General features: G+C 38.6%; 1 protein-coding gene across 2 annotated transcripts; it reads left to right on the top strand.

The window, feature by feature from the left end:
* Nucleotides 1-33,842: 33,842 nt before the first annotated feature.
* EDNRB (endothelin receptor type B) lies at nucleotides 33,843-57,425 on the top strand. 2 transcript variants are annotated; one of them, XM_036831732.1, is made up of 8 exons: nucleotides 33,843-34,128; nucleotides 34,908-35,443; nucleotides 49,917-50,029; nucleotides 50,165-50,369; nucleotides 52,065-52,214; nucleotides 52,617-52,750; nucleotides 53,950-54,058; nucleotides 56,914-57,425. In XM_036831732.1, the coding sequence occupies exons 2-8, from the start codon at nucleotides 34,958-34,960 to the stop codon at nucleotides 57,046-57,048; spliced, it is 1,332 nt and encodes a 443-aa protein (XP_036687627.1). In that variant the 5' UTR covers nucleotides 33,843-34,128; nucleotides 34,908-34,957; the 3' UTR covers nucleotides 57,049-57,425. The 2 variants fall into 2 exon arrangements, with proteins under 2 accessions (XP_036687627.1, XP_036687628.1); XM_036831733.1 differs by lacking the exon at nucleotides 33,843-34,128 and adding an exon at nucleotides 34,139-34,275.
* The last annotated feature ends 14,664 nt before the right edge of the window (nucleotides 57,426-72,089 follow it).

The following is a 72,089-nucleotide window of genomic DNA, read 5'->3' as shown; positions in this document are numbered from 1 at the left end:
TGCATTTGGGGCTTATTATAATATTTTATCTATTTTTGTATAGGTGTGAAATTCTCCACAATATGAAGTTTAAAAAATACTACACATTAGAAAGGGTTACCATATATTTTTTACTTAATGCCGATTTAAAAGAAAGTCAGAAACAGTTTTTTTTCTTTGAATTGATTCTTAAATTTGTCCTCTCCTCTTCATTTTCCTTGTCCCAGCTGCCCTAGTTCAGACATTCATTACCTGGTCCCTGGATTCCTGCAATCAACTCCTACCTAATACCTCTTACCTCGACATCTCCCCAAATTCATCCCTCTTACCATCGTCATGCTATTCTTTATGCCATTCCAACATCCATAAACTATTCAAAGCCATTCTGCATGTAAATTCCTCTGTCCTATTTTTAAATGTTTCCTACCCTTTGGCTCAAACTCTTTATTTCACTTCTGTCTAATCTACTAGATTCTAGCAAGTCCAGTCTCTTCATTCATCTAAAGATGCCATGTTCATTCTTGTTGTATATGGACAATACTTCTCTTTTCCACGTAGTCCGATTCTACAAATCTTTTTAAGATTGATTCATTTCCCTAAATAATTGGTTTATTTTGGGACCTTGAAATAAATAGATTTGGAAAGATATATAACTTGCATAATCTTAAAAAATACACATGTATCTTAAAATACATCTGATCTTTAAAAACACATATATAATATACATGTTTTTCATCTTAATAAGCCTATGGTGTTTACTTAATTGGACCAACTTGATAGTGTCAATTACAAAGGCGGTGATCGTTTGGATATTCACAATGAAAGTATCGAATAGAATTCTTTGCTTCCTCCAGTCTAGTTTTTGGCTTTAAATCTAAACCAAATTTGAGAAATTCTATCATTTTAAGGTATTGCTTAGAGGTAATGTTTTACCTTTTGGTTGGTTCAAAGTATCGCTAAAGATAAACAACCAAATGATAAAGATGAAGAAAAATATACGATGGATGTTCTTCCTTGTTTTTCTTACAGTTTGGAATCCAGTGCCCTTTTGAGATGCCTTTGCCTGCTGTGGACTAAGGCTGACTAGAAACTGGTGAGCCAGCTGACTCCCTAAGCATTTCCTCTGGGGCCATTGTCCCCCATACAATGATTTCCATAAAGCCCTGTTTGGGTTAACCTCAAAGGAATGCTGTTTGCCTGGGGCCAAGACCTCTACAGAACATCCTTGAAAATCAGCAGTGCAGCAGGGGGTACAATATCAATCTACAGAGCAATACAAGGGCCTCTTGATGGGATAAAAACATCTTAGGTCCAAGGCATCATGAGATTAGGGGTAAAATTGGATTTCTACTTTTAAAAAATGCAATCATGTTATCTAATAGAGGGTCTCTGTTCTCATTTAAACATTTTACTTTGCCCAGAATATTTCTACTCTAAAACACTGAATATTATAGTACTTTAATTTCTATCAGGTTAAATTAGATTTTTGCAGACGGACCTTACCACTCTTTTTGGTTTTCTTGAGGTCCTAGCTACTCAAATAAACAAATATCTAGCAAAATTTGTGGACAGTCTTCCCACTGATGTGTGAGTAGTCCACTTTGAAAACCTCTATGTAGTCCTGGAGTGACTTCTACATGCAATTTAATGACCCCACCGTTCTTAGCCCCCCTTTTGTTTGTAAACTCTTCCTTTAGCGTCCTTGACACTACTCTCCTGGTTCTCCTACCTCTTCGACTTCACAGTCATTTCTCAGTCCACCTATTCATGTTGATTTTTTAAAAATATAGTCGACACATGCACAACAAACTCTCTCGCTCTGTTCACTTTTAATTGCTTTTCTACATCTTCCAGTCACCAGCCTCATTTTCTCACAACAAGCTCTCTCCTGGTTTCATTCCCTGCAGTGTTCTGTCTGGTCACGTCTGAGATACTCTCTTAGCCTCAACTCCTTTCTCAAAAAAACAACTCTTTCTGGCAAGGATGTGGGGCATCAGGAACTCTCCTCACTGACTGCTGGTGAAAATGCAAAATGATACAGCCTCTTCAAAGACAGTTTGGCATGAAAATCAACAGGTCAGATCTTGTCAACTTCCTTTCTCACTACCTATAACCGTATTGGCATCTGTTCCCACCCCACCCCCTTATTCCTTCCATCTACATGAAAGAGGGGCCCCTCCTTCTGTCCAAGGTCAGCCTCTCTATCGTACTTTAGGTCCCATCCTCTTTGTCTCCAGTGGCCCTACCCCATCACTCATACTTATTCTTCTAGTATGTCCTTAGTCTCTCCCTCTCTCAACTGGTTTCCCCTCTTAGCATAAACATGTTCAAATTGTTTCCCATATTAAAGGAAAAAATCTCGTCTTTGACCCCATCACTCTTCCAGTGATTGGCAAGCTATAAGCATCATTTGGCTGTAGTGGTCAGGACATTCTAATTGCAAGTGAAAGAAAACTCAAACTGAACTGGCTTAGACAAAAAGGGGAATTTACTTACTCCCATAACACAAGAAAGTGGTGAAACACCAAAGTATGAGAAGAGCAGAGATTCGGCCAAGACTCAGGAACAATCAGACACTCATTTGTTGCCTGGCTTCTGTACCTTGGCTCTACATCTCTCTGCATTTGGCTTCATTTTCTCTTAATACAGTTGCACTTTCTTCACATTTTAGGACCTCAGGTCCCTGAATTTTACCACACACAGCTTCTATCATCAGGGAGGGTCTAACCTCTATTGTCTGAATCTCACATTAAAATCCCTAGAAAAGGCACCAGTTGACTTAGTTGGGCCGCAGGACTCAACATGGACAAATCACCGTGGCAAGGGTAATGTCCAGGCAGTCAAGAGCCTGCCTCTAGGTCAATCAGCTGAGGTCAGGAAGAGGTCATATGCTACCGTGGCAGCCCTGTGGTAGCCATGTGAAAGGTGGCAATTCCAAGTAGGATAAGAGAAATGCCAGCAGACAGTATCACAGATATCTGCCAGAGGAACCTGCCCTGAAATATAACCTTCCTTCCCACTCAACTGAAACACTTCTGATGAAACAACATTACCTCTACATTACTGGTTACAATGGAAAACTTTTCTTCCCTTAGCATATAGCAGCTATCATTTACCATTTATCACTGTTGACAGCCCCTCCCCCTTCCCGAAAGTCACTCATCCCTGATTTATGTGAAACCCTCTGGTCCCAGGAACCTCAACTCTGGCAATTCCTCCACTCTGTATATTATAGACTTCCTTTCCTCTGCTTGTTCCTCTTTCCCCAATAGTCCCTGGGACATATAAGCCCTTTGGTTTATTGTAATAGCTTCATATGATTTGCTCTGGTTGGATACTTATCTCCCTTAATTTATCTTAATCACTGCTAATAGGGTGAATATTATGGAAATTGGGTCCAAATCTGTGTACTCAGAGAGTTGTTCTCTATAGTTTTTCACATAATACTCAAATTTCTGAGTTCAGCACACTTCATGGTCTGGACCCCGCTTACTGTCTCTTTCCCCCTTTTATTCCTGCCCTTTTTATCATCACTTACTGCAGTTTTTACACCTCTCTCTTCTCTGGGAACAGAACCTCTCTGCTTCTGCTTCTTTTTTAAAGATTTTCTTCTAACTCCCAGTTTTCCTTCAAAATTTAGTTCAACAGGAATGTATTATTCAACATATGATTTTGGGGGGGAAGACTATATTTAAGGCTGAAAATTAAGTTACATCTTTACCTTTTAAAAACCACAATCAATCCCAGATGCACCTAGAAAGATTTTAAAATTTTGAAAACAAAGGAAAATGAGAAAATTAAGAGTTTGTTAGTGAATAGTTACATTTATAAATGTAAAGATATATAAAGATTAATTATGTATAAAATTGATTTTTAAAATTTAAAAAGACAATATTTAAAGATTTAATCGAGTAATAGTTTAGATTTTTGTTAGTTCAAACAAAAAATATTAAAAGGCAAATGACAAACTAGAGAAATATATAAAACAGATCTTCTCTCATTATTCACAATATATAAATAGATTTTGAAAATTAAGGCACTATGACCTAGGAGAAAAAAACTTTCAAAAGACATAAATGAACATAGATATTTTTATTTTGAAAATGAAAATAAATAGACCAAAAATTTAATATCAGTTACCACTAAGTGGCTAAGGTAGAGGTAATTTTTAGTTGTTATTTTATTCTGTTCTGTACTCATTTTTCCATAATTAAATTATATTTTACTGATAAAAATATAAATGTAAACTATGCATAAAATTGTTCTGACTGCAGTATTAAAAAATGGTGAAAAATTGGAAAAAACCAATGCCCAAGAAGAGTCAAGGACTAAGTCTTCTCAAAAAGGTTTCCATCACATGCTGGAGTAGGTTCTAACTTCTCAGTGTGGCTAAAAATGTACTTCCACTTGCATTAATTTTATCTCACCAACTATTTAGCTGTGGTTTTCTTTGTAGTAAAATGTAGAGATGTGACTGCTACAAGTCCTAAGTTTGAATGAAAAAACCAGAGTATCAATATCCTTATAGCGAAGATATCAAGTTCATGTAGACCGGGGCACAACAGCTACTCTAAAACTTCATTTCAGTCTGCGTCATTAGACAGTCTTGATAAACTCCCACTTTAGTGAGAAAATAGAAGCCATCAGGTGTGAACTCCATCAGATTAACTCATTATTTATCATCCATTTGATAATCTCCTTAAAAACCACTATATGAAGGCATGGAGAACTGCAGAAGCAGGTTTTGAGCACCTTACCATGTACAAAGCACTGCCCTCTGCAATGATCCCCAAGCTCCAATAAGAACATGGACTTCAGGGAGCTATCTGGGTGTGCAAAGCCAAGTTAAATCCTATTTTTAGAGCAGAGACTTGAAGCCAAATTTCTTTGACTCCCAAAACCCAAGTATGTTATTCCCACAACACCGTTGACTCTAGCTTTAAAAATTCTATTTGAAACCAAAAGAAATCTAGTTCAATCAAAGGCAAATCTCTCTTCTGCTTTTCTCAAAGATTTTTGTCTAGCACATCAGAGACTTTTGGGAGAATTAGACTAGTTGATCACTGAAAGCAAAACTGAGTGTGTCTTGCAAGACACTATTAAGTAGTCTTGTTAAGGTTTAGATATTTTTAGGACAAAAGCATTTATGTATTCTCTCACAACCAGTACCCATTCCTTTCTAATGGCTATTAAAAAAGTTAGAAATTCACCAGATGTATTTGATACAGAGATATGTTTTAAAAGTTTTCTGGAGCTGAAAATGAATTTAATTGACCTTAAAATTTTTGAGGTGGTCATCCAATAGGAAATACAATAATTAAATTAAATTAAATCCATCCCTATTCTTAGATGAATGCAAAGACTGTATAAAATCTATGAAGTTATCATCAGTGTTATTATTACTATACATTTGGTTATTATAATAAAAGCCTCAAATAAATCCCCAGTTTAAATACACATTCTTTACACACATTACACCTATTTGTTACACTCAGAGTTGTAAGCGATGTTGAAACTTTAATAAATTTTTTTTTTTAATTTAGAAAAGCTTATTTAGTTATGTTAAGGCTTTTAAAGAATGGTCTTAGATTGTATTCTCCATCCTATAACCACATAGGACTTGTTTAAACATTTGCTCAAGTAAATGCTCGGTTTAAAGAACCATTTCTCACCCTTGCAAATGTGGAAACAAATCATTTGTATAAACTTGAAACTGCCTAGTGTGATTTTTATGGAAATAACAATGGCAGTTCAACAATGGAGCTGAGGGTGGAGGTGCCGGCAGTTATAAATACATCACTAATAACGTCAGTGTGTTTCCCTTGTCTTCCCCACAGCTATCTCTGGGGAAATAAAAACTCTGCTCCATGCTCACTTGAATTCCTGTCATTGTACTCTACACATTGGTCTCTCTGGTCTCAGGCTTATGACCTGTGGCTGAGGTTATCACTTTGTGTGTCACACACAGCCCCTGACATAGAATTGAAATCAGTGGAGAAGGGATTTTTTTTCTTCTTCTTCTATAGGAGAGGCAAATGATTCATGAGCTCAGCAATAAATCAGAGTAAACCAAAACAACTGAACAGTAGGACAAATCTTAGCTGGAAAAACTGGAGGTTTCCAGAGGAAACGATATTAAATATAAACCCTTTCCTATGTGTTGATAACTATATTTGCTTCAAGTTCCTAAACCATTGAAAGTGATGACACATCTAGCTTTACACCATGCCAAGTGGATCATTTCCTTCCTTCTCCCCTCTGCACCACACCCTCCCTCTGCCTAACATTTAAGAAAAAAGCTGAGGACAGCAAACTCTTCAAGATGATACCCTTGAACTTTAGTCTGACTTATCCTGGGAGATTTTTGCCCTTTTCTTTAGATAACACCTGTTCTAGAGAGAAGCAGGTGTGCAGTTTCTCTGCAGGGCTTCTGAATTTGGTTTCTCTGATGTTTCTACATGGATATAATAGCTCAGATACTTGTGGCTTTTAAGAGAGTCTTATTTTGTAATTATTAGTGCTTCAGACCTGAGTCAGGATTTGTGGCACGGTAAATCTCAGGAGATGACTAATGGTATAAATCGTGGTAAAGCATGACTCTCTTTCTCAGATCGTTCCAACAGCTGTGTCATATCTGAGTCTGTTTCTGATGCCTGCTTTGTCTCCTCAGATTGTGTTTTTTCTTGGCTTTTTGCATGACTCGTAGTAGTTTGTTGAAAGCTAGACATAATGTACCAGCTAATAGGAACTGAGTGAAAAAGGCCTTTAATGTGAGGTTTTCTATTGATCTGCTTTAGAAGTTGGGCTGTGTTTAATATTTGCTGTAGCTGTGGGTTCCAGAGACTTCAAATTCCTGTAGCATCCTTGATTTTTGTCTCCTCTATTGACTTGGTATTTCCTAAGTACTCTTCTTTAGAGAGTCTGAGCTTTGCAGCTTTCAGCTATAAGCCACTGTTGTCATATGAGAGCCCAGTTTATGTGGCTTCTGTTCCAGGAGAACAGGCATTGGCTGCTTCCTCTCTGGATTTGCCTGTCTCTCCAGATTTTGGTGTGATAGTTTGCTCTGTGATTTCAGTTCTCTTATGGGTCCAAGAAAAGGTGTTGGTTTTCAATTTGTTAGGCTTTTTCTTGTTTTAAGGAAGGCAGTAATGACTTCTAAGCTCTTTATAAATGTTCGAGCTGAAAACAGGAGTCCACATTTCTGTCTTAGGAATCAGCAAGTAGGTGTATTTGTTTAATTTGTTTAATCAAAAAGAGCCCAAATGATTGTCCCAAGATCTTCCTGGGGTTTTTCCGTTTTTCTTTTGTTTTTAGCAACATCAGGAAGGATCTATATATTTTTAAAGCTAAAAATTAAGTCAGTTATACAAAACACAAAACACACACACACATCAATGAAGCCATCAATCCCTGAGATCCAAGATATCAACACAAGACAGTACTACCACAGCCCCCAGCTCTAATGCAGCAGGCTTCTAAGACAAAGAGCATTGAGTTCACAGTAACCCTAAGGTATTCACTCAGTCATTCAATAGCTGCAACTTCTCCAAGATCTCACACTTGGAAATTTTCCTACCAAATCTCAACCTTCAGTTTACCAACTCCAGTTATTTACCCAAGGCAGCTATAGCAAAAGTGGTTTATTCCTGGCTTTTTAAATCCAATCCCACAGCCTAGTAGTTCGGCCAAATTCATCCTAGCTTCTGAGATTGGCTCCCACCCAACTTGCAAGCACCAATCCTCTAAGATCTAGCTTAAGTGGATGACTTGCTGTTCACTAAAATATGCTTTGGCACCTTTATTCATACTGCTTCCACTGCCTGGGAATACTACTCCTTCCACTCTACCTTTTGAAATTCCGTTCATCTTTTAATTAATGAAAGCAACTTCATTAATCTATCAACTGTATGTGAGTTTCTGTCTTTGAAGAACGCAGCCCTTTATTTATACCTCTATTATGCACTTACCATACTCTCTGCCTTTTATCTAAATTTAGGTTCACCTTCTTTATCTCCTCTGGTAAGTGAGCTCTAATTTCTTTTAAAATGTAATTTATACGTGGTGCCTTGTACGTTGTAAAAAATTGTCCATCTAATGCATGAAGGGAGGAGATTAAGTTTGTGCTGGGAGCAGTGAGTTCTTAAAGCCCACTGAATGATATGATCTCAGAGTTGATGGGAATCTCACATGTCCGAGGCAGCATATTAGATGGATGCATTCAGAGAATGAATCCTACTGATAACCAGGCCCCTACTTTAGATTGACTCAATATCCAGGGCCAAGAATTCTCTAACACTTTTTGAATAACGCTCCCTTTGGAGCATCACGGCTTATGCTGGGGCTCATTGGACATCTTTCTGCCCACTCATACAACCTGGTAAATATTCCAAAAGTTTACTCCCATAAGACTGGTATTTTAGCCTCCAAAAGACCTGGGAGTTTGAAATTTTACAGATGTCACTTTGCACTGTGTCCTCCTGACTGTTTAAGTGTGAAATGAGACAGATCGTTCCATGAGCTTCACTATTTAGATTCTAAGTGGCCATTTAGCCAGAGTTTGACCATCTCCAATGTTAGGGCTTCACTTTCTCAGGTTTTCTGAAATTTCCTGTGTCTCTCCCAAACTTGTTTCGATGTCAAAGGACTGTATTACAGAAATTTAACAAAGTGCTGGTGGCTGTCTCTTTAGAAAACAATTTTCTTAAAATTTTCTAGAGACTTTCTAGAAAAATCTATTCACTTATTCAAAACTCTAGCATCCTAACTCAGGATAGTGGATATATTTCTGATCACTGAAGTCAAGAAATAAATAAATAATGAAACGTAAAACTCCATGGAGGAGAAACTAAGATAATGAAGGGGAAATTGAAGCTTCCATAAGGAAATGTCAAAAATAATTAGAGCTCATAAAATCAGGAATGATAAAGCCTGAGAGGAGGATGAGATTAAAATGTATAAAACCATTAAGTTACTGAATAGAGAAAAAAAAAAAACATGGCTGAGTGACTAAATTTTAGAACAATAAAACTAGGGAACATCCTTTAAAGTTTGATTAAAATCAAAAGCAGTACTATTTATGAAATACTTAAACTGGTAAAACTACATCAATACACCTCCATGAAAAATTAAATAGGCTAAAGAAAAGGAATAGATGAGTTCCATGGATTATAAAGAGAAAAATGAAATCCTTGAGTATGTAAGAAACTTCCATTGTCATGGAAATTACCCGAACAGTAAGACTTCTTTAATGCCATGAGTTTTAACAATAGTCAAGCCTCTACAGAAGATTTAATATGATGAGATATGTATAATCTAATATGTTCAAGTTTGTCTGTATATTAGAGATAATTTAGATAAATCTCTGTTTCTCAATTATCATATCTACACAGCAAAATATTGCTCTACAGGACAGGGTTTTGTACATTTTCAGGCAGTTAAATCAAAGAATAGCTTTTGTAAAAGAAAGAGGAATATTTAACTAGAGTGTAAAACTACAATATGTAGCAGTTGCAGAAGTCAGGAATTGATTTCTATTTTAGACTGACTGATGTTGCCTTAAATGGCAGGCAAACCATTTCCAGCAAAAAAAGAACTTTTACCCTAGCAATAACTATTTAAGCAGATTTTTGCAAAAGCGTAATACTCCCTGAACTAATATTATTCATATAATTAGTGTAAAATAATTTAAGAATAATCAAGTCTGTTAGGAAAAAAATTTGTATAATTAGGAGAACAAATAATGTTTCCTTAAATAACAATGTTTCTGAAAACACCTTGATTCTCAATTTCCTTTTTCCACTGATTTCAATTAATAGAAAAAAAACCTTACTGATATTTTTGTTTTTACCTGCATGTTAGATGTGGGTAAACATAGTCATTACTAAGACTGGGTGCATTATTAATTCTTTGTATAGTGATGTCAGTTGGCCTTTATCTGCTGTAAACATTACTGAAAAATTATTCAGATTTTCACCCTTATTAATCAGTGCAATATGATCTAATCAAAGAAAAGGAGAAATATTATGAAAAGCCTGTTTGACTCATCTGAAACATATGTATAACCTAGTGGCTAACAAGTAGGCACTGGACTCAGGTTTCTTGGGGTTTTTTTGTTTGTTTGTTTGTTTAATTTTTATTGGGGTATAGTTGCTTTGCAATACTGTGTTAGTTTATACTGCACAGCAGAGTGAATCAGCTATATGTATACATATATCCCCTCTTTTTTGGATTTCTTTCTCATTTAGGTCACCACAGAGCATTGAGTAGAGTTCCCTGTGCTATACAGTAGGTTCTCATTAGTTATCTACTTTATGCATAGTATCAATAGTGTATATATGTTAATCCCAATCTCCCACTTCATCCCACCCCACCCCACCCTTGGTATCCGTACGTTTGTTCTCTACATCTGTGTCTCTATTTCTGCTTTGTAAATAAAATCGTCTATACCAAATTTTTCAGATTCCACATATATGCATTAGTAAGTGATATTTGTTTTTCTCTTTCTGACTTACTTCACTCTGTATGACAGTCTCTAGGTCCACCCATGTCTCTACAAATGACCCAATTTCGTTCGTTTTTATGGCTGAGTAATATTCCATTGTATATATGTACCACGTCTTCTTTATCATTCCTCTGTTGATGGACATTTAGGTTGCTTCCATGTCCTGGCTATTGTAAATAGTGCTGCAGTGAATATTGGGATACATGTGTCTTTTTGAATTATGGTTTTCTCTGGGTATATGCCCAAGAGTCGGATTGCTGGGTCATATGGTAGTTCTATTTTTAACTTTTTGAGAAATCTCCGTACTGTTCTGCATACTGGCTGTATCAATTTACATTCCCACCAACAATGCATGAGGGTTCCCTTTTCTCCACATCCTCTCCAGTATTTATTATTTGTAGATTTGTACATATGTATAACCTAGTGGCTAATGAGTAGGCACTGGACTCAGGTTTCTTGGGTTTTTGAAGCCAGCTTTATCTCTGTCCAGCCTTGGGCAAGTTATTTAACCTCCTTTCCCCTGAAATTTCTCATCTGGAATTAGCCATCTCTCAGAGTTGTTGTGAGGATTAAATGAGATAATACAGAACAACAGAAACAGGGCTTGGTTCATTATAAACACAGTAAACATAAACTAGTATTATTATAGGCTTTTCCTGTTAATATTACCACACAGTAATGAAGTCCCTTATACAATAATCTTAAAATTGTGTCAAATTGTATCATAACATTGACAAAGTCTTTTATTCTTCAGTCTCTTTTCATGGATGTTCATGAAACCACAACTTAATACTTAACTGACCTTATAACTCTATACTCAAAATGGTATTGTATACAATGATGTTGTATTCCCAGCAAGGATTTTTGCTTTATTTGAGCATGAGTTCAACAAATATTGACTGAGCATTTACCATGTGCCAAATGGATTCCAGGGTGTAAAACAATTGTCCCTGTCCCTACTGTACATACTTAGAAGGCTTCCAATAACCAACAACTCTTATCCCTTTAAAAAATTTTTAAACCATGGTTCTTGTTGTGCACTGAATGTTTGTGCCCCCTCACCCTCGAAATTCATATTGAAGTCCCAACCCTCAGTGTGATGGCATTTGGAGATGGAGTCTTTGGTAGGTAATTAGGTTCAGATAAAGTCATGAGGGTGAAGCCCCCATGATGGTATTAGTGCCCTTATAAGAAGAGGAGGAGACACCAGATCTCTCTCCCTCTCTCTCTCTCCTCTCTCCCCCCACTATGTGAGGATTTGGTAAGAAACTAGCCCTCTGCAAGACAAAAAGAAAGCTCTTATCTGAACCCAACCATGCTGGCACCCTGATCTCAGACTTCTAGGCTCCAAACTCCAAAAAATAAATGTCTGTGTTTAAGCCACCTGGCCTATGATATTTTGTTATAGCAGCCTGACCTGACTAAGACATTTCTGTTCCAGCTTTCCTAACCCAGTTCTGGTAACCTGTGCACCCTCATTTAACCTGCTTAAGAGAAACATCCTCATCTATAAAATAGAAATGAGGTTGCTAGGAGAAAAATGAACTAGCAAATGTGAAAGAATCTTGTGAACATCATGCAAGTATTAGTTATTTGATATAACACTAAAAGAATTTTGACATTATATAAATTAAACATCAACCAATTAAGATAGTGCAATTCAAACAGTTGTGTCTCCTCGTGAACGCTGGTCGTTTCTAGATATTTATTTTCCTCAGAGAGAATAGACAAACCCACCATGGCACCTCTCTCTCCTAAGAAGTTTTTCTTCCAGAAATAGTGTCTATAGAGGCTGAAAACAAACTAAATTTTCTCCAATGGACTTTTCAATTACCATTACACTGTGCCTCGGGGCTGCTTCTTCAATGTCTTCCTTCCCTGGTCTTCTCTGACTACTCTCCTTCCTCTTGGGCCATCCCTTCTCAGTCTTTTTGTGGGCTGGCTTCAGCACTCACTTCCCATAGCCACGCTGGATGAAAGCATCCAAATTAAATGCTGATAAGTCTCAAACATTTATCTGCGTCTAAGATGTGAGCTCCAGACTCACACCTCCAATTTTCACCCAGACATCACACCTGGATATCTCCCAGACATCTTCAATTAAACTAGTCCAAACCTGAACTTACCATCTTTCCCCCCAAAATTCCTGGGCTTCCTCTCTTAATGAATAATGCTAAACATGCACCCAAGCCAGAATTACCTCCAGACTCCTCATTCCCTTCAACTCACATACAGAGAGCACATCTTGTGAGTTCTGAGTCATAAATGACTTCCTCAATTTCCGTCCATCTCCTCTCCAAATATTTGAAGCCAAAGTCTCTTCATCTTGCTCAGGGACTGTGATAATTTTAGCCGAAGTGCTTTCTGTGCATCCTCATTTACCCCCTCACATACACACATCCAATCCGTCCTTTACTTGGCTTGGAATGAGATTTTCTGATACTAATATGCTCATGACACCAACTGTGAGTTCACATGCTCCCCAAGTCTAAAAGGTAAACCATAGTCTTCTTAGGTTGGTGTATTGGAGCCTCCATGATCCTTCAAATCTCACACTTATTGCCCTGAATGCCCCTCTTCTATTCTCTATTCCAACCATACTGACATTGAAGCTCTCCAGGTACCTTTGGAAATTTTATATCTCTGAGAATTTTATCGAGTCTCCATTTTTCTGAAATTTCCTATCTTTCTTTTCTGCCTGGAACTCAGCTCCATTATGATTGTCCCTATTAAAAAAATTCTCATACTTCTTTCTGTTAGAATTAACCATTCTCCCTTTTCTGCCTTCTCTCTGATGTTTCACACATTTATCACATGCCTACCATGAATCTCTTTTATGGCAATAATAACATCTGATCCCCCTCTGTATGTTCAACCTCTGGTGCCTAGTGTAGTACCCAGAACCTAGAGGTTAATCAATAAGTGTTTGCTTATTCATTGCTGGAGTAAGTTAATGATGAGATCCTATAGTAATGGTGAATATCAACATGAAGTGCATTACATAAGCACATGAGTCTGTACACAATTTTAAGTCCAACATGTTACCATAATTTAAAAGAATGCCTAACAAAGAGAATCATGTATGTTTGTTGAGTGCTCACATTGTGCAAATCCTTTACCATCATCATCTCATTTAATTTGCACAGCAATTCTTTAAGATAGACATTTTGGGGCACCTAAAATATACAAAGCATTTTTTCTCATTCATGACTTTATTTAATCCTCCCAACAAAGTTGTGATGAAGGTATTATTTTGACAAATATACAAATGATAACATTAAACTCAGAGAGATTAGAAAGTTTGCTGAAGGTCATAGAAGTTAAAAGTCCCCAATACATTATTCCAACCTACTTTTCTACCCACCAGAATAAATGTTCCACAAATTAAATTTTGAAGTTTATCTATCCATGATATCCACGGGTGTTTTGAAATGGGCACAGGAGCTGCTAGCATCTTAAGATCACCACAGAAAAAATATTTCCATAAAAGGACATTTGCAGAACATTTAAAACAGCCCTGTCACCAACACTTCTTAAATATATATAATGCCACTCAAGGGAAATTTGCATGTTTTAATACGTGGCAAAACATCAAAGTTTGCTTCTTTAATGTGATGTATTCTTTAGTTGGTCATGACAGATTTATTACAACTGAATGTTTTCCAGAAGTCATTATGCCTCCTGACTTATTCATTTGCTTTAATCTTGGAGAGATTTGAATTGAACTCGAAATTTGTGTTACTAAAACATTAAAGTTGAGTTCCGCCTACAAAAGGATTAAAAGAAAAACTGCTTTGACCAACACCAATCATTGGAATGATTCACTTAGTATTTTTGGTTTTGATTGTATATATTGTCTTTTTCTATAAGTATGTCAGTGGAAGCTGTGAATAGACCTTGACATGCACTGTCAATATGAGCATGATCAAAACCTTTGGAGAAGAGGGTGGGATTGCAGTCAGATGGACTTAGTCTCAGATTCTCCATCCATCACTTACTTGCTCTATGTCTGTAGGCCCAGACTTACTTTCTCTTTGCATTAGTTTCCTCATTTTGAATGCTGGGAAATACCTACTTCACAGGGTTTTTAAATAAGATTTTAATAAAGTCATACACATAGAGAAATTAAGTAACTGATATGTCATTAAGATTTCACTAAATAAATGAAAACTATTGCTACTAGTATTGTTTTAAATAATAAACCTTGTTAAAGAAGTAATAGAGATTGATATTTCTCCTATCTTTTTCACATGTCATTATGTAGATATGTTCTGATAAATTAGATCCAAGGAGAGACACTGAAAAGATTAGGAAATAGGTGAAACTGTCTATGATGTGCACTTTACTTCAGAGACTTTGAGCATCTTCAATCCCTGGAATCCTTGTTTCATCTGTTCATGTTTGTACCTTCTTCAGCCTTCCTTTCTGAGACGGTGTCAAAAATTCAGGACTTCTGTCTCCACCCTTGGGTCTATTCCTTCCCTGTTCTTAACTGACTCTTTCTTCACATTTTTCTGATAATCTAATTTGCCAAGATACTTATGTCTGTGTTATAAAATTGGAATCTGATATTATTTTGTCTTGTTTTTATCTATACAAATAGAATTGAGTCTTTCAGTAAACAGTTGTATAAAAATTAGTCTGTGAGCTAATGCTTCTTATTAAAGAGAACTTTTATTATATGATTTGACCTACTCTAGCCAATGTATTTAACCAGAGATAACTATTATTAGATGAAAGGATATTTAACTCCTATGTAATAATAACACAGAGACTACTTCACTTCAAGTAGACATAACTGATCATCTTATATTTTCAGAACAGACAAGCCCCATGTGGTCGATTCATTTTTTTCCTTCAGCTCTTAGGAGAGGAATGGGCAGAGAAGATACTGAGAAAGTAGTACAGATTTCCTAAAGATCAGAAACCTGGAAGTGCAAACAAATATCATCTATTTAAATAACTCAGACAGTCCAAGAAGGAAAATAAGCTGCTTAGAGTAGCTAAGGGAAGTAGTCTGAAAGTTTGATGCTAACTTGCTCCAAAGACTTGGCAGCTAAATTCTAATCATGACAAAGATTTGGCTCAAAGACATGTTTCAGGGTGAGTTAATAAACAAACATCCTGATGGACAGAAAAAAACTAAGATTATGGTTAAGTCTTATTACTAAGCTAGGAATTAGTGACCAAGTTCTAAATACTGCCTACATACTTACTTCTTTAAATATTTGTTTTATAAGATGATATTCTATGCTCTTTATTATTTTCTCCGTTCAGATTTTTAAATGAGTTTATTTTTCAATTTTATAAGCAGAAGACAATTTACCGTTGTATTTTGTATCTGCGAAAAATCACACACCTTGTATTGTGGGTCACAAAACCTGTACAGTGTGTGTACTGAGAATTCAGAATAAAATTCTAAGATGATAAGGAAAATTTCCACCAGAAAATTACTTAATATAACCCTTTGTAGGAATTTTCACAAGAGTTCCCTGACAGTGGACTTCTCAACATCTCACACGTAGACCAGAATTTTCCAAATGTCATTTATATGCTGAAATTTTGTGACAGGTCAGGTCTCTGAACCCTCATCACACCCTAAGTATAGCTACCCACTCTTCAAGGTGGGCCCTGATCAAAGGCACCAAATTTGTGATTAGACAAAGTTTTCCACCACAAGTGAAAAGGAAAGATACAGATAGAACCTTCAAAATCAAAAAATCCAAAGGAAAAATTTCAAATATAGGACCTAACAAAGAAGTTGTCAAACACAAGGATATTTGGCATCACGTAAACTGATTACCTTGGAGATGAACTGACATTTTTCATCAGCATATTTTAGTGAGTAATCAGAGGATACACAGAATTCAGGCCTGCAAGAAATTCTCATTTAACTCAACATGTACCCAAATTCGATAGCCAACAGTAAGAAATAACTTGCAAGCTAGGTTTTCCCAGATAAGAAATGATTACTCCAAATGACATGGCATATACTCTAACCTAGAACAGGTAGAGAGAAAAAGATGTGAAAGGAAATAGGAAGTAGTATTCAAAGAAGTAGTATTCAATGAAGAACACTTGCATAAATATTTACAGTCTGAAGAGACATTCAGAATGTTGTGGGGTTTTTTTTTATATATATAAATGAATGGATGAGTGAAATGAATGCATGAATTGTATTCAATTCAACAAGAATTTTATTAGGAATTTAAGCATCAAGGAAAAGAATTATTATATGGAGGAAAAGTTATGAATAAAAAGTGTAGCAAACCATTCCTCCCTCAGATATTAGATGTATTTTAAAAACTAGTAACCCAGCACCATCGCCACTGCACTGCCTGCTGGCCCCTGCCCCCAATCAGGGCAACCCAGCATCAAAGCAAAAAATAAAAACATCTTAAGAAAATATTTTCCCAAATAACAAAGTAACCTGAGCATTCGTTTCTAAAGAGCAAAGTCAGTGTCTCATGACAGAAGTTTCCCTAAATCCTTGTAAAGCAAATTCTTTTCTGGTAATAGATATATTGCTATTGTTTACTAAATGTCTCTTCCCCTTCACCCACATCAGCATCACTGGCCAGTTAACGTGGTCCTGTAAGCCAGCTGAAGATGTTTACCCAAAGTACCTTGGTTTTCTATGTATCCAATAAACACTTAGCTGTAAATAGGTGGGTTTTTCTGAATGTAACCACATACTTCCTTAATGAGAAAAACATTAATATATAATGTATTTTCACTGTTTACTATAATTTGGACTTCAGTTTACATTTGATTGTAAACAATCTAATTTCTATTAGCATGTCAATTATGTGTATGTCTATGTTACACACACATATAGATACACAAGAGTATATATGTTATAAATATTTATATATGGCTATGTAAAAAATAACTCACTTTACAAAAAGGGGTTGCTTTTCTTTGAATCTAAATCAGAATCTCTTCAATTTTATAAACAATAGTCTACAACAGTGTTTCTAACCCTTTCAAATATGATATTAATACTTACAATGTTAATATATGTCTTAAACACTTCCTCCATATGACAGCAATTTTGCTTCTCATATCTGTGGATTGAGACCACACATAATGCCATAGAACTGCCATGGATTCAATGGTTTTTAAAAGTGGTCTCTCATTCTTTGAATACAATTATATATTTTTTGAAATCAAAGTTAATTCAGGTATTCATTCAATAAGTACTTACTAACTGTATTAGTTATCTATTTCTACGTAACAAATTACCCCAAAGTTTAATAGCTTAAAATATCAAACATTTATTATAGCAAATAGTCTCTGAGACCAAGAATCTAGGAGTGGTACAGCTAGACAGTTATGGCCCAGGGATTTCATCAGCCTGTAGTCAAGCTGTTGACTGGGAAGTTAGTCATCTGAAGCTCGACTAAGTTTATGAGATCCACTCCCAAGCTCTGGCTCATGGCTGTTAATAGACCTCAGCTTCTCATTAGCTACTGGCCAGAGCCTTCAGTTTTTCTATAGGAAGAGCATCTCTACATGAATGCTTGTAACATGACAACTGGCTTTCCTCAGATCAAGTGAGGATTGAGACAAGAATATGTATGTGTGTGTGTGTGTGTGTGTGTGTGTGTGAACACAGAGAGAGCGAAAGAGACATAGAAGAGAGAGAAGAGAGAAGATGCAGGGTCTTTTATAACCTAAACTTGGAAGTCACATACTATGACTTCTGTCACATTCTATTGATAACACAGATCAACACATCAACCCTGGTACAATGTAGGAAAGGACTGCACACAGATTTAACACCAGGAAGCAGAGATCATGGTGGACCATCTTAGAGACTGGCTGCCACAGTAACTAACTGCGTACTAATTAAAATATATTCTAAACAACACATACTTCTAAAACCAAAATATAAGAGTCCTTCATAAGCTTTCTACATACTTCACACCCCCAATATAAATATTATAAATGATTTGTTGTCTATAGTTTTAAATTTTTCTTTATGTTTTTACATATATGCATGTATGTGCATGTGTGCATGCACATGTGTGCATATAATTCATAAAAATATTCAGGAGCTGTACATTCTGTTCTGAAGCAGACTCTTCCATACAGCAATCTATTGTGAACATCTTTCCATATAGATCTATTGATACTTTATTCAATCATCAATGACTAAACAGTATTTCCTACTATGGATGTAATAAAATTATGTTGTAACCAATTTTTTAATGGTTGCATGTAAGTTGCTTCTAATTTTTTCTCCACTGCAGTTTACTTCAATAAATTTTTGCATTACATTAATCACAATAGCATTCACATACATTTGAAATAGAAAATCAGAAAATTCAAGTAATATTTTTTCCAAAAGAAAAAAATTCTAGCATTCCATGAAGGGTTTTTTTCAGTTAAGTTTTAGACATTAGCCATATATTTCTATGTTTCCAACCTCTGATACACACCTAAGCATATTTGTTCAAAACCTACCCTGTTTGTATGTACGCACATGGCCCCTGATCTCAAAGGACCTACAATCCTTGGTGATAGTAGTGATGGTGGTGGTGATGACTTGGTGGTGTTGGTGATGGTGGTGGTGATAAGGGTGTGGTGATGGTGATTATGATAGTGGCAGGATTAGAAGTAGAGAAAATTGTTGGATACATTGAGGCAGACAAGCAAACAACAATCTCAATATAGTGTAATAATTGTTGTGATAAGAAAGCCCTTAAGAGGCCTAATCTATTGCAGCTTTGGAAAGTCTTCCTCATTAAAAAATTTCGTATTAACAAAGACATGAATGAGGTAGGTTAGCCAGGTCATCTGAGTCAGCCATCATTCATTGAAAAACTAATTTCTGTTTCCGATCCTCCTACTATCAGTTCACACACACAAATTCATTCTTCAGTCCCCTAATATTTGACAGAGATAAGCACCTCCTCTCTGCCACCAGGAAAGAGATATGCTAATGGCTAACCATCTTTAAATTTTGGTAATGTATTCACTTACCAATATTCACTGAAAACCTACCATGTGTCTGTCACTGTTTAGGCACAGTGAACATGGTAATGAATAAGAAAGGAAAAGTTCTTGTCTTTGTAGGCTTATATTCTAGTGGAGTGAGATACACAACTGTCAAACAGAAAAGTGTACAATCTGTCAGAATAAGAGGGGGCAAGTCATAGAATAGAATTTACTTTTGTATCAGTCATAACTATTTTTGACTACTATGCTTCCTGAAAGATGCTCTACTGAACATAATTTGGCAAAAAGAGGAATTTTTTCATGTTCCACTATTTTAACCCTAAGGAAAGGGAAGGTTATGGCTAGACCTCAAAAAAAAAAAAAAAAAAAAAAACTAGATGGAGGGATTCAAAGTCAGTAGAGCTCCTCCCCACCCTTTTTGGGTAGCTGTGAAATTCTCCTAACTGCACACTGACCCCTGCCATTTGAGAGACACCACTAACATCTGCTGTGAAAAAATGTTTCCCTGACATACTGTAAAACAAAAACAAAAAAACTATGAGAAGGACATTGATAGGACAGTAGGACAGCTTGGGTCTGGTACCTCCCCACCAATCGGCTTTGGCCAGCAAGGCTGTCATATGGTACAAACATTGGTCTCATTGCGGGTACAACGCTGCATAATTAAGACAGAGGAAGAAACCTCTATGGGTCAGGAAGCTTCTCCAAGAGTATCATTTATAAGCAGCTTGATTAAAAGTTGTTGTTGTTTAATATAACTTCTTATATAAAATTTGAAAAATTCCTCACCAATATAAGGAAAGGAAGATTTGGGGGCATGACTTTAAACATAAACTCTAATAAAACGTAGCCACTTCGTCAATGGCCTTACAATACTTGAAGTTTCATTTGATTTTAGTGTCAATTATCCATGTAAGTATTTTAGATGTTGTATTAAAAAATAGAAATCTGGCTTTACATAATGGCTTTAGGAAAACAGGCTGGAATTATCTTAGTCAACAACATCAAGACATTGGGCAGCAACTATTTAGATGCTGCTTTTCAAAAATAGCATCTGGAGACTGAATTTCTGTTTATCTTTGGCTTGCAAAAATCAGTATTTTGCTGCTAAATATAGGCCTATGTATAATACACATTTAGAGTTTGGGTCTTTACCTTATAAGGTAAAAATAGGTGTAGAAATGTCATAAAATAGATAGTGCTCCAAATTCCACTGGCACCAATAACAAGACCCAGCTGTGCATGTTAAACTCCTCAAAGACTACACTTTAAGCACTGCATGCGTTTAGCCAAATCTCATTATTTCTGAGAACATCTCAGAACTGCTAAAAGTTCTATTTTGGCACATAACAGATGTATCAATAAATGCTGGATTTTTCTATATAGCATTCTGCATATACTTATGAAAAGTTAGTATGTTACAAACTATCAAAATTTCTGACATGATTTTGGTCTCAGATCTGCACTGATGGATAGTACATGTCCACCAACATGGAAATTTCTACCCGAAACCATTTCTCCATCACAATGCTATTGTCTTCCAGAGAACAAACAGCCAAAGAAAGTAGAAATCATTTATGCTAACTTGTGGTGCCATGTTACAGATGTTTAATAATATTAAATATAAAATGTTAAAGTATTCTGAAGTAAAAATTAGAACTGACAGCCCAATGAGCCAGTTATTTATACACTCCTCTCCAAAAGTAGCTTACTGGAGCACACTTCTTATATGAAAGTACATATTAAGAACTTACTGGAATAAACAAGGCAACTGAATCTATGTAGCTCTAACTCTGTAAGTGATGCAAAATCAGCATCTATATAACTAATTTTCACAGTTTTCAGTTTTCTTGGCCGGTTTTCAAGTGGTTATCATTGAATTGGTCATAAAGACAATGGCCATGTCTCTGAAGACCAGTTAAACTATCACTGAGATGGTCAGACTTGCTCACTTCTGGTCATCATATAGTTGACCATCAAAAGAAAGCAATTCAGCACGACAACCAGGGATTGCATAAACTCAGCTGTCAAGCAATCATACATGCGTCAATTCTGTTAGAAGCAAACCTCGCCAGAGAGACTCCATCATGCAGTGTCCCCACCTTAATACTTACCTTCAAGCAACCAGAAAATGTATTAATAATAAAAATGATCTCTGATATTTCTAGATGGTCAGTTTATCCCAAGCACTATTCTAAATGCTTTACAAACTGTAGAATTTAAATTTTACAGTGGAGTCACTATTCTTATTCTCCCTTTTACCCGGGAGATACATCGAGGTAAAATGATTCACGTAAGGCTTTTCAGCTAGGTAAATAACCAGGATTCAGAGTTGCCAAGGTCCATGCTCTTTTATCTTTTCCAGGCTACCTCCCTTGTAAGGGGACATGAGTCTCTCCTTTTTCTAATCCAGAGGTTTAAAAAGAAGATTGTTATCAAGAAGGTATTGGAAAATTTGCCTGCCATGTACAAATATGTCTTCAGGTCATTAAGAAACATCTAGCCCATATAAGAATTAAGAGAGTTGATACCTCATGGTTCTAAGATAGATAGATCAATCTCAGCCAAAAAATAATAGCAAATAAACCAAAGAAGGGGAAGTCTTCTAATGTACTTTTAAAAAAATAAAGCCCACCTAAAGAGAAAAGGAGCTGTGTTATTAGACCAAGCTGAAGCCAATGTAACATCACTAAGTATCAAAGAATATTCACACATATGTATAGATGAAAGGTACACCTACCATGACCAGATCTTAGATATTTATCTTACCCTTTTCCCCTACATCATATTAGTGACTGTTCAGGGAGATCGAGTCCTGTATATTTTGGTCGTCTCACTCATATGCTCTGAGGATTTCTAATAATCAAAACAATTCATGGTACTAGGCCCACATTTCATTTGCTCATGCAAAACAAACAATCCCTTTGCATGATTATTTCCATTGTCAGTCACTTCCAGAAATCTGTTGTAACAAGCAGCATAGTGACAAGTACAGGAAATGAGTCACTCACCTTTTGACCTTCATCAGTGTCTGCACCTAAAATTTCAACCTGATACATGTTTGAATACAACTGAAAATGCTTCAGTCATTATTGCTTTGTATCTTCTGCTAATGGCCTGGGCTTGAAGTAAATTTGATACTTACAGAAATTAATTTAACAGTTGGGGATTGGAAGATGAATATTGTTAAATTAAGCATTAGAAATATTTTAGTTCTTCTTAAATAATTTGGTGAAAATGTTACCAAGACAATGACATTTTGCCTTTGCTTCTTATCCCTCGAGCAAATTCAGCTTATCCCTAGAGTAAAGGTAAGGATCGCATTGTTCTCAGACTTGATCTTCTCTAGACTTCCAAGAAGCTGTATTATGTCTGGAATTCCAAGGGAAGGGGCCATTTTTGTTTTTCAGGCAAATCCCTTTGCATTTGTATATTTCAGATTGAATAACTTAAATACGTGTTTTTAGAGCTAGTTTTAAGCCAAACACATTGTTGATGCCTTCAGTGGTAAACCTTTTCAGGAAAAGACATTCCTTTTGGAAACAAAGCTCCTTAAAATATCATGTACTTTAGCTAATTTTACACCAGAAAACACTGTCATGAAAAAAATATATAAAATATTTGGTAACAATACCACCCTGTGGTAAACAAAAGGGATGAAATATTTCCTCAGAATATTTCTTGGTGGTAAAGATCAGGACGTTTTGTTCTTGACATAAGACAGTGGTTAACATTACAGCTTTGAAAATATGATGATATATTATAGTCATATATAATATTAAATCCACACACACATATATATATAATAAAAGTGGTATTTTATTTACCTCCCAAATTTTATAAGACAAAAGATTAATTTAACTGTTGTCTTCTTGCTTGCATATAAAAGATTGAATATACCTGAGTAACAATAACCTTTTTCTACAAATACTTGACTCCCTCACAAGGTATGGATTATTCATTGTGAATATCTAGATGGATGGATGGATGGATAGAGGGATGAATGGATGGATAGATGGATAAAGTTAGAAGAAAAGAAATTGTGAAAGTCTAAAGATGTTATAGCTCTTACTCAGGATAAATTTTATCCAAAGCACCGCAGTGATAATAATCATTTACCTACTTTTTCAACTACCTTGGAATTGGAAAAATATCATGAAAACATTTCTATGAAGTTCCTGATTGTCTATTTCACCTAAATTCCACGGCTAGTCTCTTACCAAATGGTCAAAAAGGGGAAATTTGTCTTAAATTTGTCTTGAGCACTCCCACCCTTGTTAACTCTTGACCTAGTTTCTAGACACAGACTTCCCCAATCCTCACATCCCCCCAGATGGGTCTGTTAATACCCTTCTTGTGCAATTTCAGGCCTGCCCAGTTTCTACATGAATCCAGAACAAGTTCTGAGTCCAACAATACAGTTCAAGAGTCCAACCCTCAACCTACCTCAACTTGAAAATCTCTGAACTTACTCAAGCTCCCAGATCAAGGACCTGAGGGCTCAGTGCTCCCAAAGTGATCATTGAATCTCTGACTTCTACCACCAGGAATAGAGAACTATGCAATTAAGAACAACATTTCTTATGAATGAAATAATGCCATTAGCAGCAACATGGATGGACCTAGAGATGATCACACTAAGCGAAGTAAGTCAGAAAGAGAAAGATGAATACCGTATGATATCATTTATATGTGGAATCTAAAATACGACACAAATGAACATATCTACAAAACAAAAACAGACTTAAAGATTTAGAGAACAGACTTGTGGTTGCCAAGGGGGAGAGGGTGTGGGGGAGGGAAGGACTGGGAGTTTGGGATTAGAAGATGCAAACTATTACATATAGGATGGATAAATAACAAGGTCCTACTGTATAGCACAGGGAACTATATTCAATATCTTGTGATAAACCATAATGGAGGATTGGTTCAAGATGGCGGAGTAGAGGGACGTGTGCTCGCTCCCTCCTGCGAGAGCACAGGAATCACAACTAACTGCTGAACAATCATTGACAGAAAGACACTAGAACTCACCAAAAAAGATATGCCACATTCAAAGACAAAGGAGAAACCCCTATGAGATGGTAGGAGGGGCGCAATCACAATAAAATCAAATCCCATAACCACTGGGTGGGTGACTCACAAACTGGAGAACACTTATACCACAGAAGTCCACCCACTGGAGTGAAGGTTCTGAGCCCCATGTCAGTCTTCCTAACCTGGGGGTCTGGCAACGGGAGGAGGAATTCCCAGAGAATCAGACTTTGAAGGCCAGCAGGATTTGATTGCAGGACTTCGACAGGACTGGGGGAAACAGAGACTCCACTCTTGGAAGGCACACACAAACTGGTGTGTTCATCAGGACCCAGGGGTAAGGAGCAGTGACCCCATAGGAGACTGAAGCAGACTTACCTGCTAGTGTTGGAGGGTCTCCTGCAGAGGCGGGGGGTGGCTCTGGCTCACTGCAGGGACAAGGACACTGGCAGCAGAAGTTCTGGGAAGTACTACTTGGCATGAGCGCTCCCCGAGTCCACCATTAGCCCCACCAAAGAGACTGTAGCCTCCAGTGCTGAGTTGCCTCAGGCCAAACAACCAACAGGGAGGGAACAAAGCCACACCCATCAGCAGACAGGCGGACTGAAGTTTTACTGAGCTCTGCCCACCAGAGCAACACCACGCTCTACCCACTACCAGTCCCTCCCATCAGGAAACTTGCAAAAGCCTCTTAGATAGCCTCATCCACCAAAGGGCAGACAGCAGAAGCAAGAACTACAATCCTGCAGCCTGTGGAATGAAAACCACATTCACAGAAAGACAGAAAAAATGAAAAGGCAGAGGGCTATGTACCAGATGAAGGAACAAGGTAAAACCCCAGAAAAACAATTAAATCAAGTGGAGATAGGAAACCTTCCAGAAAAAGAACTCAGAATAATGATAGTGAAGATGATCCAGGACCTCGGGAAAAGAATGGAGGCAAAGATTGAGAAGATGCAAGAAATGTTTAACAGAGACCTAGAAGAATTAAAGAACAAACAAACAGAGATGAACAATACAATAACTGAACTGAAAAATACACTAGAAGGAATCAATAGCAGAATAACTGGGGCAGAAGAACAGATAAGTGAGCTGGAAGACAGAGTGGTGGAATTAACTGCTGTGGAACAGAATACAGAAAAAAGAATGAAAAGAAATGAAGACAGTCTAAGGGACATCTGGGACAACATTAAATGCACCAACATTTGCATTATAGAGGTACCAGAAGGAGAAGAGAGAGAGAAAGGACCCAAGAAAATATTTGAAGAGACTATAGTCGAAAACTTCCCTAACATGGGAAAAGAAATAGCCACCAAAGTCCAGGAAGTGCAGAGAGTCCCAGGAAGGATAAAGCCAAGGAGAAACACATCAAGACACATAGTAATCAAATTGACACAAATTAAAGATAAAGAAAAATTATTAAAACAACAGGGGAAAAATGAGAAATAACATATAAGGAAACTCCCATAAGGTTAACAGCTGATTTCTCAGCAGAAACTCTACAAACCAGAAGGGAATGGCACAAAATATTTAAAGTGATGAAAGGGAAGAACCTACAGCCAAGATTACTCTACTGGGCAAGGATCTCATTCAGATTCGATGGAGAAATCAAAAGCTTTACAGACAAGCAAAAGCTAAGAGAATTCAGCACCACCAAACCAGCTCTACAACAAATGCGAACGGAACTTCTCTAAGTGGGAAACACAAGAGAAGAAAAGGACCTACAAAAACAAACCCATAACAATTAAGAAAATGGTAATAGGAACATACATATCAATAATTACCTTAAACGTGAATGGATTAAATGCTCCAACCAAAAGACACAGGCTCGCTGAATGGATACAAAAACAAGACCCATATATATGCTGTCTACAAGAGACCCACTTCAGACCTAGGGAAACATTCAGACTGAAAGTGAGGGGATGGAAAAAGAGATTCTATGCAAATGGAAATCAAAAGAAAGCTAGAGTAGCAATACTCATATCAGATAAAATAGACTTTAAAATAAAGAATGTTACAAGAGACAAGTTAGGACACTACATAATGATCAAGGGATCAATCCAGGAAGAAGATATAACAATTATAAATGTACATGCACCCAACATAGGAGCACCTCAATACATAAGGCAACTGCTAACAACTATAAAAGAGGAAATCGACAGTAACACAAGAATAGTGGGGGACTTTAACACCTCACTTACACCAATGGACAGATCATCCAGACAGGAAGTTAATAAGGAAACACAAGCTTTAAATGACACAATAGACCAGATAGATTTAACTGATATTTATAGGACATTCCATCCACAAACAGCAGACTACACTTTCTTCTCAAGTGCACACGAAACATTCTCCAGGATTGGTCGCGTCTTGCGTCGCAAATCAAGCCTTGGTAAATTTAAGAAAATTGAAATCATATCAAGCATCTTTTCCAACCACAGCGCTATGAAATTAGAAATCAATTACAGGGGAAAAAACGTTAAAAACACAAACACATGGAGGCTAAACAATACGTTACTAAATAACCAAGAGATCACTGAAGAAATCAAAGAGGAAATCAAAAAATACCTAGAGACAAATGACAACGAACACACGATGATCCAAACCCTATGGGATGCAGCAAAAGCAGTTCTAAGAGGGAAGTTTATAGCAATACAAGCCTACCTCAAGAAACAAGAAAAATCTCAAATAAACAATCTAACCTTACATCTAAAGGAACTAGAGAAAGAACAATCAAAACCCAGAGTTAGTAGAAGGAAAGAAATCATAAAGATCAGAGCATAAATAAATGAAATAGAAACAAAATAATAGCAAAGATCAATAAAACTAAAAGCTGGTTCTTTGAGAAGATAAAATTGGTAAACCTTTAGCCAGACTCATCAAGAAAAAGAGGGAGAGGACAAATCAATAAAATTAGAAACAAAAAAGGAGAAGCTACAACAGACACCACAGAAATACAAAGCATCATAAGAGACTACTACAAGCTACTCTATGCCAATAAAATGGACAACCTGGAAGAAATGGACAAATTCTTAGAAAAGTACAACCTTCCAAGACTGAACCAAGAAGAAATAGAATATATGAACAGACCAATCACAAGTAATGACATTGAAACTGTGATTAAAAATCTTCCAGCAAACAAAAGTCCAGGACCAGATGGCTTCACAGGTGAATTCTATCAAACATTTAGAGAAGAGCTAACACCCATTCTTCTCAAACTCTTCCAAAAAATTGCAGAGGAGGGAACACTCCCAAACTCATTCTATGAGGCCACCATCACCCTGTTACCAAAACCAGACAAACATACTACAAAAAAAGAAAATTACACACCAATATCACTGATGAATATACATGCAAAAATCCTCAACAAAATACTAGCAAACAGAATCCAACAACACATTAAAAGGATCATACACCATGATCAAGTGAGATTTATCCCAGGGATGCAAGGATTCTTCAATATACACAAATCAATCAATGTGATACACCACATTAACAAATTAACGAATAAAAACCATATGATCGTCTCAATAGACGCAGAAAAAGCTTTTGACAAAATTCCACACCCATTTATGATAAAAACTCTCCAGAAAGTGAGCATATAGGGGACCTACCTCAACATAATAAACGCCATATACAACAAACCCATAGCAAACATCATTCTCAATGGTCAGAAACTGAAAGCATTTCCTCTAAGATCAGGAGCAAGTTCTTGTGGCTCACGGGCTCTAGAGCGCAGGCTCAGTTGTTGCGGCGCACGGGCTTAGTTGCTCCACAGCATGTGGTATCTTCCGGGACCAGGGCTCGAACCTGTGTCCCCTGCATTGGCAGGCGGATTCTTAACCACTGCACCACCAGGGAAGCCCACAGGTATTGCCTCACAAGGGTAAAGGTGGAAGCTTTCACATGGACTGAAACTCAGCTTCAAGTTGTGTACCCAGCAGCGTGTGTGCAGAACACCCGGGGCTCCCACCCTCAGGAAAGTTTTGCTAAAACCCCAGCATATGGTTCCTGCTCGCCAGTTTTGGCCCAAGGCTTTCTGCTCATCAGTCCCAGCCTGTGTTTTCCTACTTGCCATCACACTGAGGATTAGGTTTCTACATATGAATTTTGGAGGCACACATTCAGTCCACAGCACATATTCATTGCAACGTTATTCACAATAGCCAAGAGGTAGAAGCAACCCAATGTCCATGGACAGAAGAAGGGATATGCAAAATGTGATATATATATATGCCTCCCTGCCTATATGTATACAATGGAACATTATTATTATTATTATTCAGCCTAAAAAGGAGAGGAAATCTTGTCACCTGCTACAACATGGATGAACCTTGAGGACATTATGCTAAGTGAAATGAGTCAGTCACAAAAAAGCAATTACTGTATGGCATCTAAAGTAGTCAAATTCATAGAAACATTAGAATGGTGGCTACCAGGGCCTGGGAGGAGAGGGAAAAGGTACAGAGTTTCAATTTTGCAAGATGAAAACTGGAGATCTGTAACAAGGCCTAACACCAGTGAACTGTACACTTACAAATGATTAAGATGGTAAATTTTATGTTATGTGTTTTTTATCACAATAAAAAAATTAACTATGTAGATTTTCAAAGGATGAACCACTCTTTGGATTCCTTATTGCTCTATCCTGCCTGCCTCCCTGCCTATTACTTGGTATCCAATGCCTCTGCAGTGGCCCCTCGAATGCCAGCCTTGCATCTGGACCAGCAGCCCCTGAAGGGATACGTCTTTTGTGCATTTCCTATGAAAGCATGTGAGCGATTTCAATAATCCACAGCTGATAAAACCATTTCAGAATCCCTGTTTCCACAGGTAGAAATAACTGTTCTTCCTCGAAGGCCTGAAAGAGAAGAGGCAACTCTCTGCACATCCGTCTCTAAGGGATATGACCAAAAACAGCCTTATGAAATTGGGCACCACTTTGAAAGCCCCTGATGATCCCTCACCTTAACAAAGATGCCATAATTCTGAGCTATTTATTTTAGTTTGGACTGGAGATAAAATTATTCATCTTTTGTAAGGTAAGTGAACTTTCAGGAAATTCACTGTTTCCCTTTACATTTTAGTTCAGGCAGTTCAATTCTTCTACTACTAGATCTCAACGGATAGGAAACTTTTTAAAGATGTCAACAGAATTTGATTGAAAAGATTTTCATTAAAATCCAGACCTTAATTATTAGCAGAAGTGAAATAAAAGTATCTCATTGATGAAATACAATTTTTTTAAAAAGCCTGCTGTGGAAATTTTTTCTCATCTCCTAGCACACTCTATTCTGTACTGCAAAGAACTTTTCCTTTCTTTAAGAAAATAGCAATTCTCCTTTATTCAACAGGGTATTGTTAAATCCCCAAGTTTCTCTCTCTCCTTTCTTTCTAACTTCCTTTGACTATTTCACATCCTTTTGGACACACCATTAGGATATTAAAAGAATGGAAATAAGGAAAGGTGAAAATTAAAGAGAATAGAGGAAAAGATCCATAAATTCATCATAAATTTTATATCATTGAAATAACAGCCCCCAAAGGAGTTCCTGACACATGATGGGATTATTCTAATATCAGAGAATGGGAGTGTTTTGTCCATGACTGAATGGCCTAAGAATAATTTCCATAAATGTCAAGTGTGCACTGGCAAACTAAGTGAGCCAGGTTGGACTGCTGGCTTAAAAGGAATTTCTAATACATTTTTAAGTTGTGCTAAATAGTTCTCGTGAACAGTTTTAAGGATTTTGTAGACCAGGTTATACTCATTTTTTCTTTTACTGACACTGGTGTTGAAAAAAAATACATCAAAGAAAAGAATATAAAAATTACTTAAGCCACAAGCAAGAGAGCAAATCCTTTAATTAAATCCTTTAATTAAAGTAGACTGTAGCCTAAGGTAGCTGAACTACACTGCTTTTCTCAAACAGAAAAAAAAAAGGAAGTGTGGCCTTGCTATTTCTCATATTTTCTATAAGCAGAAAAGAACTAATTATGTCTTATTTCTAGTTACTATAAGCCTATCAAATTTTTATTACTTTAGGGGCATTATTAAGCAAACATCAATAAAGTTTCAAATCTTAGATTCTTTCAATTACAAGCACACCTCTGATTTATGAATCATGTTTCAGTTACAGAAACTGATAATATGTATAAAATAATAGAGCAGAAATAATATCTAAATAAAAATTTTAATAGAATAGCATCCAAATCCAAAATATTCAAATGTTGCTACTTTAGAAGAATAAATGCATTTTCAAAAATCCCTGTTAAGTGTGGGTCATAGGGAGGCATTCATTTGTCAAAACTCTTCCAAAAGTGCAAACTGTGCATTTAAGCCCTGTCCATTTAGCTATATATGAATTATACCTTAACTTTAAGAGACTTAAAAAAGCATCCTTAGCCAGAAGGCCCAAATAGCTACAGTCACTTAATATATGAGAAAAATCCCAAAATAGAAAGTCTCAGGCTGTTTGCTATTGATTTGTACAGTCACTTTAAATCCTCTATCTGCTTTTCCTTCAACCACTATTTGATCATCATGTGTGGAGAAGCAATTGAACCAACGCTTTCTGTTTTTTACACACCGTGTTCCCCAGCATTCATGATTTAGAGACTGCCAGGTAGATTTCATAAGGTACATTCATATCAAGGGGATCACATGAAAGTATTAGGGTTTTTTTATGACTAAAAGGGCTTTTCTTTGTTCTCTTACCAGGGAAAAGGTTTGCTTTGGGCAAGCTCCCCATGGCAAACGTCTCTGAGGAATGAATTCTGAAGTGCATTGTTGAATGTGCATGCCCTCAAGACCTTCTAGTTAAAGCATTTCAAAGGATTGTGGGACATTGTTCTTCACCACGCTTTCTGTCTTTGACGGGTGATCTTAGCCAATCTAGGATTTTGATATACTTCCTAGGACACTTCAAAAAGTGTCTTCGTAAAAGCAACTTTGTAAAAGTTTCCACATTTACGAAGTCAAAAAAATATCCTTCATCAGTGCTAACAGCAAAATTAGTTCAAACCTAAAAGTTTTCAGGAAAGGGTTATTAAAACTTGATCCAACTTTTTACTCCTATTTACAAATGCCGTTTACACAGCACTTTAACTACTGGCGAATTTACAAATAAAGTTTATTAATAAGGGCTTTTAAGTCATCAGGTGAAAAAAACCTCTTGTATCTGTAGTAGTAGTACTCAAAGCATGAGTAGAGAAAGTACAAAGAAGAAAACTAAGGTCTGGCATATGATCTCGCCTTGCTTCTTTGCTTTTCAGGCCACTTTTACAGGATCAGTTAGCTTATCTGTTAAACTGATGTATTAGAGTGAGCCAGCTTTAAAGATCATCTAATCCTTTCCCTCCACTTTACAAGAGGGGAAATTGAGACATTTCTTGTGACTTGATTAAGGTCATTCATGAGGATCAAATAATAAATCTTTCACATGGTTACTTTTACATTTTCACTCAATTTAAGGTTAAACTTCAATTAAATATTCTGATGTCTAAAATACTGCCTCCTCAAATTAGGAAAAAAAAATCTGTTTAGACTCTATGTAATTAATCGAAAGCACAGTCTATGTAACCAGATAGGTTAGGATTCAAATCCTAGCTCCAAATCACAGTCTCACAACTAACCAGCTATGTGACCTTACATGCACTTCTAAAGCTCCATTTCACTATCTATAAAGTCATGAAAAACAATTCCTAACCTAAAGACTACTGTGAGAGAGTAAATGAGATCCTGTGGATGAGGTGCCTAGTAGGTCCTGTAATAGGTAGCCAGTACTGTATTTTAAATTCCAGATGAGGAATGTGTATGTTTACCTTAAAATTATTTGGCTTTGACCCTGAGACTTATGACTAGAGTTACCAAAATATAATTCAATTGAGTAACCTAAATGTAATTATCACATCTATAAAAATTATTTCTTGAGCTCCCCTTGTGGCAGGTACATTGTGATGGTCCAGAAAGAACCTATCATTCTGTCCCTGTCCTGAAAAAGAAGTGAATACACATGAAATCAATATTGAGCCAAAAAAGCCTCAGTGGGATCAAGTGCTCAGTTGTATTTAACAGTCTTAAAGTGCTAAGAGAAAAGAGGAGAGTGAGATCTCAGTGATGGCCCCATCTGTAGGGCTCTAGGTACGATGGGAAGAAGGGCAGTTTCAAAACAGGGCAGAATATTCACACTCCAAATGCATCCGTGTAATTCCTCATTCACATAACACTCTATATTGTTACTCGGCTCAGCTTTGAAGCGACTGAATGTTGACCTTGTTTTTACCAAGACAAGAAGGATGAGTACTGAGATCAAAATAGCCAGCACTGGAATTAGCGCTGGAATTAGCACTCATAACCCTAAACCATATTTCTCATTCCTTTAGCATTAGTCCTTAATCATATTCTTTAGACCACATTTCAAACTTAAAGTTCACCTTTTTAAAATAGAAATTGATTTTCTACTTCGACTTTCCCAGAAAGCATTGCATAGAACACAAAAAATCCAAGATGCTTGTCCCACCTATGCCATTAACCAGCTGTGAAGCCAAGAATGAACCACCTGGACTCTACCGTGAATTGCTACAATGAGTGGCTCCTCCTGGCTCTGAAATTTCACAGATCCAACAGGGACTTAGCTGACTGGAGGACAGCAGAGTAATTTCCAGTGTACATGGCGCAGCCTGGATTTCTGAATTCTGTTTTATACAATCTCTGGCCAAAACTGTCAGGCACTATTATTCTTTCTACCCCTTAAAAATTGAGTTCAAGTATGGATAGGAGTTTACTTTATGGCTCTGCCTCATAAATAAATATTCTAAATTTGAATGGCAGCTCTCTGATGATTTTCATGCCCCCTATAGGTATCGGGTCCTTTGACAGTAATAAAATCCAGAGATAGGCTGACAATAACACTTCAAGAGATCGCAGGAAGAGAGAAGAGCCTCTGCTAGAGAAAAGGAAGGAGGAATTTTAGTTCTCTCCTAGGGCAGTGACAGGGCTTGAGAAGAAAGGGTCGCGCTCTTCCGTGTGGGTGGGGGCCGATGCGAACTTGAAACTGAAGGGCAAAAACAAAAGCAGCCTCTCCCCCCCCCTCCCAACAACTAATCAAGGTTTAGGTATCACGGCGGGATACTTAACTTTTCTTTGAAAAGTCCTAGCGGGCTTGAAACACGTTTAATTCAGAGCCCGGGTCTAGTCTGAAGCCTCGAGCGTCGCGGGGTGTGTGAAAACTTGCCCTTGGTTTGGGCTCATCATCTGAAGACCTGAGAAGCATGACAACTCCGCAGCCTCTCAGGACGCGTCGCGGGCCGAGCACTGCCCCCTGGGGCAGCGGGCAGGTCCTGCTGATGCAGTCCAGGCGTCGCTCAAGGGGAAAGGTTGCCGCGCGGTCGCAAGGGGCGGGAGGAGTCTGGCGGTGATTGATGGGGAAGGGACGAATGAATAAAGGTACTTGTCTAGGGACAGCAAGGATCCCGAGCAAGCTGCGGAGGCTACACGGTCAGGCATTCCCTCAGCGTTTCGTCAGAGCCAGATCCGCCCGCAGCTGAAGGGAGGCGCGCTCCGCTCCAGGGTAGCCTGGAGCCCAGCTGCGAGCCAAGTGAGTCCCGGGAAGGAGGTCCCCCTGCGCCTGGTGCGTCCGGTCCGCGAGGTAAAAGTTCTGGCTTGGTGTTGCATTAAAATCAGTGATGGAACCTTATCCTGGGGCTTCAGCTTGGATTACTTGTTTGGGGATTTTTTTTTTTTTTTTATGGATGGATACAGCGAATTACAATGGAGTTGGAGCGAAGGAGAGCGCGTGAGTGTTTGAAGCCACTGGGAGGGCACAGAAGCTTCCGCGTTAATGCAGATACTCTCCCAATCAGAACTGAGATGTCCCAGAGATTTTCCGAGTCAGCCGGCACACTCGCGGGGGGTCCTGGGGAGCCCGAGCGCAGGCAGCCGGGAAGTAGCTGCTTTCACCCGCGGGGAGGAAGGAGTCTGGGCGTCCAGACACAGGGTATCCCGGGTTCCTGAGGAGTCAAATGCAGAGACTGGCACATCCCTTGGCCTCTAGGTGCCTTGATTTCCCCCCGTCCCCACGCGCCCTTAGCCAGAACGAACACAGGAGCTCAAAGCTTTGCTCTAGACACCCATCCTTTCCTCCCTGTCACACCCCTTCCAGAATACCCCGCCCCACTGCGAGTCATTTACCCCTCGGGAGACGCAGGGGAGAAAAACCAGCGAAAGCTGGTTCTGGAAGGGCAGGAGACGGGCTCGGGCGGGTCACACGCGCCAGAGTCCCCCCCCGCCCCCACTGGCGCGCAAACTTGAGTTACTTTTGCGCGCGGATAGTGCGGGCGCGGCTGCGCTCTGCGCTAGCCGCTTGCAGGGGCGTGGCTGGGGTAGCTGACCCGGGTGTCCCGTCTTCCTTCCCTTGCTGATCTCCAGACTGAAAGCTGAAGAGTGGCCACCCGACTCCCCCCGGAGCAGGCAGCAGCATGCAGCCGCTGCCCAGCCTGTGCGGACGCGCCCTGCTGGCGCTGATCCTTGCCTGCGGCGTGGTGGGTGTCCAGGCTGAAGAGAGGGGATTCCCGCCGGCCGGGGCCACTCCGCCACTTCTGGGGGCCGGAGAGATAATGGCGCCCCCAACTAAGACCTCCTGGCCCAGGGGGTCCAACGCCAGCGTGCAGCGGTCGTCCGCATCTCCGCAGATGCCGAAAGGAGGGAGAATGGCGGGAACCCCACCGCGCACCCTCCCCCCGCCCCCGTGCGAAAGACCCATCGAGATCAAGGAGACTTTCAAGTACATCAACACGGTGGTGTCCTGCCTAGTGTTCGTGCTGGGCATCATCGGAAACTCCACACTGCTGAGAATCATTTACAAGAACAAGTGCATGCGAAACGGCCCTAATATCTTGATAGCCAGCCTGGCCCTGGGAGACCTGCTGCACATCGTCATTGATATCCCCATCAATGTCTACAAGGTAAAGGGTGCCTGCTAATATCGCGATGGGAGGGCATACCGTTAGGAAGGGGGAGATGCCAGAGCCTTTGCAGGAAGCTTAGTCACGAAGATCCCTCCCTTCCTAGAAGTCAGTAATCATTGGAACCAAATTTCCTTCTGGTTTCAGTAGCCCACTGCTAAGCCTGGAAAAAGCATAGTCGCCAGACCAGCAGCATAAACATAATTTGGAAACTTGTTAGAAATGACATCTTATAGCCCTACCTCAAACCTACTAATCCAGAAACTCTGGGTGAAGCACAGTAGTTTGTATTTTAACAAGCCCTGCACGTAAGGTTTGAGAACCACTGGTCCTGAAGGACCTTGTCCCTAAATCCAGCTCACAAGGTACATTCTCTCTACTGAGAAACTGATGGTTCATGTACTGGAAGGATTGTTATCACCTGAGAACTTGTTAGAACTGCAAGTCCAACCCAGACTTATTAAATCAGAATCTGCATCTTAAAATACCTAGGTGATTCAAATGCATACGAACCTTGGGAAGCATTTTCTTAAAGGACCCTAACAGTAGAGGGGCTCGAATAGGTTTTTAGGAGACAAACGGCCTAGAAGAAAAAGACCCAGACAGGAGAGTAGGAAAACACAGTTCACCTGCTGCGAATGACCATACTGTACCTACCCTTTACTGAATGCCTACGATGGGCCAAGCGCTGGGATAGATGTGTTACTTTCCTTTACTCCTTCTGACAACCCATGAGTAGACATTACTCCATTTAACAGATGATAGGATGTTCAAGGTCTCACAGTGAGTAAGTGATGGAGGTGAGGAGAATCAGGCTCAATCTGTCAGGTTCCAAAGTGCAAACTGCACCCCATCAATGACTGTGGACAAAACCAAGGACACTGAACATAAAGTCTCTAACAGTTTCAGTAGCTAACATCATTATGTGATTACCGCAGGCATCAGAGGGAATGGGCTTGAAGAGCTAAGGCAGGACGCAAACCCCTACACTCTTTGACTCCCGCTTTGAAACTCTGGACACTTCCCAACATCTCTGGGCCTCAGTGTCCTCAACTCTACAATAAAGTTTCTAGTGCCCATCGAATGGGGTTTTGTGGTGTTAAGAAAAATAGCCTAAGTGAAAGAGCTGGAAAATTTTAAAGGATGATGCAAATTTGTAAAACTCTGCTTCCCCATCGTAACCAGCAATAGGAAGTCATGCATAAAAACAGAATCAAAAGTGTAAGGGACCGGGAATGTACTTTGGGGATTTGCCTAAAGCTAGTCCTGGGCTCAGTACAAGGGAAGGAAAAGGCATGTTGGTTTAGGAAAGGATTGTGGGAGATACTTTGATCTTTGTGGCAGGAGAAGTCACCAGATGGCATGCCTTTAAATTGCCTTTTATGAATCTCTGGAAATCCTAATCCAACAAGGCATACATTAAGGAATTTCTAGAGATTTCTGAGGTTTAGAGACAGGATTTGGATTAGGATCCAGGTCCTAGAAGGCAACACTCCCAGAAATGAGGGATAAATAGATGAAATCCTAAATTCTTGCATGGCTACCAGCTCTTGTGAACTCTGAGGGTTTCCTGGGAGAAGCACAGGCTGAAATGGGTCCTTTAAATGCAGCCACAGCTGCATTAGGGCCAGAAGGAACCCATTTTAGGAGTCCTACAGACTAAGTCTTACCATTCCAATGTGGCAGGAGAATTTCAATTCAATTCCTCAAAACTGACTTGAGAAATTTTAGAGTACAAGGTGTTGTGAGAAATTTTAAATAAGTGATAAGATCCTTCTGAAAAGGGAGATTACATCTAGTTTTGCTCGGCTTGCACAGAGTTTTGCGAAAGATTGTTTAGGAAGGTCCCAGGAAACCCCACATGGTCAGCCCATTTAGAAACCCTCCTAAGTCAGCCAGCAGATGACGTGCTGTATGGAAGGTTGGACTGAGGGCATTTTGCCTCCAGATCAGATGTAAATCAGCTCTTCCAGGACCATCTTACTTTCTCTGTCTGGCTAAATTATTACATTCGATAAGCCAGAGAATATCCTACTCCCAAAGGACACACAGCTTTTCCTTTCCTTTCAAATTCCTTTATGATTTCCCTAGGAAGTTACAACGTTTTGCCTGAAACCATTCAGTCTGTTAAAGCTGTGTTTCTATTTCTGAAATAAACAAACTGAGTCATTACAAATCTGGCCATGTAATCATCCTTTTTGGTCATGAACAAATCCATCCCATAGAATTAGGTCCCATCACTAGGTTTGCCATCAGTGAACCCTACATAGTGGCTTTTGGTTTATTTTTATATTGTGCATAAATATGTGTCACTTGAGATATAATATAACAATAATGGCTACCATTTATTATGTACTCAGTACTTGGTTTAGTTCGTTAAATCACTGCAACAAACCCTATGGAAGAAGTATTGTTATCACCCCTGGTTTATGGGGAAACTACATTTTGGAGAGGTAAAGAAGTAAATTGCTCGATGTCACACCACTAGAAAGTGATGAAACTAGGGCTTGAACCCAGGCCTTCTGGCCCTAGAACCCGTGGTCCTCCTGGCCCCCTGCACAGAGTGAGCTGAGCATAGATTGCCCTTCTCCAACCTGGAGTATTGTTAGGACCTCATTTGAGTGCAGCGCTGCAATTATGGGACACACTACTACATAGTAGGATACTTGGTAAGCATTTTCAGTTTTAATTTGAGTCATCTGAAGATTTCTATCTCCTGAAATCCCCTTCAGATGATCTGTAATGTATAATATTGATAATATCACTGTTTGTTATTCTAAAGGCTTTATTTACAAAAACACCTAATCCAGAGCTAGTTAAAAGCCATTTTCCCTTAAATAATTGTGACACCATATAAGTTAAAAAAATGCATTTATAATTTCAGAGTAGTCAAGTATTATACTTCATACAAAGCAATTGAAGTGAATTATGAGTGCCATTTAAATTTATCCTAAAGTGGGGGACTTGAATCTCTAAACTAGCGATTTCTAATTTTGTTTTTATGGGTTGTTATTATTCTCTTGAGAATCCAGTTAATTATCCATCTTATATGTTATATATAATTAATATATAAATAGATAATTTATATATACATTATAATTAATAGATACTATAATGTACATTCACAATTTCTGAGGGTTCATAGAATCCCACAGCTCCTCTGTTGGTTTACCCACAGGCCCAGAAACATCAACGTGAATCTATTACATTAATCTGGACTTCAGTAAATCTAGAGTTCAGTAAAGTTGACAAACCACAAAATGTCATAGATCTGTCTGGAAGCCATGTTCCTTGATGCGGCTGTAGAACGGGATGGGACTTCACAGGGAGAGGCTGCTGTGAGGGCTGACAAACCCCAGAGAATGTGTCTACTCTGCTTTGACTCCCTCAGGGAACTGTTTCTCTGGAAACTTCTAGACAGAGTCGTTTCACCAGGGCTCCTGTGTCAAGGAGGCAATCCTGATAGATCGGTGTTGTGGGAGACTCAGCAAATCGAAGCTCTAAAAGAGCTTCAGATAATCATGAGAACCTGCTGGAAATAAAAGCCTCGTTTCTCCTTCTCAGCAGCACACACTAGGGCTGTCACTGCATTACATAAGAGCATCCAGATGAAAAATGAAAAAGCAAGCGTCCAAAGAGGATGTTTAAAAATATATATGTATACATATGCATATATAAATATATTAAATGTTATAAGAATGTATAGATGCATAAGTACATAGGTGAATATCATTGGTCGCAGTGCCTGGCACAAAGTAAGCCAGTAATAAATGTTATTAGAATGTGTGTGAGTGTGTGTGTGTGAATAAGAATGGAAACTTGGGGGGTTTTTTTCAGCTTTTGCCATTATAAACATGACTACAAATAACATCTTTGTCCATATGGCTTTGCACACATGTGTGACTATATCTGAAGGGTAAATTTCTAGAATTAGAATGATTGAATCAAAGGATATGTGCATTTGTAATTTTGATAGATATTGCCATACTGTACCCCAAAATTATTGTTGTACTCTTTGTTTGAATCACTATTTTATGTAACATCTCCATATACATATATATGTATCAATGTCTATCTTTAATACATACATGGGTCACTATGCCAGTATTTACATGGTCCATGTATGTACCTGACCCCAAAACCAGTGTTTAAGCATCTGATGTGAGGATGAGTATCTCCTTATTCACAAGCTACTTATTGTGCCATTCCTGTGTAGACTAAAATGAATGGAATAATCTAGACATTTGTTGCCTATAGGAGCCTAGAGTAAGTTGGAGTAGCACCAATGTCCAAGCTGTATAGGAAGAGCTGGGTATACTTGTAGATGCTGTGAAGTTTTTTATGTTGTTGGTGGTTGGTTGGTTAGTTAGTTGGTATGGCTTGGTTTAGTTTAGCAGTGATTTTTAACAAGCCTTGATTGCAGGTTGAAGTTAAAATTTCTTTCACTTCTCTTAACATCTTAAGAAGTTAAAAATGCTTGAGCAAACAATGAGTTTTTAAATTATAACAAGTTCACTCTCTTTGTACTGTATTTGCATGGAATAACTGACTCAATAGATATATAGTTAACATAAATATAATGTAATATAAATATAATAAATAACATAAATATAGCTTCCTTTATGTGTAAGCAAATTGAGTTTGAAAACAAATCTCCTTGGAAACTGATGACAGATAGCTACATGGACAGACTTTGATAAGGATCCAAGTATAATCAGATGTCTAGTGGTGATGGAGAGCTTTCTAAAAATTGAGCTGGTGACCCGTTGGAGTGCCTCTAGATAGTTTTCTTGTTAAGACTTCGTAAGCTACTATTAGAGTCAAAGAGGCTGCCTTCATAGCTCTGAGAAGCAAAACTACTGACCTTTAACGTTTAACTACTTAAGGTGGGGTACTTGTAACATTAAAATGCTGGTATGTCAAAATGGGAATTGCTTCACTGAACCCTCAAATGAGTTTGGAGCGAAGTGACCTTGTCACGTAGTCAGACATTCCTGCTTGTAACACAATCAAAGCTGTCTTTCTGAACAAAATCACCGTTCTCACTATCCAGTCTTAGACTACTTCTATTTCTTAACAAGTCTGCATATAATTAACTAATTTCATAGTTAGAAGTAAAGTGAATGAAGGACCAGCAAATTTAACTTTCGAAGTTATACTTTTCTGATTAGTAAATGCAGTTTATGCATATAGAGCAATACAAGAAGTAAAGGTATCATTGGGTAGAGGAGTCTGTTTTTGCCCAAGATAATAACACTGTGCATATTTCCAGTTAAGTAACTGAGATATTTTAGTGACATTTTTGTGATGTCTAAAGACATCTTCGTAGCAGAAGCATTTTGTACCCAAAACAGAACTTAGATACCTTTGAGGTTCATTTATTTAAAGCAACAAAATTTTTAAGGAGTGTTAATTAAGCACATTTGAAGTATTAACATTTTAAAAGTGTTAATAAAGAGTAAGACTATTAGCATTGAATGACCTTGAGTCAATTAATAAATAAAGCTAACCCCCCAACACCCACGTAGCATAGTGCCTGCAATGATCAATTCCAGACAAATGCTTGTTGACAAAAGATGTTATACTCATATTTTTATAACTGTCCAAAAAAAGGGGGAGAAATTTTGTTCTTTTTTCTATATGTATGAGAATATTGGCCATAACAGAATAATAGGTCAATAGCAGCAGATGTCAAATAGCCCAGAAACTCAAGACTTCCTATTTCTGATTCACTGCTTCACATGTTGGCTGCGACAAAATGGTGGGCAAACTCTTGGCCTTGGGCAATGAAATGTTCCCCAGGTTAACTCTAGAGTACTTCCTGTGTTTGCCTTTGATCTGCCACTCGGTCACTCCATAAATCCAAGGCTCTTAAAATGTCAAGGCAATGTTTCTTTCAATGTGGTAAGGCTTATCTATCAAAGGCTTTACATTTTTTTCTTTGCTCATTCTAAATGAATCGTTCAAGATCGAAGGCATTTCCATAGTTGTACAAGAGGATGACACAGCCAAGACCATGTTGTTTCAAGGCCAGGGAGCCAGGGTCTTCATTTTCCAAAGAAAACCATATAAGGTATGGCTAATACGCTATAGTTGATGATTTTTAGAGAAACATGCCAAATGCTAATCAATGATTAAGTGCTCTCAAGGGTGTTGACAGATAAAGCCTGAGCTGAAATAAGATTCTAGAGGTAATTTATGATGTGAAACATTCTCTTTCAGGACTTTGCAAAGTTAAGAAGAGGTTGGTTATGTTTGGGAGGTAGCTGAGCATGGTGTATGGATATACCTTAGTCAGCAATTTCTCTAATTTCAGACTTTTTTCCTTTCCAGTGCTTTTACTTTAGAGATTTATTCTTTCTCTTTCCCTATAGATCCTCTGGGGAAAATGTAAAGGAACAAGAAAACGGCCAAACTGGGTTGGTAGAAGAGAGAGAGAAAGAGGATTGTTCTTGAGTCAGAAGCGTATTAGCAAAGTTGACAGAAGCATTTATCAAGCAGTGTTCTGTCCCTGAGTCCCCCAGCCATATTCACACCTCCTAACTCGTGTTCCCTCTCTTTCTCTCCTCCTTAGCTTCATCATGGTTTCCAGAAAGAAGGAAGCCTATTCTCTGGACGTTTACTTTGTACATATCTTCTTCCCCCCCAAAACAGTGTTTTCAAATTATATTAACAGGCTTTTGAATTCCGTGGTAATCAAACGCTTTCTCACCATAGCTTATCCCATAAGCCATTCTCTGGATAGAATTAGGTTTAAGTAAGACCTGAAAATACTTAATAAGATTTGCTGAATTCTTTAAGTTTGAGAGTCACTTTCTGAGCCATGAGGCCATCAGGTTATAATTCTTTAGTTCCTTCAGGTGTCACAGTGATCTTAGAAGATCCAGCTCAGCTAAGTGAATCTGACCATAAAGCTAGGTTTGTGAATAGCATGTCTTAATGCTCTTAGTTGAATCTTTTCAAAATATGTGACATGTCAATGAAAGGTTTTAAGCACAAACTGTGGATAAGTTTTTAAGTTCAGGTAATAGGAGAGTAGCAATCCATTTATTTATTGGCCTGCTACAGACTTGGAAATAAATTTCACTGTAACAAAAGTAGGGATATATATTTAAGGTGAACTTAAGTTTCTCTAAGACATATTTATTTTTTATCTTTTTTCTATCTCTTTGCTTCCCTTAAAGATTTTGTTTCCAGAAACTTAATTCATTTTAATGGAGTCATTCTTCTATTTCAGCAAGTGATAGGAATCTTTCCAGAGCAGTGGAAAGCCCTCTCTTTGCCAGTGTGCACACAACAGATTCCTAGGACAGGGCCTCTGCCTTGCACAGCTCCAGGGGGCACTGTTCATATTGTGGTATTTAAATGGTACCCCTGGGGGATAAGCTGACATTATTCCTCATCCACATACTCTAACCCACATGGCCTAATCTTTAAGTGATTAAGTGCATTTTAATGGACCCAGGATGGAACTGGTAACAGATATTCGTCCCCAAGGGTAAGGGTGCAACGTATGTCAAGAAAATATTTTCTATGCACTTGACCAGCAGCTTAAATTCTCACTGTATGTTTGAATAAAAAAAAAGAAAGGGAGATCCGACATGGGAAATCCTTGAATGAGGGTGTACTATCTTATTAAGACGCCAGTTCAATTGCAGAAAAACTCTTATCTGCTACAGGAAACAGAGATAAAAGCAGAAGAATACACCCTTCCCCAAACCTGTGAAACACAACCACTCCATTATTTCCTTCTTTTGACTCTGACTGTAAAAACATTTCTATAATGCCAGTCATTTGAAAGAAATGTTCACAGTTCATCATGAGATGGAACAGACAGCAATCCGGCAAAGCAGCCCTAATTGTCATTTTTAATGTGTTGCTCACCTACCTTCTTAAATGACCGTCTCTTACAGAGTCTCTATGCTTCCTGAGTCCATCTCCACCAAATTTACAACGAAAGCACCTCACTTAATCCCATCAGATAGTGAGAAACAGTAGGTTCTGTTTTTTAAAAGTCATTTCCCTGATAGGTTTGAGTAGGGGAGAGAGGGGAGGGGAGGAATTTTGCTTTCCACCTTTTCCGGCCTGCTTGGAAGACAGAAGTCCAAGAGAAGAGCCAACGCCTCAATCCCAGAGGCCCTGGCTCTATGTGTCAAGAAGACCTGATCATCTGGAAGGGAGGAGGGCATGGACTAGACAATACAAAAATCAATCAATATATAAAATGCACAATCATCCCAATTCTCTAAAGAATTTGTTTCAAATATGAGAACTGAAAAGTTCATGACAAAAGTTTTATCACAAGATTTTTGCCTTATGATCAGATTCATGTATTCGTCCATGAACTCATTCATTCACTGTTATTCAACAACATTTAACGAGAGGTCACTGTGTGCCAGGCACTGTGCTAGGCACTAAAAATGTTGTAGAATATTCTAAAACAAAGAAACAGTTAAAGCTCAGTGTATACTGTTAATTTAAAAAAAAAATAGGAAAGGAAAATGGTATATATGGTTAATGAGGCAGTTGAACATTTGTTAGTGCAAGATGGTTAACTTTGGCATTTCCTGACTCTACGGGGCTAGATGCCTTTGGGCATTAAGAGTGGCGTGTATTAATAGGATTTTCTCCATTTAATTTCTCGAGAATGTAATTTTTAATTACAAAAAGAATTGAAAAATATAAATCCCCCAGTTGGAGAGATTTTGTAGCACTCACTTAATCATACTTTTACAGAAAGGATATTTATTTTCTGTTCATGTTATTTATCCTTTTAGAAGTTTTTAAAAAATTATATAATATATATTTAATATAAAAGTAATTTTTAAATATGATATAAAATAATTTTTCAGATTCTGTTGACTTTTTTCTTTCTCAAACAGCTGTTTCAACATAAAGTTATGAAATCATGGCCATCCTTGTGTAGAAACCTTGTAGTCAGTATGACCAAGTCTTTTTTCAATCTAGTGTCTATTTATTTATTTGTGTTTACTTTACTCATACAAAAGAAATGTGCTAGGGAAGCAGTAGAAGCCTTAGGCGAAAGGCGCCAGCATGAGGACAGGCTATCGTTTGTCAAATGGTCACCACATTGCTCCTAGGACCAACACTAACAAAAGCTCTTCCTTGGATGAGCCATCACCATGTGAAAACCAGTGTCAGTTATGGGAGTATTTTCTGACTGGCTCACATTTGATAAATGGTAGGTAATATATATTCAAACTTAGTTTTAAACAGGACCTAAAAATTTAATTCACGTGGCAGGGACCTAGAGACAATATGGAACTCTAACATTCTTTCTGGGATCAGAGAGATTTGATTACATGCATGATTTGTCTTCAGTATTCAGATCGTGCCCTTAAATTATCTAATTGAATGGAGAAAACTGCAAATAAGGAATAAGAATATATTATTGCTGGTTTAAAGTTAGAGTTGCTTCCTCTTGAAATAAAGGAGAATCAATTTCCTCTACCAAGAAGAAAGCTGTATTGTTGGACTTCAAATTATAGATGTTGGATGTCTTTATTTTTGTCAAGAAATAGTGAAATAGTTAATTTCCAGGAATTATAAAAATCTCTAAGAACATTCTTTCACCAAATTTTAAAGATGACATCTTGGTTGAGAGTGATTTCTTTTTTTTTTTTTTAAGTTCACAGCTTTTTCCCTACCCAGGGCTTTGTTTATTATTAAACAAGAGGTTGACGTCTTTTGCATTTTAAATAAGCTCCAAGCCCTAAATTGCCAAGGCCTTGAGGCTGGAGGCCATTCAGACAGACATGAGCCTCGGCAGTAGGTGTGGTCTCTTTCACAGGGTATCAGGCTTCTTGGTGTCTCCACAAAGGCTTCTGATCAGAGAAGCAGAGGTTGCCAAAGTCATCCTTCTGACTGACTGCAAAATAATAGAAGTGGGCACTCCGTCCCCCCACCTTCTGTGGCCTCTCAGGACTGGCAGCATTCAGGTCTGAGTTGAAATGGTGAAGAGTTTTTTTTCAGTCTCTTTCCCTTTGAAAGAGTAGATTAGAAAACTGTAATCTCTCAGTTGTGATTAGGTTTCTGACTATCTCTGTGTTGAACTTGAAGAGAATTGCTACAATTTTCAGTTTGTGTTTCCCTGTCCTCTGTGATAACTTGGGTCAGAGGTTGGGTTGCAGGCCTCCCACTGGTATGAAGAGCAATCATCCAATTTCTAGGCTGAGCCAAAAACAATAGTAACGTCAAAACAGGGCCTGGATTCAGTGCAGAGCTCATTTTCATTGGCCAGACTTCTCTCCCTTCAGTGACCGGACACTCATTCATCTTGATTCATCTGATGGCTGTACCTACGTGATACTAATATTTGCATATTTGGAAATCGTTGAAGACAAGAAAACACTTGACACTATCTAAATTTTTGGACAGTAGATGAATAAAATAGCTGGGGGGTTAGAAGAAATTTTTACTCTACATCTACATACTTTACCATTGTTTGACACATAGTTGTGGGTTTTAAAATACTGTTATTGATTTAATTCTAAACACTTTTCATCTAAGATCAGCTTCTTCAAAACATTATAGATTCTAGAATCAGACCACGTGGGTTCAAATGTGGATCTATTACTTACTTAAGTGAGTGACCAAGGACAAATATGTTAGTTATCTAATGCCGAGTAACAAATTACCCCCAAACTTAGCAACTTGAAGAATAGCATTTATTACCTGACACTCTGTCTGTGGGTCAGGAATTCAGGAGCTGCTTAGCTGGTGGTTCTGGCTCAGGGTCTCTCATGAGGGTCAAGATGTTGGCAGGGCAGCAGTCATCAGAAGGTTTGCCTGAGGCTGGAGGATCTTTTCATTCACACACTTGGCAAATTAGTGCCAGCTGTATTTAGGTGGCCTCAGTTCCTTGTCACCTGTTGGAGTCTTCATAGGGGTGCTTGAGTCTTCTCCTGACACGGCAACTCCCCCAGAATGAGTGATCCAAGAGAGAGCAACGAGGAAGCCATAACGCCTTCTATGAACTAGTCTCAGATGTCACGCACCATCACACCCACCACATTCTATTCACTAAAAGCAAATCATTAGGTCCAACCCGTGTTCAAGGGGAGGAAAATGAGGCTTCATCTTTTGAAGGGAGGATTATCAAAGAATTTGTGGGCATATTTAAAATCAACACAGCAAGTTAATAAACTTCTAAGTGCCCCTAAGTTTTTTTACCTATAAAATGGGGGTAATAGTAATACTACCTCATAGGATTGCTTTGGGACTTCAATGATATACCATGTGTAAAGGGCTTAGAATAGTGCCTAGTCCCTTGTAAGTACCATATGTGTGTTAGTTTTGCTTCCCACCCCCCGCCCCAATGCATATAAAGGCAATCAGAATGATTAGACAGAATATTACCTGGATAGTTTGTACCAAACTGGGTCTGGCAGTTTTAACTGTTTGGAATCTTTTTATTATGTTTCCAAGGGTAATTGGCAAGTCTTTTAAAGCACCTTGAGTTCATAGCTGGTTCAGACTTACAGGACCCTGGGTCTTCCCCATTTCAGCCAATGTCTCCACCATTCACATGATCAATCTCTTTGAGTTTCCTGACTCCTCATATCTTATATCCAACCCATCAACAAGTCCTGCTAGCTCTGCTTTCAATACATATCCAGTCTATAACCCATTCTTTTCAGCCCCAGGGCATCACAAGTTTCAGCCCACAATCTCTCATCAAAGCTTCCTTTCCTGACTCTACATTCTAGTCTACATTGAGCTTCCAGAGTGATCTTTTTATATTTATTTTTTAATTAATTAATTTATTTATTTATTTATTTGGCTGCACAGGTCTTAGTTGCGGCACGCTGGCTTCTCTAGTTGTGGCGTGCAGGCTCCAAAGCACGCGGGCTCTGTAGATGCGGCGTGCCGGGCTTAGTTGCCCCACGGCACGTGGGATCTTAGTCCCCCGACCGGGGATTGAACCTGCGTCCTCTGCATTGGAAGGCTGATTCCCTGGACCACCAGGGAAGTCCCCAGAGTGATCTTTTAAAAAACATAAATAAGATGATGCCATTTTCCATTTCCCTGTTCAAAATCTTGCAATGGATTTCCTCAACAAAAAAAAAAAAACAAAAAAAACCATTCAGACTCCTCCCTGTGCAACTACATCTCCTAGACACTTGGCTTGGACCGCTCGACCCAGCCTTGAGAGCCTTCTTGCTGTCCCTTCCTCTCACTAAGCTTCTTTTGACCTCAGGGCCTTTGCATTTGCTCTTTCTTCTGCCTAGAATGCTCTTTGCATGGCTTACTTTTTTTAGTCAGGTCCCTACTGCAGGTTGCCTCTTCAGAGAGACCTTGCTGAGAAGCCTATCAAGAAAGCTCCCTAAATTCCACCATAATCTTTCAATATGGTGACACCCCCTGTGTGACACCATATTAAGTATTCATGTGTTTTGTGTTTGCCTCCCTCACTAGACTGTAAGCTCCATGAGAGCAGGGAGTTTGCCTTGTTCACTGATAGGCACTCTGTACTCCGAATGGTGTATGGCACATAGTGGGTACTCAATAAATGTTCGCTGAGTGAATGAATGAACAAGCAGAGTTATAAGTCAGCTCATTAATCCAGAGGTCACAAGTTAGAGGCTGGTCTGACACATAAAAATATTTTGTTAATACAATGTTATCCGATAGTGTTTTTTTAAAAAAAATATGAATTAGTTGGCAATTTTTATAAATTGTGAGATTTCATATAAAAATTCCAATTTGGGGCTAAAAATCAAGATACTTTTGTATTGGGGACCTCTTGGCAAGAATCACATCAAGTTTATTAGCAGCAGCTCCTTTTAGACAGGATTTACCCCAGACCCCTCTGTTCCCTATTATTTCCTGACACCAATGACTTTCTTACACCTGGCTTCCTCCACTCTTCTGTTGCCTGCCTGGCCTTGCAGGCTCTCAGACCCTAGAAAAAGCGTATTTGCTGTAAGTATGCCAACATTTGTTCTACATGTCGGTGTAACTTTTCATGTCTACCTTAGAAATGAAATTGGTTCCATGTTGGAGCTCCGAGTCATATTCGTACTGAAACACACATTTCAGCTTTGGGTGCCGCTCTAGTTACAGAACAATCACCCAGCATGACAAACTCCACAAAGAACCTTCACGAGTGAAAGAACGGAAAGACTCAATTGTGTTTCAAAATAGTTTTCACTTTTGGAAGGTTATTTTTTAAAACATTAAAACGCACACACAGACACGTAGATTTGAAATGCTTTATTTTCAAAACCTCATGAACGTTCGACCCAGATGTTTACCTAAAGTGATTCATTTACCAGGGTGGGGCACACCCAGTTGTCCTAAAAAAGAAAATCACTGAGTTTAACAATAGATGGTTGCATAGTCTGAAGTCAGATAAACGGAAATATATGTATAGAACTAAGTCTTTTGCTCACTGGATAGCCACTGCCTATATATTTTAGGGGCCTGAATATTTAAGCATCTGCTGTGTGTCAGGAACTGTACTAGGCAATTGCAGTAGTTCTTTTCTGTTTGATGGGCTAGGGGTTCCAGACAGCAAAAACTTAACCAAACAAACAAGTATGTTATAATATATACAATAGGAGTTGATAAGTGCTGTGGCTGAAACGGGAAGTGGAGTAGGATGAGGGAGATGGGGAGGCCTGACCAGTTCCTATACTTAATAGTGTGCTGAGGGTAGGTCATGTTGAAAAGATGAGATTTGAGTAAGACCTGAAGGAGGTCAAGGAGTTAGCCAAGTGGATCTTTGGGGGAAAAGCCTTCCAGGATAAGGAAGAACCTCAAGTGAAGCCCTAAGGAATGAGTGTGCCTGCTGGGTTCAAGGAGCTGTGTGCTGAGTTACAGAGCAGTCAGGTTGACTAGAGTGAAGAATAAGTACACGAACACGCACACTGTTCTCCATAGGAGTCGTCTAGTCTCTCTGACTAAGAGACATTTGTCTTTCTTTTTTTTTTTTTTGGGCCGTGCCACATGGCATGTGAGATCTTAGTTCCCTGACCAGGGATGGAACCCTGCATTGGAAGCGTGGCATTGTAACCACTGGACCACCAGGGAAGTCCCACGTCACCTATTTTTAGTTAACCTTATTTTGATTTGGCCACCAGCTGAGTATTTGAGACTCCATAACAGTATGAGAGGCATTTTCAACACTGCAGGCCCAATCTTGTAAGGAGAACTTAAGCAACTGGCCCCAGTTGGCCCTGCAGTGGAGGAGACCTTGACCCTAAGCTACTGTCTGTGTATAGCTAATTCTCCTGAACCGGCTGCCCTTTCATTATTCCCAATCCACTCTCTTGTTCCAGATATCAAACGCAAGTGCTTTTCAAAGGAGTAGTCTATGAGAAAAAGAATAAGAACTAGAGTTTGTTATTTTAACTCTACATGTTCATTTGTCTCCACTAAGTGACACATACAGTTCAGAGGGCGCCCTGTGAAAATCTCCCTAACAGAGCTTCATGTCTCCTCAATGCAGCTACTTGCCGAGGACTGGCCCTTTGGAGTTGAGATGTGTAAGCTGGTGCCTTTCATACAGAAGGCCTCTGTGGGAATCACTGTGCTGAGTCTATGTGCTCTAAGTATTGACAGGTAAGAGCATATATCTAAGCCAGGTATATCCTGACCACTATCCTAGTGATTGCTATGCTACTTAGAAAATAAACTGTGTAATTCAATAAAACTAGGCTCTGCCAGCTTGGCAAATGATTATGTTTTACTCTTCAGATATCGAGCTGTTGCTTCTTGGAGTCGAATTAAAGGAATCGGGGTTCCAAAATGGACAGCAGTAGAAATTGTTTTAATTTGGGTGGTCTCCGTGGTCCTGGCTGTCCCTGAAGCCGTGGGTTTTGATATGATTACCACTGACTACAAAGGAAGTTATCTGAGAATCTGTTTGCTCCATCCCACTCAGAAAACAGCCTTCATGCAGGTAAATTTTACTTTTTTGTCCCCCTTTCTGTTGTTGCCTTATAAATATTTAGCTATTTTTCCCCTGATCTCCTCTTCTTGGGAAGCTACTGATTTATGACTGTCCTTGGCATGAATTAAGAGTGTAGGTCCGGGGCTTCCCTGGTGGCGCAGTGGTTGAGAATCCGCCTGCCAATGCAGGGGACACGGGTTCGAGCCCTGGTCTGGGAAGATCCCACATGCCGTGGAGCAACTGGGCCCGTGAGCCACAACTACTGAGCCTGCACGTCTGGAGCCTGTGCTCCGCAACAAGAGAGGCCGCGATAGTGAGAGGTCCGCGCACTGCGATGAAGAGTGGCCCCCGCTTGCCGCAGCTAGAGAAAGCCCTCGCACAGAAATGAAGACCCAACACAGCCAAAAATTAATTAATTAATTAATTAATTAAAAAAAAAAAAAGAGTGTAGGTCCTAGGGCTGTGGGTTTAACAGTGACTAATGACCCAGGCTGCAAGAAGCTGGGTCACTACTTCTCCAAGAATCCCCTGGTGCTCAGGAATACAGATAAACCAAGTTTACATGAGAGAATCGATTTGAATTTATAGCTTTTCTACTCAAATTCCCATAAGGACTGGCAGCTACTACATATTCTGTATGAAGCAGCACAGCGGTCATCAGAGGGAGTGTGTGGTCCAGGGAATGATCAAGTAGAAGTCGCCCTGGTATGGATGGTTTGATCGGAATCCCTGTGAATCTGTGAAGCTCGGTATGAATAACAAGCTTGTCCTCTCTCTAAAGGGAAAGCTGCCGTTGCAAAGAACTTCATCTTGGCCATTTATTCAAGAGCTTTGAATCAGGAAATAGGAACAGAATGGTAATACTGGTCATCAGAAGATAGATCCTAAGTGTAAAAGGCTCTTCCCAACAGAATGGGTTAAGAGGAGTTAATACAAAGGGGGCTGGTCCAGATGTCATCAATGATTATTTTCTATTTTATGCGTTAAGACAAGATAAAGCTTTATGAATATATGTATAGATCATGGTAAACAAAAGAATAAAGAAATTGAGAATGAGACTGCTGTTTTCTTGTTTCTTATTAGTTAAAATGGGAAAAGTACTGCGTAGATTACATAAATTCTGCTCCAACACAGACATACCTGGAACAACAATTTTAAGAAGGAAAAGAAAAAAAGAGCAGAAAAAGAATAAGAGAAAAGGCATGTTACAAGCAGCTTTGAATTTTAGTTGATAGGTTAGATGTATACATCCCTTAAGTAAATGATTAATATAGACCTCTTCCTACCTGCTTTTCCCATAAACAAACTTGTTAAAAAGTGAAAAACTCCCATAAACACTAGGATATCTTTACCCATTCAGATGTGGTATTTCACACAAAGAATTCCTTAAGGATAACTTGCCTATGTGAAGACAAAAATATTTGAATTACCAAATATTTAAAATTTTGCCCAATTGCTTTCATTTTTATGTGTAATGATAGCACACTTCCTTAGAGAATTGAAATGCTTTTTAGGAAAAGTTTGTTTAATTTAATTTAATTATTTGTTCAGCAGACGTGGCCTGAAAGATTCTACATAGTATTTATAAAATGGATCGACTTTAGAAGATAATTTCTCCTTGATGAGTATTTTTTAATTTAACATTTGATATGTAAGATTTTCTTACAGAGGAATATTAAGTATAACATTCTCTCTTCCCCATAGTTTTACAAGACAGCTAAAGATTGGTGGCTATTTAGTTTCTATTTCTGCTTGCCATTGGCCATCACTGCATTGTTTTATACCCTGATGACCTGTGAAATGTTGAGAAAGAAGAGTGGCATGCAAATTGCTTTAAATGATCACTTAAAGCAGGTAAGGAAATAGAAATATTTGCTGACTCATGATTACAATCCTGATTATGAATATGAAAATTATCATGGTGATAAGAAACTAAAATTATCATACACCACAGCATACTTCATTTTTCTTGTGCTGGTATTTTTTAATATACAAAGAATATTTTTTATGTTATCTATCTGGAGATATTCTACATAGTCTAAAAAGATGTAAAAAGAGCCATTACTTTTTAAAGATGAATCTTTAACCATTTTCTATCTAATTCACATTAGCTATTCAGTTTAAAGCTCAGTGTCCTTAATTTTTACAAATGCCACTGATTTTTTGTAAACGATATTAAATATTTTGTTTGGAAAGCGAGAACGCTGTGATTATAATGAGGCATCTATTCAGTGTCTGACTGTGGTTTTATTTCAGAGACGGGAAGTGGCCAAAACAGTATTTTGCCTGGTCCTTGTCTTTGCCCTGTGTTGGCTTCCTCTTCACCTCAGCAGGATTTTGAAGCTCACTCTTTATGATCGGAACGATCCCAATAGATGTGAACTTTTGAGGTAAGAAAGGTAAAATAGAAATAGTTGTGTAAATAAATGCCATTCAGAAGTTTTTCCATTGATTCCTTTCATTGGGAAGAAGACAGTACCATTTTTCTAATCCTTAGGGAGCAATTAAGATGGCTATTTTTTTACCTTTACTCCTATTTCCAAGGGAGAAGTAAAGGGACTTAGGAGAACACTGGGAATGGAGAGTCAGGGTTGTCCAAATGAGTGAGTAGCACAATTGAAAATATTAGGTCTGATTCTCCTTTGCACTTTGTAAATCCTTTTTTTTTTTTTTGGTAGAGTTGAAGGAAGAAGCCTCTACTCATTTTTTTTTAATTAATTAATTAATTAATTTTTATGTTTGGCTGTGTTGGGTCTTCGTTTCTGTGCGAGGGCTTTCTCCAGTTGCGGCAAGCGGGGGCCACTCTTCATCGCGATGCGCGGGCCTCTTACCATCGCGGCCTCTCCTGTTGCGGAGCACAGGCTCCAGACGCACAGGCTCAGTAGCTGTAGCGCACGGGCCTAGTTGCTCCGCGGCATGTGGGATCTTCCCAGACCAGGGCTCGAACCCGTGTCCCCTGCATTGGCAGGCAGATTCTCAACCACTGAGCCACCAAGGAAGCCCATAAATCCTTTCTTTTCATCCAGCCTCAGCGCTTCCAAAAGAGATTTCATTTTTTAAAATTATTATTAACTTATTAATTTATTTATTTTTGGCTGGGTTGGATCTTCGTTGCTGCACACGGGCTTTCTCTAGTTGCGGCGAGCAGGGCCTACTCTTTGTTGTGGTGCGTGGGCTTCTCATTGCAGTGGCTTCTCTTGTTGCAGAGCACAGGCTCTAGGTGCACAGGCTCAGTAGGTGTGGTGCACGGGCTTAGCTGCTCTGCGGCATATGGGATCTTCCCGGACCAGGACTCGAACCCATGTCCCCTGCATTGGCAGGCGGATTCTTAACCACTGCACCACCAGGGAAGTCCCAAGATTTCATTTTAAACGAGAGAATTGGGCATGGGCGGTGGGGCGATGACAGGGACAGAAGATGAGAGAGAGAGAGGCAGAGAGAGAGATCATAATCGGCAAAGACTAGTGATAAAGTCAAAACCATTGTAAATGGCTAATTTTTTTGTTCACAAAAACACAAAATTCTGTAAAGAATATATGTTCATAGAAGCATATTTTTTTACAGACATGTCTTGTATTATTTTTTGCAGCTTTTTGTTGGTATTGGACTACATTGGCATCAACATGGCCTCCCTGAATTCCTGTATTAACCCAATAGCTCTGTATTTGGTGAGCAAAAGATTCAAAAACTGCTTTAAGGTAAGAGAGTATTCGAAAATCAAAAGCCCTTTTTAATCTGGCATCAAATATAACCCTTCCAAACTATTAATATTTCTATCCAAAGAGATCTAGTCAATTGTTTTGCAGTTTCCCCTAGTATTACATGATCGACATTTCTTTCTTATTTATTTATTTATTTATTTATTTAATTTTTGGCTGCGTTGGGTCTTTGTTGCTGCGCACGGGCTTTCTCTAGTTGCGGCGAGCGGGGACTGCTCTTCGTTGCAGTGCGCGAGCTTCTCATTGCAGTGGCTTCTCTTGTTGTGGAGCACCGGCGCTAGGCACATGGGCTTCAGTAGTTGTGGCACGTGGGCTCAGTAGTTGTGGCTCGGGGGCTCTAGAGGGCAGGCTCAGGAGTTGTGGCACACGGGTTTAGTTGCTCCGCAGCATGTGGGATCTTCCTGGGCCAGGGCTCGAACCCGTGTCCCCTGCCTTGACAGGTGGATTCTTAACCACTGTGCCACCAGGGAAGCCCTAGACATTTCTTTTTAGATGTGAATTTTGCTCATAAATCACTATAATTGATTTCTGCCTACAAATCCCAGTCAACCATTCCCTGCTGCCTCAACCAATCAATTCTACTCATAGAGTTACGCAGAAAATGAATAAAAATTGCATGCATTGATGTCTGACAAATATCACATGATAAAATAAGAGCTACACATGATTAAAGGCACTGTTCCCATTTTTGGAAGATTTTGGACTATGCAGCACACTGTAGATTATAACTAAGTTAGTTTCTTTTTCATACAGAGGTGACCATAACGAGTCAAACAAAGCAGTTTAATTCAGGTTTTACCTCCACTTTTCTGCCTTCATTCTATAGCAGAGAATGATGTGGAATATGTGAAATTATTCCTCATTTGCCTGCTTGCATTTGTGTGTAACATCCATCCATCCATTCATTCACTCCTTCAGCAATCTAGCGTAAATGAAATATTCCCTTCCCTTATGTGGGAATGATTCACTTGTCCCTGGTGTAACAGAGCCCAGATTCAGCTGCTCACCACTCCTATGCCAATAATTCGAGAGGCAAGTGTCAGTAGAAAAGAAAGGTGCTTTAATCAGAAAAACCAGCAGTCTGGGGATATGGTGGACTCGTGTCCAGAGACCAACACCAAAGATTCTGCTCAGCCATGACAGTTTTTAAAGGGAAAAATGGAAGGGGAAGAATCTCAATGAATCATCAAGGCAGGAGGTTGGGTTCTGCCTCTCCCCTGTGGACAGACTGGCTGGCTCTCTCTTCAGATGTTATCTTGCCCCAGCGGTCTGCATGCAGGCTTGCTTAGGGGGGGCTACTGTGGCTAGAGAGCTAGTCTTACTTCTTTTTATCTAGGAAGAGAATCAACAGGTTAGACAAGGCATGGTGTGCATTCAGGAGAGCATAAGTCAGGAATTAGTTTCAATTGCTTAGTGATCACATTCCTGTAATTAAGTTCTTTCAAGATTAGAGGGGAACAGAAATGGGCAAACAGGAAAGGGGCAAAAGAGCTGCTTTCAGTTCCCCACTGTCAAACACCATTCCATTTCTATGGGATTAGGGGCAAAGGTCTATCTTCTGTAACTTCTTCATGCTGACATGGGACGCCATATTCTCAGAGTGGAAGATGTCAGCATGGGTCTGTAACATCTCTTTGCTGACAATTTTATTGTAGTTGCGTGCTTACATATACAGGCAGAGCAAGCTACAATTATTTTGCTGCCCACCAAGATACAGATTATTATGAGCAGTAATGTTAATCCCATTCTCTTGAGGCTCGTTCTTGGACTTGTGCTAGTCATAGGTTCAATACTGCTCAGGATGGCACAGCTTATGTCATGGTTACAGTCTGGTCATCATGGAGTTAGCTTTTTCCCTCTGGTGACAGTTACCGTACCTGTAAAACAACTCGGGAATGTGCATCAGACACTGAGTCTGTGGCTCTATTGTCCTAATTATTAACTGCTCCGTTTTGTACTGGAGGGCGTGGTGCCTTGGTTCTGCTTGGTTCCACTGGCAGTTCATTATTGGAAAACCGAGAACTTAGCTTCCTTGTAAAATCGAAGGCAGTCTATAAAAGTCTTTGCTTACTCATAAACTCATAGATTTTAGAGCTAGCAGAGAATGTCACCAGATCAGGTCCCTCATTTTACAGAACAGAAAGCAATGGAACTCACATTTTCTTATACATATAAATTCTCAGAAAACAAACAGAATGAACAGGATTTTTAAAAATCCAAGAAAAAATTTGGATGACTAAAAACTGAGACACATAGACTTTATAACCTTATTGTGTAACAGTATTGAAAAGTCACATGAGATTAAACACGTGGCTGAAAAAAATGGTGATGTAATATTAAGTTTATTGACATGGAAAGATGTTTATGTCACTGTCAAGGCCATGGAGTAGTATGTATAGTCCAGTTTTATTAACATAATTATACACACATGTCCACAAACACGCACATATACAGTCATGTGTATATATGTGTGTGGTAATATTTCCACTTGCATAGGAAAAAGTCTTGAGTTATGTATTTATCAAATATTAAAAGTATTTCTCAAGTAATCAAGAGTAAGTATCAAGAATTAAGAGTGGCTTTCTCTTTCAATTTTAATTAAAAGATGAGGAAGTTTAATTATGTACATTTTTTTCTTCTCTGTATTTTCTAGTTTAAAATCATTATCATATACTACTTATGTAATTACATGTTTTAAGGGGAAAATAAGAGGGCATGGAAAGAAATTGGCAGAATTGCATATCATGCAAAGAAAGCCAGAATTCTGGAGAGTAGGAAGGGCTGTGATAGTGTAACTGATGTAAACTTATAACGAGTTACTTTGTTTTGTACAGTCATGCTTATGCTGTTGGTGCCAGTCATTTGAAGAAAAGCAGTCCTTGGAGGAAAAGCAGTCGTGCTTAAAGTTCAAAGCTAATGATCACGGATATGACAACTTCCGTTCCAGTAATAAATACAGCTCATCTTGAAAGAAGGAATATTCATTTTCTTTACTTTGGACAGAAATCATTAAAACAATGAGGCATCCGCCAAACAAAACAAAACAACTGTGTGTTTGCACAAAACAATGTAAAAATGTAAGAGTGATTATTTTCTTAACACTCAGAATTACTCATGACATTTTATGAGCTGTTTACAGCCTGAGAAGAAAAGCGATGAGAATTAAGAAAGCCTCATTGTGAAAGCACTTAATCCTTTACAGTCAGCACTTCAATGTGGCTCTTCAGAACTTCTGGTATATTCATACACCACTTACGTTTAAATTGAGCTCACTCAGAATTCCTATTAAAGATGTTTATTTTTTAAATTAAGGTGAATCTGATGCAAAGGAAAAATGTGTTGCTGCGAAACAGAATTTTTAAATGAAATTTAAATTACTCAATTTAAAATTTTAAAAATCTTTTAAAGGAACTTTTCTATTAATAGCCTCACACCATTGGTTGGACTCTAATTGGAGACAAAATATGAAAGCAGTTCAGCCGGTGTATTTGTTTGATGTTAGAGACATATTTAAATGATCAGGAGGGAGTATCAGAGAGATTGAAGTTTTTGAAAATATTCAACTTTACATTCAGATAAGATCAAATGTCACAAAGGGACAGAGAGAGAAGGTTTGGAATGCCGTCCCAAAACACTGCTTTGAAATCTCCTCTTCGTGTACTCTGCAAAGAAAATACTACCTACAATTTTTTTGAGGATTATTAAAACATTCTTCTTCTTTCACTATTGTAGTTTAAATGCTATTTGTTTAGTTTTGTCATCTGTAAATACTTACCTACAATACACAACGTGTAGATGATTAAATGAAGGGCAGGCCCCAGTGTTCATACCTTTACAATGGAGAGATGCCAGGAACCCCATAATGGACAGAATGTGAGTTGCCTGGAGCAGTGCCCACATGGCAAAGGAGAAAGCAGCATCTTTTCTCACGCCTGCTGCAGTTAAGATGGTCTCTGGCAATGTATCATACGATAGTTAAAATACTATTTTTAAGATCATAGATATTAGAGTCAATGTAACAGTTACCTGTAAAGCTTATTACTAATTTTTATATTATTTGTGTAAATAACTAATAGGAAAGAATTCTGGATGTGGTGCTTTCCTGTCACTTACAGGCAAAACTGCTTTTTGAGACTGTTAAGAACCTCTTACTTTGTGCGTTCTTGCCTAATTCTTTCATCTCCCCAGCAAAGTGCCTCAGGTTAACTTGGATGAGATGTGTGTGAAAGTATGTACAAGAGAAAACGGAAGACAGAGGAAATGAGATGGGGTGGGAGGAAACCCATGGGGACAGATTCCCTTCCTTAGCCTGATGTTCGTCACTGCCCGTCACATCAATGCAAAAGGTCCTGATTCTGTTCCAGCAAAACAGTGCAATGTTCTCACAGTGGCTTCAGGAACAAATTGGGCCCAAGAGCTTTAACTCTGTCTTAAAATATAACAGAGTTTCTACCCTTGTTTTTTGTTTTTTTTGTGTGGTTTTTTTTTTTTTTTTTTTTTTACCCAGGGCCACAGCCACATGTTGAGAATAAGCGAGCAATGTTGTTTTCTGCCAGCATCTAACGTGATGCTACCAAAACCCCAATAATGGGGCCAGAAGGAAAGGACAGTAATTAATTCACGTGCCACATGGAATCTATTTACAAATCCCAGGCTTATTTATTAATTTCTTCCCAATCACTTTTTCAGATGCTTGTCATCACGAAAGACATTTCAAACTTCGGATTTTCAATTAACTTTGGGTTACTACTGTTTTCAGTTCGTTAATATATTTTTTATTCCTATTTAAATTTGAGCTCATTTTACTACCATTCATTTTGTTTCTCATCTGCATCATAATGCCCTTTCCTTCTCCCTGTCAGAGTTGTGGTCTGTAATCATCTTGCCAAATTTTAAACAGCACACAAATAGTATATACATGCATTATTTATAATGAAATTGTGTTCAGTAGCTTTTCTAAAAATGTTTGATTCAAAATTTTAACATACTGACAAAGGTTGGTAAGAAATAAGCATGATTTCTTAGCATAAATAAAATCAATATGGGAAAAGGTGCTACTGTTTAACTTTAAAACATACTTTCTAGTATTAAGGACTGTATAATATAACAATGGACAAAAATAATGTTAACATGGATGTAAAACTTAAAAGATTTATAAGCGATTTTAGACTGTTTTCTCCTTTATATTTGCTAATAGGGGTGCGTGTTAGTACTGACAGCTTACAACATATGGCCAAAGGAATACAGTTTATAACAAAGCATGGGTATGCTGTAGCTAACTTTATAAAATTGTAATATAACCATGTAAAGTAATTATATATTTTGTTTTTCTGGGGTCACTTAAAGTGGCAACTACTGTAGTTGCTAATTCTATGTTGTGTAAACAAAATCAATAAAAATTTAAATTGCTTTAAAAAAAGACCAGCTTGTTTTTCACTGTGCAGGCAATAACTAATACTAATTTATTATTAAGTGTTTAAAGGAAATATAAATGTTACAAATGGACATGATTTATGTTAAACACACAATTAGCAAGGAAATATGAAAGCTGTTATGTTAAAATGTCAAGTTTCTATTATGTTTTATTGTGGTGAGTAACCAGAGATATATACATTCAGTTTGCAGAGGCTGATTATCTGATTGATTGTTTCCAATGGCACCTTGTGTCTTTCCATCTCTGGTTTCCTGCCTTTGGAGCAATTTCATTGTTTAATCATTATTGTACCATAGGTGAAAGTTGAAAGGCTGAAATGAGATTTTGGAACCACTCATTTCAGTTCATAAGCTCCTTTTGAGTGCAAGATGGGATGAAATTAATAAGATGAGAGGTTCCTACTTGACAGGAGATAGAAATGATAACAAAATTTAATACAAGGCAAAATGAAGTGACCACTAAATAACTGTGTACTGACTGCTCTTGAGGTTCACGTGTCTGTATCTCTTAGCACATAATCCCTTTCTTTCCCTGACAAAAATAATCTAGAATTAGCATTTACTCTTTTCCTATATCATTATCTTAAACTCAGCCTAGTGTTTCAGAGGTTTCTATGAGTTATCCCTCACCTTTGCTGGATTTCAGCTGCCTAATCTGAGCTGGGTATTTTGAGATATAGGTGTTCTGAATTCAGGAGCTATATGAGAAGTACAAGAGAGTAAAACCCAGGCAGAACCCTCTCTCAGGAGTCACCAAAAAGAGCCTACCTTCTCTTGAACTGCTAGTTGCCAAGTTACAAAAATAATAATCATGCCCACATAATTCATTATAGTAAATGTAGGCAGAATAAATACAATTTAGATTCTTGGAAGAAAACCAAAAGATGTGGCAGCTCTAAGATGGAAATGTCCCGAAATCCAAAGAGTGCAGAGGCCAAGCTTGTGAAGAACAATGTATCTGGCTGGACAGACTTGCTTTCAGTCGTTAGTCAGTCTCAGAAGTGACAACGTTAAATAATCAACAGATCGAATGTGTATACTCAAATCAGAAAATCTCACTGAACACTTTCAGGATTCAAGGCTCGCTTAAGCACAGGGAATAACTCCATCATGGTAGGAAGGCAGCACGTGTAATGGAAAAAGCATCAAAAGTCAAAAAACAATATGATATCCTTGACTGTTTCATCAATATGGTTGACTTCAAACAAGTCAGTTAATATCTTAGAGTTCCAGTCGAATTATCTATAAAATGTAGATATTAATATTCCCAACCTAATTCTTACATGGAATCAACAAATTTTTAGCATACTTAATACGTAACTTTATTGTCGCCTCTAAAACATAGGTATACTCAAATGCAGAAGACATAGTTCCTGCCCTCCAGCAACTCACAATCACAATAGACAAATTAAAAAAATTAAAGCAATTAATTTGTTATAGATACTAGAATATAGATACATATGCAGTAAGAATCGAGAGTTCAGGGAAACTCATCAGAGGGGTTGGGCCTTAAAGGAAGTTTTGAATTGAGCTTTAAAGGAAGTTTTCCCAGCAGACCAGGAGTTACTGACATTACAGGCAAAATGACCATCTAATAGGGAAACTGAAGGGGTGAACCAGCACGGCCAGTTCAGGAAAAGGGCTGACCCGCAACACGTTAAAGGAGAGGTTGTGAGAGGTGGGGCTGGAGAGATCACAGGGCCTGTGTTCCACACAGAAGGGTTTGCCCTTTTCCACGGCCAGTGTCTCTCAAATATCTGAGGACCACCTGCTGCAGACTCATTTGGATGCTTGTTTAAAATGCAGATTCCTGACCTTCAACTCTGATTCACATCATCAGAACCTCTGGGGTGGGACCCAGAAGTCTTTAACAAAGACTTCAAGTAGCTCTTATACATCTAAAATTGGGGAAGCCCTGCAGTGTAGAGATTTGAAGAACACTGAGTATTTTAAACAAGAAATAACAGAGTAAATTCTGTTCTCATGAGACACTGCTTTGGAAGCAATGTGGAGCACGATTGCGAGATGGAAAGCAAGGAGGTGGGTTAAACAGCTACTGCAATTGACAGGCGAGAGAGATGCGGGTCTGAGGGAGGAAAGTGTGTGAAGATTGTGGAGGCCAGATCTGGAAAGACACGGTCATCGTAACCCACGAAGCAGATAGATGTGTAAGGTGAAGTTCTTAAGAGGTTTCTGGCTGGATGGCCATTAATCTGGATCAGGGATCAGCGTACTATAGGCCAAGCCAAAGCCAGCCTACTGGCCAACTTTCGTAAATAAAGTCTTGGGAAGAGAACCACATTCATTTGTTTACATGTTGACTATAGCTGCCCTTCACTACAACAGCACAACTGTGACAGAAACTGCACGGCCCGCAAAGCCTAAAGTATTTACTATCTGGCCTTTGCAGAAAACATTTGCCAGCCCCTGACTTAGATAAACAGCATTAAGGGAAAAGAGAGGTAGCAATTGAATTGGAGGAGAAAAAAAGAAATCTGTTTGGGGTAGAATGAGCTTACGGTACCATGGAGCAACCGCGGAGAAATTTAGGAGCTCTATCGGAATGCAAGACGAAAATGTGTTTATCGTGGTTTAGAGATGCTAATTAAAGGGAGGAAATGTTCAAGGAGAATCCGAAAAAGTAGAAAAAAAGAATAAAATAACGGGAGTCACAAATGCATGAGGAGTGAACAGAGAAGAGAAATTCAGAAGACACTGTAAGAAACAAGGAAGCCTGGTGTCCCCAGAGTCATGGGAAGGTAATGCAAAAACAAAGAAGTAGGCTGTCAATCAGAGTAAAATGAGGATGTTCAAAGCAACCTTTGAAATTGGCAATTTGAGAAACATCAGAGAACTCATCTGGAGCAGTTTGTGTGCGTGTGTGTGTGTGTGTGTGTGAGAGAGAGAGATGATGATGATAACATATCTCTATTTTCTCATCTCCTATTAACTCATTAATACACATTTTATATATATGTCATATAGCATGTCACCTTAGCAACAGAGAAGGATTAAGCATTTGGTTAAAGATAGTGTATTAAAAATATATGCCTTTTTCCTCATGCTCCTTCCAAAACTCCTCTAAAATGACAGGAAAAAAATGTTTAAAGGTATAATCCCACAAAGACAGAGATGAAAGAGGAGATAGCAGCTGACTAGAAATGTTAACGATATTGTGTAAGATGAAAACCAGAGAGATGAGGGACCACAGAGTCAGATTTGGGCTTTCTCTACACAGTGTCTGCCAGGGAGGCAAGCCGACCTGTTTCACAGCCCAGAAGAGGCTCAGGAGTTGGAGGAGCAGGTGTCTTTGAAGACAAGGGACGGAAGTGAAGCGAGAAACAAAAGATTCTATTAAAATTCTAAGAGATCAGACTCAAGCATCCATCTCCAGCCTGTACAACCAGTGATTGCTCTGAGTCAGCTGAAGACATGTAGCTTATCTTCCAGAGAGGTTGTGCCTGATATCCGTGGACTTGGTCACACAATGAGGACAGCTGAAGGTGGGAAGGGACGGAGGCCCCTTACTGGAATCAGAAGGATTAAGCAAAGACCTGCCTTATAGACAGTGAGAGTTTCAGCCCTCATCCCCCACTAGACACACCAGAAGAGTGACGGCAGCCTTCTATATCTCGGCAAGAGACTGAAGACTCTGTTCTGGGGAAATAACCAGCTCAACTCAAGGAAAAGAATACCTACAGGTATCAATATTGAGGGTGAGCAAGGTTCTCACAGAAATGGGTTTTCTGCCCCACCACACACATAGAATTTCCAATCTGCCCCTTGGTGCCACAGGTTGAAATCTGAACAAGCAGGCAAAGACCAATAGACATTTTAGGAAAATGTCTGAAGTGAAAGAACCTGAAACAAAGAGAAAAAAGTGGGGAGACTGAGGAAACAAAAGTGCAGAGAGCACAAGAAAAAAATACAACAAAATTGTAATTGATTTTCCCAGAGCAATAAACAACAAACAGCAAAAACTGGATGCTGTATAAATAAAACGGACATTCAAAGATGGAAAAAATGCTCCCAGAAAATGAAAATATGATGGGAGAAATAAAATTAAATTAAATTAAAGGATTTCAGAGATGAAGTTGAGGGAAAGTAGAATGTAAAGCTATTCTCCCAAAATGTGCTTAAGCTAAACTGAGGAAGGAAATTAAGGAATCCAGGAAACAGGTGAATCCAACACAGGAAAGACTCAAAAACTATTCCCAGGATGATTGAGGGGGAAAAAATACTGTTTAACCTGTCTACAATGCAGTTAATCTAGTTAGGAGCTGAAGACCAGAGGAAGTATCTCTCCAAGAAAAAGTAGAACAGAGAGATTGCTTTTATGTTTGACCATATTTACAGGAGTTTATAAGTCTATGAAAGCATCTAAGGATAAATGGATAACAGTTACATAGAATGTAAGCAAACAAAAAAAGTAATTATACAATTATTCATCTCCAAAATTTTTTCTTGCAGGGAAAAATAATCATAATAGGTACATGACTTGGATATAAGTTAATTTATGTTGTCAATATGAACACCAAAGACTGTTTTAAATAGTCTTGTGACACAAATAAAATTGTGATCTAAATAAATTGGAAGAAAAGGGGAAGAAAAGTGTATATGATGGTTATGGTGCAACAAAGGTAAATCTTAATTTTCTATGGTAAAAACCTAACACCCAACTTGGGAAAACAATTTGCAGACTATCTAGAAAAGTTGAAGATATGCTTATCCTATGACCAAAATTTCTACTTGTAGAGAAACTGCTTATGTGACCAGGATACAAATATCAGAATGTTCATAGAAGTATTGTCTGTTTAGGCCTAAAATGGAAAAACTCTAACTCCATCTATGATAATTTCTATGATAATTTTCTGTGGCTAGAGTTTTTGGTATAGCCATACAATGAAATACTCTACTACAGTTTTCTCAACCTCAGCACTATTTATATTACACATGTGTTATACATTATATTATATAAGTACTATATAAAATTACATTTTTATGCATATATTATTTATTATATACATATGACATAAAATATGATGCACTTTATATACTACTAAATTTGTATAATTATTTCTTTAAGTATACATGCCTTATGCCCTTTTCTATAGTTGTGTTATAGTTTATAATTTAAGAAGTAAAACAAACAGGAAAAATATAGATAACACCTAATTGAAAAATCGAGAATAGCAGTAAAAGTATGTTATTTAGGAATATGAAAGGAAAAGTCTGAAAAGGCTAGGAAAAAAAGAAAGTTATTATTTAAGGGTACAGAATTCACAAAAGCAAAGGATATGGGGAAGGGGCAGGAAGCAGCTATTACTCATTATAAACCTTCTTACAGTAAACTAGGTGCATATGTTAGTTTAATAAATATAAAAATTAATTTTGAAAAATGGAATAGTGGTAGAGTGAGGCATGTGAATGCATTTCCTGGGTCATATGCTCTATAATCATTCTGGCTAGATTTTTTTATGCTGCTTATTAATCACAGTGGTGTTTATTATTTGCAGAGTGTCTGTATTCCTTGGAGTTGGCAGAAGTATGACAAGGTTATTTTACTAAACAGATACTATAGAAGCATTTTGTAATGTTGACTAAAGATTAAGTGAATAAATTCCAAAGGGGATTTTAAAACTATAATACATTCAATATAATAAGCAGGTAAATTCGAATGCCTTACTAAATTAATTCTTGAAAGTATAAGCTTTTTGGCAAATCAAAGGAAACAGGGGAAAAGGAAAACAATGGCTGAAAGTGAAGTTCATTTTAATATGTTGTAGGTGGTGCTAGAAAAATGATCTTTTCCAAGAGGTTGAAACATAGTATAATCAACAAGATACGAATAAGCATTATCTTAGTCACTTTTAGACTAGGAAAGTTTTTATTATTTCAGTTGTTTAAATTGACATTGTAGTCGTTTGGAAACTCGCTGTTCAGTACATTTTAAAAAGATTGTGGAGAAAGCCAAGTTATAAATCTGAGATAAGCAACACTATTTATTCCTATCAGCAGCCCCCAAATGAATCACACAACATGGAGCTCAGTAAGAACTCTGACAGGAAAAGCGCAGAGGAGCCCAGACTCTACTGCACTTAGGGAAGGCTTCCTAGGGCAGGTGACATTTAGGCTGAAGTCTGAGCATGAGTGGGAGTTAGCTAGACAGAGGTCATAAACAAAGAAATTTCTCCCAGGTGAGAAGACAGCACCGCATAGCCTAGAGATGAGCGAGAACACGATCTCTGAAGATGTGTGTGTGTGTCTCTATGTACGCACATGCATGTGCATGGGCGTGTATGTCTCTGTGCATGTGTACGTGCGTGTGTATCTGAACTGTGTGTATGTCTCTGTGTGTACGTGTGTTTGTGTATGTGTGTGTAGCATCAGGGCAAGAGAACAGTGACAGTCAGGTGAACAAATCTAGTTCAGAAAGGCTCTTCAAAGATAAGAGGTTCAGATTTGACCTGGGTAGCGATGGGGAGACACTAAATACTTTTAATCCAGGGATGTGTACTTAGAAATATCACCATGGATGCACTGTAGACAGTTAAAGAGAGCAAAACTGGAATTCCAGAAACCAGTTAAAAGGTCATAGGTGATTTAGGTGACAGATATGGTGCCCTGGACTAGGATAATAGTCCTGGAAAGATGTAGCTGGACTAAAGAGATATTTAGAAGATATGTCAACAGGACCTCACCTAGTGATGAATGAAAAGTGAGGGTCAGGTAATTAAAGAGTCAACGACACATCCCAGGTGTCTGGCTTGGGTGATGTCGTTCACGGAGAGGGGGAATCACAAGGGAAAGGAAGCCTGAAATTATTTTGAAGGGTGTGTGTGTGTATGTGTGTGTGTGTGTGTGTGCATGCCAGGAGTGAGGGGAGAACATGTATTTGAGTTGGCATCTCTTAAACTTGAGGAGCTTGTAAATCATTTGTCTTTTTTTATACGTGAGAATCTTGAGAGTTTACATAATGATGGGGGTAAACTGCTAGAGAGGGAGAGGTAAAAGACACAGAAGATTTGGGGGATATTGTAAAGAAGAAAACCCTGAGAAAGGGTGAGGAGATGGGATTGGCGTTCTACAAGGACAGATTGGGTTTAGACTGGAAGAGAGAGAGAGAAACAACTTTTTAAAAAAAAATTGAGATGTAATTGGCATATAACATTATACTAGAAACAACTCTTCTGATTAATCTTGGTTCGAGTCTCTGTTTTCTCCTCCGCTTCTAAAAAGTTGTTATTGAGACACACATAACCATATATCTACAAAATACATTCTGGAATACTGAAATAGATGATATTTAATTCATTAATTGTACAGAAAATCTTCCTTATTCATAATAAACCATGGTGGGGACAACAGGACTTTGTTGAGATTATTATGAGAGAAAGTTGCTTAATTGTTTTGTATAAATATTGGGCCACAGCTTGAGTTGAAATTGTAAATTCCTTGGAACTTTGTGATTATGCCTCTGCCTCTTTTGTAACCCCCCAGGTGCTTTACATGATACTTTGTTCACTGCGGATATTCAGAAATGCTGACCACCAGCTTATAGTCATTTAAGTGCAGATTTAAATTTTTGTTTATTAGATGACTTGGGTAAGCAGGAAAACTCAAAAATAGTGATTGATGACAAATTTTAAATTCTATTTCAGATAACACAATAAATATTGGTAGCTAGACTACCATTAAGCATTCTGGATATATCAAGAACTGTGGAGCTTTAAAATACTTTCAAAGAAGGAGAGAGTCTACATTTCTTTTAAAGAGGAAATCAATTTTGACTGCCATAAAATTATTCCTAAATCACCAGTGTTGGATGCATGGTTGAGTCTTAAGCACGTAGGACAGAAGGTTACCTTTCATGTCCTTCTTTCCCATTTTAGTTCTTTACCCTAATGCATATGGTCTTCCAGCCTTACCATCCAAGGAAACGCTTGGGTCAAGATCACCCAAAACTTCATGTTGTCAAACTCAATAGGCATTAGTTACTCTGTCCTCAGACCTCTAAGAAGCAATTGGCACAACTGACTGCTATCCCCTCCTTTAAACACTCTCTTCATGACTCCCATGCCCTGTGTGTTGGTTTTCTTTCTGCTTCATCGACCGTCTCTCCTTAGATTCCTCTGTCTCCTGACCCAGCCTCTATCATGCTCATGGAGGCTGGGTTCCTCGCCTGTTCTTTTCTCTCCCTCCATTCTCTTCATAGCTGATTGCATCCATTCCCACAACAGCCTTGAATTAGCTGTTGACTTCCACATTGGTATCATTAACCCAGGCCTCTTCTGATGCTCCATACTTCTCTTTAAAACATCCTTTTGGGGGCTTCTCTGGTGGCGCAGTGGTTGGGAGTCCGCCTGCCAATGCGGGGGACACGGGTTCGAGCCCTGGTCCGGGAGGATCCCACATGCCGCAGAGCAGCTGGGCCTGTGTGCCAAAACTACTGAGCCTGTGCTCTAAAGCCTGCGAGCCACAACTACTGAAGCCCGTACACCTGGAGCCAATGCTCCGCAACGGGAGAGGCCATCGCAGTGAGAAGCCTGTGCACCTCAGCAAAGAGTGGCCCCCGCTCGCCCCAACTGGAGAAAGCCTGCGTGCAGCAATGAAGACCCAACGCGGCCAAAAAAAAAAAAAATCCTTTTGGCTTCTCCACTTGGGAGTCCCATGAACATAGGAAACATGACATATCTAAAACAAAATTCTTGATTTTCTCATCAAATCTCTTTTCCACCTCACCACTCTCAGTATGCCTCTGTTAAGCCAAGTGTACTACCAGCCACCGCCCCACCCCCCAAAAAATAGAAATGTTGATTCCTTCCTTTTCTGTACTTGTCATGTCCAATGCAATAGAAAGTTCTGCCTCTGGGTTCTATTCCAAGATGTCTCTCAAATCCATGCACTTTTCTCTTTCTCTGCCTCTGCAAGGCAGGTAAAGCTATCATCACCTGGGTATTGTAACTGCCTACTGATTGGTCTCTCCACTTCCATATTTGTAAAATTATAATATTTTAATATGTTTATTGGATCATGTCACTACCTCAGTTTAACCCCTCAATAAACTCACCTGGTGCTTGGAATAAAATCCAAAGTCTTTAACATGACCTATGAAGCCTACATGATGTTGACTTCTCCTATCTCTCCAACCACATCTTGAGTCTCTCTTTTTCTTCCCATCACCTAAGCATAATGGTCTTCCAGGAGATCCTCAAAGCCAACCACTTTTCTGCCTCAGGGCCTTTGCACGTACAAAATCGTTAGAACACTCTTCCTCCTTCCCACTGTTTGCCATGCATGGCTAGCTCCTTTTTTTCTTTCAGATCTCAGCTTAAATGCCATCTCTCCTAAATGTGATATCTCCTCTAAAGGGAATATTTAAGCTGAGACAGGAAAGAAAAGACTTTCCTATCTAAAGTAGATTCTTTTTTAATTTTTTGTCTGAGCCCTTTGCATGCTTCCTTCATAGCCCTTATCACAATTTGTGATTCCTTTATCTTTTGTTCACTTACTTGATTTGTGGGAGGGGCTCTCTCCCAGGCAAAACTCCTTAAGGGCAGGGTCTTACCCTCATTGGTGAGTAAGGGTCTTACCTTACTCACCATTGTACACTTGGCACAAGTGCCCAAGAACTATTTATTAAATGAGTAAAACATCCTCTATAAAAAATACTCTCTGAGATAATTTTAAGATAATTGTTTACTCAGCCTTAAACTTTCTCTTGTTCTGGACAAATAATTCAACTACATGAAACCTTTCAAAGATTTTTTGTCCTCTAATAAATTGCTTGGTTTTATAATTCTTTCCTGAATTGAGTTAATTCTTTTCTTCTGTTCATTTACTCTGGTCGGGAGAGAACGATAAGAAGAGCTATCCCAGTAGAGTACTTTTTTCATCTTTCCTCAAGCCAGGAGCCTATTCTGACCCCAGTGTTCTGGGGAAACACCACATCTTACCTGTCATCAGTAGAGCGACTCGACTCTAACTCAGACCACCTGCACAGACAAACTTCCTTTCTTTCATGGAAAAGGAGATTGATAGTATAGTGAAGTTAGATTGATTTTTCAATTTTCTTCTGTAAAACAATTATTTTTCCACTTACCCAGCCAGACATCTTAACAAACACGTACTCTGTCTAACAAACCATTTTAAGTTTGCCTTTACCAAGAAAATACGAACTAAGAAATCACCTTAGAGAAAAGCAGCACATCATTTGTTTCCAGGACTATTGCTTGAGAAATTATTTTTTGAAGGTCACCTTTAAGTTTTCAATCTGTTGTAAACCAATGTCAATAGATCAAGACACAACAAATAGAATAATAAATTCAGATAAACCCCAATACATCCAAAAAAAACTATAGGCTATTCAGCTCACAACAGCAATTGGGAACCAGTAAGTGAGGCTAGTGTCAATCCAAAAAACCCACCACTGTGTGTCATGATGAGTTCCCTGTAATACAATCCACCACTTAGGGACAATGAGAGGAATGTCCTACTTTTCTTGTCTCTAATGATCATCCCAAATGGTAAAATCTCTTTAAAAGCACTTCCACACACTTACCTGGCTTCAACCTTCAGCTCTATTACTTAGGAGAAGCGTTATGAATCACTCAAAAGGATTTCTAGTGTATCCTTTTCCAAATATTGTGGTTCCTAAGAAACCAATTGTGTCAAAAGAAAAGGTAAGGAGTAAGACCACATGTAGTATGAAACCAAAAGGAAAATACAAAATCAGGATGCTGCATGTTGTTTTTCTTGTTCAGGGATTGGTAATAAATACGTGATATGCAAAGGGAGCTGATAAATAGTGGATATGAAGAGACATGTCCCTTCCATCTTATGAGCATGTGATAGCTGGCCTCATGCAGCTATTAACTATCACTTACAGCCAGGATCTGCACATATTCATGCCTTTAAATTTTAGTACTTGCAAGTTGAGCCAGAGAGCAATCTTCCTAACCGCTTACCTCACCCCATACGCACACTTGCGCGCGCGCACACAAACACACACACACACACACACACACACACACACACACACATGAGCATTCACAGAGAGACTCCCCACCTCCAACTCCACAAAGCATTTTTAAAACCCAGCCCTGGATGAGAAAATAAAACCCTTTCCTTTCCTCAGTAGCAGCCTCCTTTATCAGTTCTGGAGGCCGGGAAGTCCCAGATCAGGGCCAGCAGATTTGATATCTGGTGAGAGCCCTCTTCCTGGTTCACAGATGGCTGTCTTCTCCCTGTGTCCTCACATGACAGAAGGGGCGAGGGAGCTCTCTGGGGCTTTTTTTTTTAAATTTATTTATTTTTGGCTGCATTGGGTCTTCATTGCTGTGCGTGGGCTTTCTCTATTTGTGGTGAGCGGGGGCTACTCTTCGTTGTGGTGCACAGGCTTCTCATTGCAGTGGCCTCTCTTGTTGCAGAGCATGGGCTCTAGGCACGTGGCTTCAGTAGTTGTGGCACGCAGGCTTCAGTAGTTGTGGCTCACAGGCTCTAGGGCGCAAGCTCAGTAGTTGTGGCGCACAGGCTTTGTTGCTCCGCGGCATGTGGAATCTTCCTGGATCAGGGTTCGAACCCGTGTCCCCTGAATTGACAGGCAGATTTTTAACCACTGCACCACCAGGGAAGCTCTCTGGGGCTCTTTTAGAAGGATATTACCCCATTCATGAGAGCTTCATTCTCATGACCTAATCACCTCGCAAAGACCTCACCTCCAAATAATATCACATTGATGATTAAGTTTCAATATATGAATTTTGAGGGGACACAAACATTCAATCTACGGCACCCTCTTTCTCTGCTTTATTTGTCCCCAAAGCAATGCTTATCAGATCTGCCACCTTATACATTTACTTGTTTTGCTGTCTATCTTTCTCAGATAGAATCACAGCTCCACAAGGGCAGGGAATCTTGGTTTACTATTCTAAGCCTAGCACATACAGCAGTGCGTGGAACATGATAGACACACAACAAATATTGGCTGAGTTAATCCATTCATTCACCAAGTATTTATGATGAACCTGTTTGGTTCCAGGCCAGTTATTGTTGACTGTTGTTGCCAGGATCACATAGCTGGTTGGACAGAGAGCCAGAATAAGTGCTCAGGTCTCCTGACTCCCTGTCCTGTGCTCTTGCCAGTAGATCATACTGTCTTCTACTTAGGAACTACTGTGTCCAATAACTGCTTAGACAAATGGACAGATTTTCTACAACATGTGTATCTAAAAAGACATGAGGTGATGCCCACGTGGTATGTCATATTCTTCTAGATTCTTTAAATTAAAAATCAAAAAGACAACAACTATATACTTAAAAAAACATTCTGCATTTTAAAGTGCATCAAATAAGGGTGAAATGATGAAAGTGAACTTTCCTATTTCTTTGCATTTTAGACATTAGATTATGGATAATTGACCTGGTCTGTTTGAAAGGAATAAGATAGCAACAACTCAGGAACAGGAAGCAAGTCATTTTTTTTCCTGGCAATGTTTTTCAATTGAACAAGTAAACATGAGTATATCTACCTCCTGAACATTGCATAATACCAACTTTAAAACTGCCTACTGAAAAC

The sequence above is a fragment of the Balaenoptera musculus genome, chromosome 18 (genome assembly GCF_009873245.2).
Source record: "Balaenoptera musculus isolate JJ_BM4_2016_0621 chromosome 18, mBalMus1.pri.v3, whole genome shotgun sequence".
NCBI classification, from domain to species: domain Eukaryota; kingdom Metazoa; phylum Chordata; class Mammalia; order Artiodactyla; family Balaenopteridae; genus Balaenoptera; species Balaenoptera musculus.
The sequence above is the reverse complement of the archived record's forward strand: the minus strand, read 5'-3'. Positions and strand labels throughout refer to the sequence as shown.

Bases quoted from the DNA above. Each gene is read 5' to 3' on its own strand.
- EDNRB (XM_036831732.1), top strand. From the start codon at position 34,958: ATGCAGCCGCTGCCCAGCCTGTGCGGACGCGCCCTGCTGGCGCTGATC. The intron at 35,444-49,916 runs GTAAAGGGTGCC...TCCTCAATGCAG, and splicing joins TCCCCATCAATGTCTACAAG to CTACTTGCCGAGGACTGGCC. The intron at 50,030-50,164 runs GTAAGAGCATAT...TTTACTCTTCAG, and splicing joins TGTGCTCTAAGTATTGACAG to ATATCGAGCTGTTGCTTCTT.